The 60,948-nt window shown below is 28.5% G+C and overlaps 12 protein-coding genes and 2 long non-coding RNA genes across 26 annotated transcripts in view; 3 read left to right on the forward strand and 11 right to left on the reverse strand.

Moving 5' to 3' along the window:
• LOC122520901 (zinc finger and BTB domain-containing protein 14-like) overlaps nucleotides 1-1,948 on the reverse strand; it is a 5,236-nt gene extending 3,288 nt beyond the window's left edge. Inside the window, 2 exon segments of the mRNA XM_043641219.1 lie at nucleotides 1,676-1,875; nucleotides 1,921-1,948. Of these exon segments, the coding sequence (XP_043497154.1) occupies nucleotides 1,676-1,875; nucleotides 1,921-1,948 (228 nt within the window).
• Nucleotides 1,949-7,745: 5,797 nt separating this feature from the next.
• Nucleotides 7,746-11,109, reverse strand: LOC122521186. Its single transcript, XM_043641697.1, has 10 exons — nucleotides 10,784-11,109; nucleotides 10,367-10,461; nucleotides 10,164-10,294; nucleotides 9,937-10,012; nucleotides 9,718-9,858; nucleotides 9,462-9,635; nucleotides 8,896-9,387; nucleotides 8,540-8,822; nucleotides 8,247-8,466; nucleotides 7,746-8,161 (listed from the first exon to the last, which is right to left on the reverse strand). Exons 1-10 carry the CDS (start codon nucleotides 10,821-10,823, stop codon nucleotides 8,101-8,103), a joined length of 1,713 nt encoding a protein of 570 aa, XP_043497632.1. The 5' UTR covers nucleotides 10,824-11,109; the 3' UTR covers nucleotides 7,746-8,100.
• Nucleotides 11,110-11,179: 70 nt separating this feature from the next.
• Nucleotides 11,180-12,309, reverse strand: LOC122521187 (protein PET100 homolog, mitochondrial). 2 transcript variants are annotated; one of them, XM_043641700.1, is made up of 2 exons: nucleotides 12,290-12,309; nucleotides 11,180-11,834 (listed from the first exon to the last, which is right to left on the reverse strand). In XM_043641700.1, the coding sequence occupies exon 2, from the start codon at nucleotides 11,821-11,823 to the stop codon at nucleotides 11,575-11,577; it is 249 nt and encodes an 82-aa protein (XP_043497635.1). In that variant the 5' UTR covers nucleotides 11,824-11,834; nucleotides 12,290-12,309; the 3' UTR covers nucleotides 11,180-11,574. The 2 variants fall into 2 exon arrangements, with proteins under 2 accessions (XP_043497635.1, XP_043497634.1); XM_043641699.1 differs by lacking the exon at nucleotides 12,290-12,309 and adding an exon at nucleotides 12,014-12,196.
• Nucleotides 12,310-12,482: 173 nt separating this feature from the next.
• Nucleotides 12,483-20,777, forward strand: LOC122521188 (serine-rich adhesin for platelets-like). The gene is made up of 10 exons (XM_043641701.1): nucleotides 12,483-12,833; nucleotides 13,163-13,333; nucleotides 13,436-13,572; nucleotides 13,715-13,868; nucleotides 14,078-14,260; nucleotides 14,377-14,597; nucleotides 14,717-15,021; nucleotides 15,109-20,102; nucleotides 20,216-20,274; nucleotides 20,352-20,777. Exons 1-10 carry the CDS (start codon nucleotides 12,791-12,793, stop codon nucleotides 20,439-20,441), a joined length of 6,357 nt encoding a protein of 2,118 aa, XP_043497636.1. The 5' UTR covers nucleotides 12,483-12,790; the 3' UTR covers nucleotides 20,442-20,777.
• Nucleotides 20,778-22,113: 1,336 nt separating this feature from the next.
• Nucleotides 22,114-23,257, reverse strand: LOC122521191. The gene is made up of 2 exons (XR_006304680.1): nucleotides 23,107-23,257; nucleotides 22,114-22,888 (listed from the first exon to the last, which is right to left on the reverse strand). It is a non-coding gene; the product is annotated as an uncharacterized LOC122521191 (long non-coding RNA).
• An 18-nt stretch (nucleotides 23,258-23,275) lies between these two features.
• Nucleotides 23,276-26,041, forward strand: LOC122521190 (translation initiation factor eIF-2B subunit epsilon). Of its 2 annotated transcripts, none has more exons than XM_043641707.1 (3): nucleotides 23,276-23,592; nucleotides 23,916-24,689; nucleotides 24,794-26,041. In XM_043641707.1, exons 2-3 carry the CDS (start codon nucleotides 24,000-24,002, stop codon nucleotides 26,018-26,020), a joined length of 1,917 nt encoding a protein of 638 aa, XP_043497642.1. In that variant the 5' UTR covers nucleotides 23,276-23,592; nucleotides 23,916-23,999; the 3' UTR covers nucleotides 26,021-26,041. The 2 variants fall into 2 exon arrangements, with proteins under 2 accessions (XP_043497642.1, XP_043497644.1); XM_043641709.1 differs by lacking the exon at nucleotides 23,276-23,592 and adding an exon at nucleotides 23,669-23,836.
• Nucleotides 26,042-26,240: 199 nt separating this feature from the next.
• Nucleotides 26,241-32,596, reverse strand: LOC122521189 (rabphilin-3A-like). Of its 5 annotated transcripts, XM_043641703.1 has the most exons (12): nucleotides 32,307-32,592; nucleotides 32,098-32,225; nucleotides 29,874-30,089; nucleotides 29,635-29,767; nucleotides 28,839-29,354; nucleotides 28,522-28,696; nucleotides 28,086-28,398; nucleotides 27,827-28,020; nucleotides 27,415-27,686; nucleotides 27,176-27,322; nucleotides 26,648-27,071; nucleotides 26,241-26,558 (listed from the first exon to the last, which is right to left on the reverse strand). In XM_043641703.1, the coding sequence occupies exons 3-12, from the start codon at nucleotides 29,954-29,956 to the stop codon at nucleotides 26,431-26,433; spliced, it is 2,385 nt and encodes a 794-aa protein (XP_043497638.1). In that variant the 5' UTR covers nucleotides 29,957-30,089; nucleotides 32,098-32,225; nucleotides 32,307-32,592; the 3' UTR covers nucleotides 26,241-26,430. The 5 variants fall into 5 exon arrangements, with proteins under 5 accessions (XP_043497638.1, XP_043497637.1, XP_043497640.1 ...); XM_043641702.1 differs by having other exon boundaries at nucleotides 28,086-28,696; XM_043641705.1 differs by lacking the exon at nucleotides 26,241-26,558 and having other exon boundaries at nucleotides 26,743-27,071; nucleotides 27,823-28,020; nucleotides 28,086-28,696; nucleotides 32,307-32,596.
• Nucleotides 32,597-33,106: 510 nt separating this feature from the next.
• LOC122521195 (required for meiotic nuclear division protein 1 homolog) lies at nucleotides 33,107-38,319 on the reverse strand. The gene is made up of 5 exons (XM_043641713.1): nucleotides 37,866-38,319; nucleotides 37,605-37,719; nucleotides 34,238-34,457; nucleotides 33,775-34,132; nucleotides 33,107-33,704 (listed from the first exon to the last, which is right to left on the reverse strand). Exons 1-5 carry the CDS (start codon nucleotides 38,169-38,171, stop codon nucleotides 33,540-33,542), a joined length of 1,164 nt encoding a protein of 387 aa, XP_043497648.1. The 5' UTR covers nucleotides 38,172-38,319; the 3' UTR covers nucleotides 33,107-33,539.
• Nucleotides 34,575-36,661, reverse strand: LOC122521194 (glutathione synthetase-like). Its single transcript, XM_043641712.1, has 3 exons — nucleotides 35,844-36,661; nucleotides 35,354-35,760; nucleotides 34,575-35,268 (listed from the first exon to the last, which is right to left on the reverse strand). Exons 1-3 carry the CDS (start codon nucleotides 36,494-36,496, stop codon nucleotides 34,844-34,846), a joined length of 1,485 nt encoding a protein of 494 aa, XP_043497647.1. The 5' UTR covers nucleotides 36,497-36,661; the 3' UTR covers nucleotides 34,575-34,843.
• A 398-nt stretch (nucleotides 38,320-38,717) lies between the features above and the next one.
• Nucleotides 38,718-42,505, reverse strand: LOC122521192 (conserved oligomeric Golgi complex subunit 2). The gene is made up of 11 exons (XM_043641710.1): nucleotides 42,234-42,505; nucleotides 41,838-42,065; nucleotides 41,418-41,684; nucleotides 40,927-41,228; nucleotides 40,676-40,793; nucleotides 40,269-40,591; nucleotides 40,120-40,186; nucleotides 39,851-40,031; nucleotides 39,494-39,773; nucleotides 39,219-39,399; nucleotides 38,718-39,135 (listed from the first exon to the last, which is right to left on the reverse strand). The coding sequence occupies exons 1-11, from the start codon at nucleotides 42,303-42,305 to the stop codon at nucleotides 39,052-39,054; spliced, it is 2,103 nt and encodes a 700-aa protein (XP_043497645.1). The 5' UTR covers nucleotides 42,306-42,505; the 3' UTR covers nucleotides 38,718-39,051.
• Nucleotides 42,506-42,773: 268 nt separating this feature from the next.
• On the forward strand, nucleotides 42,774-46,899 carry LOC122521193. Its single transcript, XM_043641711.1, has 7 exons — nucleotides 42,774-42,857; nucleotides 43,049-43,273; nucleotides 43,363-43,480; nucleotides 43,924-44,274; nucleotides 44,371-44,649; nucleotides 44,783-45,063; nucleotides 45,160-46,899. Exons 2-7 carry the CDS (start codon nucleotides 43,176-43,178, stop codon nucleotides 45,986-45,988), a joined length of 1,956 nt encoding a protein of 651 aa, XP_043497646.1. The 5' UTR covers nucleotides 42,774-42,857; nucleotides 43,049-43,175; the 3' UTR covers nucleotides 45,989-46,899.
• A 218-nt stretch (nucleotides 46,900-47,117) lies between these two features.
• LOC122521196 (uncharacterized protein C1orf158 homolog) lies at nucleotides 47,118-48,556 on the reverse strand. Its single transcript, XM_043641714.1, has 4 exons — nucleotides 48,043-48,556; nucleotides 47,818-47,945; nucleotides 47,501-47,686; nucleotides 47,118-47,392 (listed from the first exon to the last, which is right to left on the reverse strand). Exons 1-4 carry the CDS (start codon nucleotides 48,325-48,327, stop codon nucleotides 47,293-47,295), a joined length of 699 nt encoding a protein of 232 aa, XP_043497649.1. The 5' UTR covers nucleotides 48,328-48,556; the 3' UTR covers nucleotides 47,118-47,292.
• A 4,114-nt stretch (nucleotides 48,557-52,670) lies between these two features.
• Nucleotides 52,671-59,784, reverse strand: LOC122521197 (kinesin heavy chain). 7 transcript variants are annotated; one of them, XM_043641719.1, is made up of 15 exons: nucleotides 59,624-59,784; nucleotides 58,920-59,117; nucleotides 58,009-58,150; nucleotides 57,743-57,916; nucleotides 57,163-57,431; nucleotides 56,838-57,084; nucleotides 56,500-56,733; nucleotides 56,072-56,418; nucleotides 55,731-55,934; nucleotides 55,489-55,629; nucleotides 55,120-55,404; nucleotides 54,850-55,035; nucleotides 54,556-54,759; nucleotides 54,152-54,446; nucleotides 52,671-53,248 (listed from the first exon to the last, which is right to left on the reverse strand). In XM_043641719.1, exons 2-15 carry the CDS (start codon nucleotides 59,079-59,081, stop codon nucleotides 53,166-53,168), a joined length of 2,973 nt encoding a protein of 990 aa, XP_043497654.1. In that variant the 5' UTR covers nucleotides 59,082-59,117; nucleotides 59,624-59,784; the 3' UTR covers nucleotides 52,671-53,165. The 7 variants fall into 7 exon arrangements, 5 of the variants coding, with proteins under 5 accessions (XP_043497654.1, XP_043497652.1, XP_043497653.1 ...); XM_043641717.1 differs by having other exon boundaries at nucleotides 58,920-59,211; XM_043641718.1 differs by having other exon boundaries at nucleotides 58,920-59,211; nucleotides 59,685-59,782.
• A 176-nt stretch (nucleotides 59,785-59,960) lies between these two features.
• Nucleotides 59,961-60,650, reverse strand: LOC122521198. The gene is made up of 2 exons (XR_006304683.1): nucleotides 60,576-60,650; nucleotides 59,961-60,031 (listed from the first exon to the last, which is right to left on the reverse strand). It is a non-coding gene; the product is annotated as an uncharacterized LOC122521198 (long non-coding RNA).
• Between the last annotated feature and the right edge of the window lie 298 nt (nucleotides 60,651-60,948).

Here is a 60,948-nt window from a genome sequence, read left to right on the forward strand (position 1 = left end):
GAGAGAGAGAGAAATATATAGATCATCGTTTCGGGTATAAAAAAAAATCGTTTACGTCCTTCTCACGCATTCTCTTTTCCATTATATAAATAATCCTTCGATAAATTTTTGTCAATTTTTTCCTATTTAAAAAAAAAAACAAATAAAGCAAATATCGTTCTTATTCCAATTATAACGCCTACAAATATTTACAAATGTATGTATACAAGAGTCTGACCGTTTGTATGCAAATACGTCCATAATAAATTGAAAGAAAGAGAGAGAGAGAGAGAGAGAGAGAGAGAAAGAGAAAGGGAGAGAAAAAAGTAGTAAAAGTCAACGATAAAGTTGCCACGAAAATTACATAAAAGTATTTATTGGTATACAAAAAAAAAATATATATATATATACATATATATATCGAATCAAAAATCTTTGCTCAACTAATCGTAAAAAAATTCTCTCGATGTATAGAAATTTAATCGACTAAATGAAAAGGGGACGGTGGGGGGTGGGGGAAGGGAGATGGAAAAAAAAAACATAAATTAATAAGCTGGACTAAATGTTAATTAAAACGAAAGCAAAAAATGATAATAAGCTGTTAGATGATAGATAAAAAAAAAGGATCTAGGTATATATACCCATGACACGCAATAAAATAAAATAATTCAATAAATAATTTACCGACAAAACACGATGATCTATTCTTTGATCATTCTCTCTCTCTCTCTCTCTTTCTCTCTTTCTTTGTAATTAAACAAATTTTTAAAAATAAGATATACGTTAAAGAGAGATATAGAAAAAAAAAAGAAATATAAAAGGAAAGACAAACGTAAAATAAATTCGACAATTATCTAGGAATTAATTAATTCTTAGAAAAAAGGAAAGAAAGAAAGAAAGAAAAAAAGGAAAAAATGAAAATGGTCCGATTAATCTCATTCAACGAAAGTCAAACCTTGCAATCATTCATTTTTATCGCGTTACGAGGAAGAAAAAACTAAACAGCGAAGAAGAAAATAAAAAAAAAACAAGCCATTCGTGACCGTACTATCATTAATTGTTTCTGTCGTACCTATCGTTAGATATTAAACTATAACATAATGAATAAACCGTTGACGAATGAATGAATCTGATTAATTAATTAATCGAATCGAATCTAATCGAATTCGAGAATTGAACCGAGTCAAGTCGAATTTAATTAATTAATTGATCATATAATTTAATAATTAATTGATCGAATAATTCAATAAGTAATTAATTAAAATATACAATTAACGATTTACGGGGCGGGCTAGGGGGGAGGGGTGCTGGTTCACGGGGACACGCCATTGGTTGTATTACGTCCGCATAAATGCCGCGAACTGTGTCCCGAACCACGAGAAATAGGAGTTGGGGGGGGGGGAGAGAATGTTAGGGAGATGTTTAAGAGGGGTTACAGGGGGGGGGGATATGTGTTAGAGATATTTTTCAACTTGTACTAAATGTGATAAAAACTGATAAATTGACAATGAGCAATCTAATTGTAACATATAAATATTATATAATAATATATATATTATTATTATTATTATATACATACATATATATGTATGTATATATATATATATACATATATATATATATATATACACATATATATATATGTATGTCTGTCGTACAAGCCATAATTAGTTTTTACTGTAGCCAATACGTGTTAGCTTGTAAATGTAAAGAACGATAAGCGGACGATCGAAGAGGAAAAAAATGATTTAAGAAAAAAAAAATACGTTTTCCTGTAAGTAACAGTTGGGGAGGGGGGAAGTTGATGGGAGGGATTGTTATTCTACGAATAAGTAGAATATGATGAATTAGGTGGTGGGGAAGGAGGATGAGGGGAGTAACGATATCGTACGCCGTCTTAAATCTGTCCACGAATTTTTCCACTGACGTTGGGCCCGCTGCAGCAAACCGCAACCGCAGTAGTCGCCATTTACGACTTAGTTTTAAAATTATTTTAATTTATATCGAATAATTTCGATCGGAAATATGAGGAAGGAGAAATGAGGAGACAAGGGGAGAAAATCCGTGCGATGAAAGTTCCAAATTTCAACCCAAAACCACACCTTGTCTTCGTCGTTGATGATGATGATGATGATGATGATAATAATAATAATAATAATAACAATAATAATATTAATAATGATAGAAAAATGAATTAATTTAAAATAAAAAAAGTTCTAAATTAAAAAAAAGCAAGTGAAACAGTTACGAAGAGACTATGAAATCTCTCCAGAGCGAGTAATAATACTAATTATAATAATAATAATAATAATAATAATAATAACGAAAATAGTAGTAGTAGTAGTAGTAGTAGTAGTAGTAGTAGTAGTAGTAGTACGAGTCAATAATTTCAAGGTCATTGGAAAGCATTCAAAGAAACGAATGAATGAAATCCGAGTTTATGAATTATCAACGATGGGGGAGGAGGTGAGAGCAGGTTTTGTGGGTAAGCTGAGAAGTTGAAAATGTTAATGAGGATGGTGGGAGGGAGGATGAAGGAGGTGAAAAATCGCACGGATATTCTCGAGAAACGCGTTCGATATAATAAATGTATTTGTATAAGTGTGAGCCGTGTGTGTCGGTACGATACAAAAATGAACAAAAAATAAAGAAATACTACGATTTTGTATAACAATAATCAATCCGATCCCCCAATATTGTCGAGATTATAAAAATCGACCAACGACGAGGAATATGTGAACGACGTAATTCCAAATGAATTTACGAATTAAAGTAAAAATTGTGTATTAGCCATTTTAGGCCTGATTGCCAAATATTAGGATGAGAGACGAAAAAAAGAAAAATAGAAAGAAAGAAAGAAAGAGAAAGAAGAGAATCCCGACGTCAGTGGATTTATGTATTATGTACTATGTATGTATATGTATTAACAAATTACATATACATACAACATTACAGAAAATTATGCGCGCGCTTTAATGAGCGAGGGTTTAAAAAAGTATTCTGTATAAAAGCACTAATAATAATTAATTAATTAATAATAATAATAATAATAATATTAATATTAAAAATAATAATAATAATAATAATAATAATAATAATAATAATAATAATATGCTGGAACTTATATATATTATTATTATTATATATATATATATATATTGTAACCCAATTGTTGTCTACGATATAATGTTATTTTTCTAATTCATATTCAATTGTTATTGTTGAGAGAGAGAAAGAGAGAGAGAGAGAGAAAAAGAAAGAAAGAAAGAAAGAATGCGAATGCCGTGTATGTCAGAGAAAGAGAGAAATTGCGAATGCTTTCGTGACGAGAATCTCTCAATTTGAGTGAGTGTGTTAGTGAGAAGCAAAAAAAAAAAAAACGAAAAAAGTAAACGAAAATAACATCGAATTTCAATTATGTATAAAATCTTTAAATACAATAGTATTCAATTTTTACGTTGTTAAAAGAAAAATATAAAGAAAAATGAGGTAGCTTTTTCTATTTACATAACCATCGAAATATATATATAAAAAATTATTATAGAATTTTTTCTTAATTATTGGCAAAGTGGTCGATCATATTTTCTAATGAACAAATAATCCATTATTTGTCCTTTTACCAAAGGAAAAATAATAACAAAATAAGAAAGAAATTGAAAAGTAAAAAAGAAACGATTCGTAAGAAGCCACCCCCGAGAGAATGATGATGATTATTATTATTATTATTATTATTATTATTTAAAAAAAGAAAAAAAATTAGACAAACACGCGCGCGCGAAGAGACAAAGGTTTTTTTTTTTTTGGTTCTCGCGTTTTATTCGAAGGAAAAATTCGTAAATGAATATAATTATACATGTAAAATTATTCGTTGAAATATAAAGTGATATACATATAAAAAAAGATTTCGAGAACTAAGAAAAAAATAAATAAAGAGAGAGAGAGAAAGAGAGAGAGAGAAAGAAAAAGGGAAAATAAATAATAATCGCGAATAAATTGGTACCTCGGTATTTCGATAGCGTCGCGGGCGCCGTATTGTATTTTTTGTAAGGCTCGTTTTGCCAGATTGTGATAGCCAAGTTCACGACTCCGTCGAAAATAGCCGAAATAAACCAAGCTCGCGAGAATGATTAATAATTATTAAAAAAGAATTTGAAAGAAACACAAGAAACAGAAAAAAAAGACAAGCCAAACGGGTGGGTGGATGGATGGAAGAAGAAAAAAAAAGAAAAATGGGCAAGGAACTCGCTCGTGTCGAAAAATCCGATAAGAATATATAATTTTCATTTCTTTTTAAAAAATGAAAAAACAACTCGCATCTTACGTATTATATTTATATATCTAAAAACATATAAATATATAATATGTAATATTTGTTTGTTTGTTATTATTTATATTGTATCGTTTTGTTTTATTGTTTGTATTATTAATTTTATATCTTTCATTTTTGTAATTTTAATTATAAATTTTTTTTTTCCCAGGGAGAATAAGAAGACTTAATATATATATATATATATATATATATATAGAATATTTGTTTAAAAATTAAAATAACAAACGATTAATATATTTTCGCGAATTGTTGTTGATGAAACCATTATCCTTCGGCCTAAACTCTTAGCGCTTCACAATTATCCTAATTTAAATAATAATGAATGGATTCCTTCGAATCGTTTTCTCGTCGTATATATATATATAATTCAATATATAAAAGAAGAAAAGAAAAAAGAAAAAGGACAAGAAAATTTGATAGAAGTAAAATTTTCAAAAAGAAATGAAAATCCGCCAACTTCCGTGTTAAATTTTCTTTGAGATTATCTAAGGTTTGCAATGGAGTGTAATAACGTCTACTGTATGCGTGTATGTATGTACGTATGTATGTTTATGGATTGTGCATGTGCGTGTGTGCGTGTGCGTACGCACACACGCGTATTAATTGTTGAAAAAATCTGGTATCCGCGATGCCAAAGATATATATTATAAGTCATATGTAATAAAAAAAAAAAAAAAAAAAAAAAAAAAAAAGAAAAGAAAAGAAAAGAAAAAAAAAAAAAAAAGAAAGAAAGAAAGAAAAAGAAAACAGGAAAAAAAATAACTCATGGTAAGATAATTATGAATATATAAACGTCAATGATATATTATAACGATGAACTTGCTGGTGATAATCGTTATTGCTATCTCGTAACGTTTAATGTATATCAGTGTCTCGTGCAAAGTAATAAAAGTAAAAAAAAAAAGGAAACAAAAAAATAATGTGAGCGCAGCAGAGCTCCTCGGTGTTGTGGGTATACATACTCGTTCCTAGCAACTCGTATGACAATTACTATTCGATAACTACTCGTAAACATTGCATTGAATCTAACTCTTATTCTACGTACTTTAAAAAGATAAATAAATACACATTCTGTCCAATCTCATATATATATATATATATATATATATATATGTATGTATGTATGTATGTATGTATATATATATATATATACATACGCGAATTATCCTCTATCTCTCTGTTATTTTATTATTATATACGCCTTCGAATCATTGATCCAATCCCATGTGCAAAAAATTCTTATGATAAGAAAAAAAAAAATTAAAAAAAGAAAATAAAATAAAATCAATCCAATTTAATCTCATAGTCTTTTATAAAAAACCATAGCCAGAAAACTAGAGAACTACTTCATTGATTGCAATTTTAATATACGTTCAGGTAAGGTGCAATGATTCTTTATCATTTTTACCCGTGTATGATTTATCACATATTGTTTTTTCTTTTTCGTTTTATAGATTTCTAAACGTTTTATTTTATATATTCTCAGAATAGCTTCGTACAAATTTTTCAAAGTATACATCACTTAAATTTCTTATATTTATAGAAGTAGTTTAGATAGTTTAAAATTTAACGATTTCGTGTAGAATTACTTATTTATTATTATATATGTATATATTTGAATATTCGCATATTCTCAAGTATTTTATATATTTGAAAGTATGTAATATAGTACGTGTCATGGTACGACGGAGTATTTTGAATAAAAACTGACTATACGAACTTTCTTTTACTGTGCAAGAAAAAGAAAACAAATGCCGGTAATATTCGAATTACGCAGAGTATTTTCCCATTTTCTCTTTCATTTCAGATTAGTGAATTATTTCAAAAGTTCGAGTAAAAATATTACTCTACTCTAACGTTATATTAAATTTAAGGTAATAATGATTCTTAATTAGTCTCTTTCTTCTTAATTAATTAACAGTAGCTGTTTCTATTGCTGCTACTACTGGGTTTAATATAAGTTACTCTTATAAAGACGTACGTGTGTATGTATAAGCATGCTTTTATATTACCTGCAACTTTTAAACGCTTCGCATGTGTTTAAAATATTCATTATGTTCTATAAAGGTTTTTTCTTTTCTTTTTCTTTTTTATTATTATATGTTTAACGATCGCATCGTGCATTAATGACAAAATTGGAACAATAGCGAAAAAATAATCCGCATCAATCTTATTTCTCTTAAGATATTATACTTTTAATTATAACAGTCCAGCTAAACACTTTTGGCTCTATATTGCATTATAAAATAGTTTTAATCTTGATATAGTCGACGTAACTAATATATATATAGCATGTGTATATTTGTGACTAGCTCAAAAATGTATAATGATCTGGACAGTCGTTTAAATATGTATATTGCGATTTCTTATTAATAGATCTAATAAAAAAGTGATTCATCAATTTAATAGACGTGTAAATAATCAAAGTATATCAATTTGTATATATCAAATTATTTGATTATAATGAACATTGTGTGTTAGGCAACATTGTTCCTTACTACTACATAGAAAGTGGACTATAATTGGAAGTATTTAAGTTTTAAATACGTTATTCGGACTAACACTTATCTTCTAAGTTAATATAATCGTTTTTTTATTTTTAATAGTTTTTCTATAAAAATGTGTTACGCTTATTAGAGATTCTTATTATTATTAGTATTATTTTTATTTTTTATTTTTTATTTTTTTATTTTTTATTATTTTTTTATCTTTTCAATAATTCGGAATGCTATATAAAATACTATGAAATTAAACAAAAGAATGATTTATACAATTAAAAGCATTGTGAGCTTTATATATATCAAATGTATAAAAGTTCTTTTATATCAAAGCACTAATTTATTTTATTTTCTTGATAACTCGTTGATAACTTGTGCACAAAATTCTACACAGCGTACATCATTCATGCTATACTTTGTTACTTTCAGATAAAAGTAAAGCTTTATTTATATTATTTTTCTAAATTCCTACGATAGAGTTATTTGTTTTATATCGACGCTTATGTGGAGAGAAGTGTGAGAAGTGTCGACAAAAGGAGCACGAACACAAATATATTATTGCAAGAGATTGATATGAGTTAGATATCTGCATAGATGGGAAACATATTTTAAAAGCCATTGAATATTCTTCCGTAAATAGCAATCCTCATTATTTTCTTCACGCATAATTTGTGTTTACTTCGATAAACTTCATTAAATCTTTGAGATTCATAGCATGATTAATTAATTGATCAATATATCGCACACTAGATTTTAATTACATATATATATATATATTTATATTTATATGTACCTGCTATTATCTGTTATTTATATGTATCTAACTATCTGCTTATTTTTCAAATAAACCACGAGACCACAAAATTACAGTAATAATGTAATGCATTTCTACCACTATAGTAAATAACGTTAATAAATGGTTACAAAAAAGACAAATATTAATTGTTTATAAACTTGTCTTATATAATAACAATGTGCATGTAGACGCGCGCACGCGCTTGCGTATACATACATGGACAACTATAAATGCTTAGTTGACAATCTAGTTGATATCAAATAGCATATGCAGTACATATTACTGATTCATTAATTGAGATTTGGCTCCGTAATTTAATTGCACCAGATTAACTAATTGGCAGTATATATATATATGCCAATTGTAAATAAATGCAACGAACATCTACGATCAAAATAATATAAAAAAAAAGAAAAAAATGTTTTCTCTCGATAAAAATTTGTATAGAAAAATAATGTTCCGCTTATCGTGTGTGTCCGTTGATTTTAATCACCTAACTACAATCGGACCTTCAATTCTTCCATTCTTTGTTTTATTCTTTTTCGCATCTCTTTGTATCTGAAATAAATACAAATTTTTCTTTAATTTATTATATAATTTATCGATATAAATTTAATACCAAAATTCATTAGGAGTTACTAACTTTTCTTTTAAAAGTACAATTTGTCTTTCTTCCTCATAATGATAACGTTGTAATATACCATGACATTCTGCTAACGAAAGATTAAGGAACTGTGCAACGTCTGAACTAATTTCAGGCGTTGAAAGTTTATCGACCAAAAATAGTCGTGCTACATTTTCGTGTGGTCCCAATAATACTCTTACTTCCAATGGATACTCGTCATCTCTCAACCTTCTTTGCTCTGTATGTATATTTAATAATTCAAGTAGATAAAGAAAATATAAAAGGATTTATATATATATATATAAACTTACCGCCATTATCGCGCACTACGAACAATGCAAAGTTATCTGACTTAGCATCGACTTTATATTTATCGAGCATAAGATTAATAACTTCTTGAGTGTTTACCAAACTCGTAACCCAAACCGACATTTGAGAACCATGAGGTGGTGTAAAGAAACTAGTTTCGCGATTATAAAAATGTCCATTTATAGAACAACGACGTCTTAATCGACTACGAGATTGACGTCTACCACCTGGTCTACGTCTAATTGCAGTGGATCCTTGTTTACGTCTTAGAACAACGCCATCCAACTGAGAAATAATAAATTTATACAAAATGTTTACAAGTAAGTGAATGAACAAACAAAATTTTTCAAATTAGTACCTCTAAACCACTGTCAGTTGACATTGTCATGTTATCGTCTTCTCTAAATTGTAAAGAGTTAACAGAATCTGTATCACTGTCTGTACGATGTCGTTGAAGACAATCTGGTCCAGACATTGAACGATTTAAGCCTTTCTCTATCCAGCTATCGTCAGTACTAATAGACCTATTACCAGTAGCATTCTTCTCCAAATTATCAAAATATTCTACCCTACGAAGCGTACCATTCCGACTTGGTGTTCCATGATAAATAGGAGTATCGGTGCTGGAAGAACTACCAATGCTATGCGTCGGTGTACTATTTATACTACTATCGTTACCCCTATTAACATGATGGTTAGGACTACTCATTTCAGAATTATCACGAGAATCTGTTTTATCCAAACTTGATTCGGAAGAATGAACTGGTGTTTCAGTATTAGAACTTATAGATGGAAGATTTTCAGGCATTGTTGAATACAATTTATTACTATCATCTACCTTACGTTCGACCTAAAATAATTATTATATTAAACAAGCCTATAATTTATATAATATATAAATACAATTAAATATTTTGTTCAAACCTGAAGTAATTCGTCCAGCTCATCCCATTCCATAGTCTTAACATTTAAATTCATAGGCAAAGTCAAACTTTTTAAGTGATCAGGAGATTGTGAAACCGACTTTGTATTACTTTCTGTATCGTATTCCGACGTACTCTTCAATGAGACATCAGTTTCATCTTCGTTCTCCAAATCCTACTTACATTAATTATTAGAATACAATTTGGAATATAATCAAAATTATATATCATACCCCAAACTGATATTGCTAACAAACCTCGTTAACACTATGTCTACAAGAATTTCTGTTACGCACAGTAACAACAGTACGCTGATCATCGTCTTCTTTAAGATGAATAACGCCTCTGACTCCCCAATATATTCTCAAGGCACCCTCGAATACCAATCTTCCATTGACCTATTTTTAAACAAATTAATAAATATATACTAACGGACATAAAATTTATTGTATTTTCAAATAATTTGACAAACTTACTTCGCGACTTTTGAGTCCTTTACTTTTACCTTCGTAATACTGATTAAAATATTTCAACTTTGATTCGAAATGCGATCTACACATCAACACATTTATTTATATATATGTATATATATATATATATACATTTAATTTTATTAACATTTTTTACGCTTATAGAATAACTGTAAAACAAAAAAAAACAAAAAAAGAAGAAATAAAAAAGTATCTAATAAATAAATAATTACCTCGGTAAAGATGGACGAACTTCTTTCTTTCCAAAACTTGTATGCGATTCAACTCTTGTACCATGACCAAATAATTGAGGCCCGAAAAGAGCACCATAACATGGAACATGGCAGTATGGTACTCCTTTGTGCTAAAATATCACAAATATCAATGTAGATTATTCATATCAGATAGTTCATTAACTTTTAACTTAATCTTTTACCTCAGCGTGTTGCCCAGGATTCAAACGCTTTCCACATTCTTCACATCTTAAACACTCAGGATGCCAATCGTATCCTAAAGATTGCTTACGTTCCGCTGTATGTAATGAAGTCAGTGAATAAAAGTTTGGATAAGAATATTTCTTTTACAAATTTTTCTACACATATACACATTTATACACATTTTTTTAATAATAAATGAACATAATGATGATTAAATTACAGACAGTAAGATGTATAATAAGACATTGTCAATTTTTTTTAATTGTAGAATAAGTTAATATTATGCATTGTATGTTTTTTAATTTTAAATGACCTACTTCGTAAAAATTTATATTTAAATAATGTTGATAAACAGATATAGCGGCAATTATCAAATTCAGATTAGTGAATAAGAAAGATAAAATAAAAGATCTTACCAAAATAAACAGGTTTACCGCATTTATGGCACTTCCACATGACGACTAATTAACATTTATTACTGAGAATAAGTAAGGAGATTATAATATCAACGTTAAATCATTTTGTTTATATTATTACTGTTCCATTGTATTGAATATGACATTTTAATTAATTGAGTCTATCACTAATAAGGTAATCTACAGAGAAATAATGAATGACAATTTCCAATTGCGTTCCTAAACTTACTAGAACTTTTCTCCTAGAAACTTTCCGAACTTTCATAGAACTATATCATCTAGTAATTTTATTTTCTGAACAAGACAAAATAGCGTTCGATATATTTAATACAAAAAAGAACAATTTAAAAATATATATAATAATTAAAGTTAACAATATTATTTCTAATACAAATATCAATAGTCATAGGGATTTTATTTGGTGAATAAATTTTACTAGTGAACGAATATCTTTGCTGACGGTTCTTAAACCTGATTGGTTACATGTACTACACATCTAATATTTAATTGAAATATCACAAATATCATAACAGTTTGATGAAAAAATGAACTTTTATATGAATAATAATAAAAATCTCCCTTATTTAAAAACAAATGTCACATTAATTATACAACTAAAATGGATGCATTGATTTATTATCGAAGTTTGAAACAATATTTGTGATCATTTTTAATAGAGATATTTAATAAATCATCATCCATCACAAAGTATATACGCATAATATACACAGTTCACAATAATAAAAAAGAACGAAAAATATATATCTACATAATGCATAGTATTTCTAAATTCATAAATTATTCTTTTTAATAGTTTCTTCCATAAGTTTCAATTGCTCTTCTTCTATCTTTCGATTATGTTTTCTTATACTTTCTTCTATTAGTCTGCGTTGTTCTTTATTCTCTTTAGGATAAAATTCTTCCCTTACCTTATTAACCCATAGTTCATAATTTTCTGGTTGATTAAAATAATGAAACATTGCTACGGGAAAGGCCATATATAATGTCATTTTAAAAATTTCTAGTTGCCAACTACCCATATTTAATTATTCTGTAAAATAAACAATTTTTAAATATAAACAAGCAATCCATCAATAAACATAAAACGATCAATATTAATAACAATTGAAAAATAAAACGTATAATATTCTGCTAGTGTACCAAAACAATATATACATGTATATGTATGTGTATGTAACAAAATTATATAAAATTATTTTAATTACGTACTGTGACAATATTAATTACAAATAATAAATTTATATAATTTACAGAGTAATATTACTTTAACGATGTATTTCAACAAAGAACAATAATAACAGAAACTTTGAATACATAAATGAAACTTCCAAACGAGGTTAGAAATTTTTCTTGGACATTGAAAAGCTCTGTCGCTAACTTCAATTCAATTGAACATTTCAAACAGTGGTTCTTCAACGATTTCGATATGTTATAATATCGATAAAGAACTTACGCGATGTTTATTTATTATACACACAAACATACCTATGTATTTATCGTTTTTGTTTTCAACAATGATCGATTATTAGCAACTAAAAATGTAAAATAATGTTCTAAACGATTAATCGATCGTAGTTTGTATTTAATCGAACGTTATTTAAATAAGATTCGTAGATAACATTTATCGATTTTTATTTGTATTTGTTTATTAATAAAAATGTAAAGCTCTGTGCTTTGATCCAATTTAAATCAAATAAAACCTTCGTTAAACAGATATTATTTTAATGTGAATTTTGTTAAATTAATAGACGCTCATTTGTTGAACTCACAGTTTATGGTTATGAAAAAAAAACTAGAAAAAAAATAAAGAAGAAGAAAACCGTTTTACCTCTCTTCTCCAAAAAAAAAATACAAAAGACGCCGTGGATGCAAACGATGCAAACGATGCGATTTGTTGTTCAAGTGAATTCAAAGTTGTTTCTTCAAGATATGTTTTAATTATTTAATTGTGCTCGTTTAATTAATAAACATTGTATATTTATTATCATGGAAGCTTTGTTGCCTTCGGAAATAGCTCGATTAGTGTTTGGTAAATAATACTTGTGCATCATTATAATTTACATTCTTGTTAACCTTACTGTTAACCTTTTTGTTTATTAAAAATAAATATAATTAATACTGTTAACAGTATCGTTGCTAATATTATTGTTTCTTTTGTTTATTTTTGTTAAAATAAAATGCATATTGTTTAATCAAAGATAAAGACAAATGATGATAAACATTAATAGAAGTGTAATATTTGGTAATAATTTATACGTGAAGATTATTTTTATTTCTTTTTGCTTTTTTAATTATTCAATATAAGAAATATATAACATTAAAGTTGATTTATATATTTATTATTTCTTGTCTTATCAGGATATTTAGAAGATCATGATTGCAATGAGGCTGCAAGAGTATTCTTAGAAACATCTCCACATCTTCAAGAATGTCGTAATGTATTATCAAAAGGAAGGCGTTTTAATACTCGTATCAATGGATTATCATTAGTAGATATTTTCGAAAAATATTCAGCAATGAGCATTATGAGTAAGTTGAAATAATTATTTATATTTATACGTGTGAATTAGATACCCTAAGAATTTAATTTATCAACAGTTTCATTTGCATTTAATATGATTATATTTTTAGTACAGGAACGTTTAAACAAAATCACAGATAGCGAACATGTGAAGCAATGCGGCAATCTGTTGGAACAATTAAAATTTTTAGTAGAAGAAACACAAGCGGGAAAACGCTTTGTTGTAAATATCAATGTGCCTACGCAGGTAAAACAATCTATTTTATCTAAAGTAATATATTTCTTTAAAAAGAAACAAATAATACATTGAACTAATAATTATTATACTTTAAAACTTTAATGTATATATAAAAGAGAAAATAAAAAAATTAAATTTCATTAAATTCTAGCCGAACCAGCAAACATTAGGTGGATCTCCAATAATATCAGGTAGTAGAAAAAAAAAACATCATAACGACAAAGAGCGACAAAAAGTTAACACTAATAAATACTCTAATTCGCCAAGTCTAATAGGCCTAGAATCAGACTTGCCATTCAATTATGGTAATTTTATACTACGAATATATCTATTAGCACAATTATCAGGATATTTTAATTGCATATTTAGTAATAAATATTTCATTTATAACAATATAATGATATAGCAATGGTAAATCTAAGAAATGAATATATATTTATTAGCACAATTATTTAAATTTTTTAATTGCATATTTGACAATAAATATTTATTTTGTTTAATAATATGACAATAGCGATGGGTTGCGAAGCAACAGCTCTTGAAAGTTTACCTGGACATATGGAAAAATGTAACGATGTACAAAATGACATTAATAGTGCGACAAGACAATTAAATCAATGTAGTTCTAGGAAAAGTAGTTTTGCGGAAAGCTATCATACGACGGATAGTAGAGATAAAGTTGCAACAGTGGATACAGGTAAATATATCATTATAAAAGTTTATTTATTTATTAACGATGTTCTTTCAAAATAATGTATATATATATATATATGTATATGTATATGTATATATATATATAAATATATATTTTAGGCGATAATATTGATATTCAAAATTTTAATTCAAACGTGATTAATGACGATAAATGTAGAAAAAATGACGACGCAAAAAATACTGATCTAAGTGAAAAATGTACTACGGGAACAAATACGGAAGAATTGTTATCTTTCTCTAATACGGAAGTTCAAACTACTCCTTGCGAATTATTTGATTATGAATCGGAAATTAACGACGAGCCTGTTCAAAATCTTAGTGTAAGTATATTTCTTTTACATTCTATTAAATTTGTATATTTGGAAAATAATTCTTCTTTGATTTTCTCTCTCTCTTTTTCTCTCTATCATTCTCTTTCTCTCTCTTTCTCTCTCTCCAGTTGTTGACAAAGGAATTATTAAACCGAACAGAATTACAAGAACGTATAGCTGAAAATATAAATAAAGCAATTCTTCCAACTGATGTATCCATGAGGGATGTTAAAGATATTTTTAATGAATCTATTGGCTGTGAATTGAATACCTCGGTTGTAACTGAATTAAATAATGCTATTAAATCAATAGTGGAGGCAACAGAATCTGATCCAGTATTTGAACAATTTCTGGACGAAATTATTGGAAAAAGCATAGAAACAGATACAAGTCCTGACGAGGACATCGACGTTAAATCGATTCCTACCGAAAGGTAAGTAAATATTCTAATATTTTCTTCTTCTATATGCAAGTATATTTTATATTGTAAATTATTATATAATATGATTTCAATTAACAGAACAGAAGAAAAACGATTGGAAATTGATAATGTTATTATTTTACCGGAACGCACAGTTGTCGGAGTTAAATCGTCTAACAAAATAAGTTCAACGGAAATACCTTTAAAACAAAGACTCCGTAGTTCTTCTAGACAGCAAACAGCTAGAATGGAAGATGAGATTTATAAACAAAAGGAACAAAATGTTCTAGAAGATCAGAATGCTGCTGCTATTTTAAGTATCATAAATGCTAACATAACAAACATTAAACCAGAAATTGATAAAACGACTAATATTACAAATGATAACAAAGAGTCCTCTGGAACAGAAAAAAAATCTCAAATATCTATACCTAGTACAAGTAATACTACCGACTTGTCCGAAAAATATTCTGCACCAATAGAAAATCAAAAAGTTGATAATATTACTGCGAGTAAAGAAACGGAACCTAAAACGAAGAGATCGGTGGTCAAGCGACCACGACCTTCAAGAGTAAAACGAGAAGCTGAAATTAATACTAACAATTTAATTTCGGAACAAGATATTACGACTATGCCGACACTGGTATTATGTTCGAAAGAAGAAATACCTGATATTAAAGCTCTAAATCAAGCTTACTCGACTGAAAATGTTAATCCTGTTGAATCTAATTCGCATTTTATTCCAATCTTGCCTAAAAATTCTAACAAAACTAAAGAGTCGGTAGAGACATTATATGTTAGAACTGTTAATGTACCGCAGAAATATGTATTGCCAGCGACAATGCCAAAAATACAAGAAAATATGATTAACTATTCAAATAGTAAGGTACAATTACCGGCAGTAGAAAAAGCAAATACTATACAAAACATTGATAAATCTGTACAACAAAATACATGTAATCGTATTTTACTAGATCCAATGGAAACAAACAAATTAGTGAGTATGGAATCGATAACACTTTATAGTACAGAAAATAGTATAAAAACGTCTTTAAATAATACAGCAATGCCTATAATTAACTTAGAAGAAAACATGACTTTGTCAGGAATAGAACTATCTCCTTTTTTGAAGTTTAATTCTAACAAATCTAATCAAAGTCACAATTTGTCAGATATCGATCAGATATTGCTTATGGAAAATTTTAAAACGATAACGCAATCTATGACAAACGAAAGTAGTGAACAGAATATAATGACATCTAAAAAAACGGAAAATGATATTATTACTAAGCAGACACCAAGGTCCTTATTAAAGCATAGAACAAAATCTCATAGACTTAGTTTATCTACTCCTCGAAGGAGAAGTCATATAAGAGCACTTGATTTTAATACTCCGACTAAGTTAATACATTCTGCTTCTAAATCTCAAGATAATGATAACACCAAATGTACTCCAAAATTATTAAGATCCATGAAATCAGTTCGTAGAACTTCTCTCTTTAAATCCCCACCATTAACTAATTCTTCTGTAACGGTACCAACGTTTCAAAATGCATTAAGTGCTGTAAAATCTATTGAAATACCTATAGCAACTAGAAGTCCTGCTCCAAAACTTATGGGAGGTTGGGAAAAATATAATGGCGTAGGAGTAATCATTGATGATCTATCCCCATCTAAAAGCAATGATACAACTTCTCCTACACCGATAAATAATTTGAAAGAAGATAATGTTGTAACTAAGTGTTGGGATGCAGATTTACGTCGGGGTTTACAAACGAATGATGAAAAATTAACTGAATCACCAATAAGTAAGAAAAAGAAGAATAAAGCTATTAAAAATAAAAATAATATCGAATGTAAAACTTCTAAAATTTCTAAATCTGCTATTGATGTAAAAAAACAATATGTCAAAAAAAAAGAAGAATCAATGGCAAGCATGGAAGATGCTAAAAAAAAAAAATCAGATCTAACTTTAGAAACAAACAATAAAAATGTATCACTTTCTCAAAATAATGCTTTTTCAAATTTATTGAATAGTACAAACAAAGAAACAACAAGTGTGGTAGGTAATACTTGTATTTTAGAAAAGGCAAAGATAAGCTCGGATACATGCGCATCTAAATCCACTTGTCCTGTACTTCCTGTAATAGAAAACAAAACTATAAGAAATACGAACAATAAAGAAACGACTGAGAAAAAGGTAGTAAAAAAATATGTACAATTAAAAACATTAACAACAAATTTAAAAAAGTCGCGAAAAGAAACAAATGTTACCAATAATATATCGCCTACCGCAGAAACTGAACCTTTGAAAGTTACAGTGGAATGTGCTAGAAAAATTTTACCAATAACTGATATAATAGATTTGGAAACCCCAAGAAAATTTGAAAATTCTTCTGGAATACCATCAACGCCTCGTTTACTTAGTCCTAATAGCAATCTTATTCCATCATTTCCTAAAATTCACGATGATTCGTCTAAAATTCGTAGCTTAATAAAGACACCAGAGTTTCCACCCACTCCTCGTATCACATTGACTCCAAAACATTGTGAAGAAAATACTCACGATGTTATCAAAAAAGGAATATACAATGGGTGTGTATCATCTTATTACAAACCAAATACAGAACAAGTAAATTCTTGTGATTCTGGAAAAATGATTAAAGTTGATATGAAATTTGATAGCAGTGGAACGACGAAACATTTAGCTACACCAGTTTCTAATCCCAAGTTGTGCTCTGCTCAATGCACAATAAATACAGACAGTGGTTACAGTAATACGTCTATTTCAACCAAACTTGAAATAACACAATTTGAAGTAATCAAAGAAAATTTGCCAAAGAATGAAGCTGTCAAAGAACTTAAAATATCTTCTAACACTAAAGATACTGTTTTAAATCCAACTTCTGTGCACAATGATGGAAATATTAATGATGTTACGCGAAACGATAAAAAATCTTCTAATATTCGTGAAGATTCAACTGATCATAGTGATTCATCTTCGTCTTCTTCTTCTTCATCGTCATCTTCATCTTCTTCTTCTTCCTCTTCTTCTTCTACTAATACTAATACTAATACTACTTATGATGCTTCTAAACCACTGTCGTGTAACAAAAAGTATAAAAAATCTCCTAACGTAATATACACAGATACGAGTAACGATTCTATATCAAAAATAAATCCATCTACTAACAATTCTATGCAAAATATACCTATAAACTTGAAGAATGATTTGACCAAAGATAAAGTGATATTAAGTGTATCAAATATGTCAACTAATTTTATTGAAAATGAGAAAGAATCCATGAATAATATTAGAATCCAATCCGAATCTTCTCCAGCTAAGCTAATGTCGATAAATAAAAGCGAAGAGAAATATGAATCTATTTCAAAAGAAACTCCTGCTAAGGATGAAAATTTGTTAGCGGAAGAAGATATATCTGTCACGCCTAGCAGTACCAAAATTGGCATAAACAATATAACAAATTTATCATCAAAAATTGCATTTATTACCTCAGAAAATGAAAAATTAGTAAAAGCAAATTCTTCGAAATCAGAAGCCTCGAATACGAATAAAATCAGACAACAAACACAAATAATCGATGTACAAAATGTATCGTTTGAAAAGTCAAAATTTGTACCATTAACAGAATCTTCCAATTTTGAAATCACTAAACAATATATATTAAATACAGATGAACGCGCAAGACAATTGGAACAAAAACGTCAACGTATGATAATAAAGCTTAAGCAAATTCCTAAATCTAATACAATTTATGCGAAAAATAGATCTAAAAAAAATATATTCTCAGTAAAGAAAAAAATTCATTGTGTAAATAAAAATAACACAAAGAGTAGAATAAATACGAATGGAAAACAATGTGAAAAGAATTTGGATAAGAATACCACTAATAGAGAAAATACTGATAATCAAGTTTCCGGAAGTAATAACGTTACTAATATTCAAGATATAAAAAAAGAAGAAAATGACAAAAAATTGTGTACTACATTAAATAAATGTAATAAGGATATTCAAAATGATACAAAAAATGTTTTAATGGAAGCAAATTCTACAGTTAATACGTTAATCTCAACGCAAGGAAAAATAGATGAGCCAAAAAGTAATTTAGGAGAATATAGTGCTACTTGTAATACATCTCAAAATGATGTTGTTGAAAGCGATCGGATTAATGATAAAAAAATAAGTGAACAAGAATCTTCGAAAGAATATCTATCTAATATTAACAAAAATAAAAAAACTGTACAAGATACTGATGTAAAAAATAAATGTAATAGGAAAGATAATGAAATAATTTTAAAAAAGCATGATGGAAAGGTAAAAGATATATTAAAGAGTAAAATTAATCAAGTAAAACGAGATTTGTTTAGCGACGAAGAAAATGAACAAAAATGTAAAATATCGGAAGTTAGAAAATTCTCAAAAGATTCAGAAGTTCAAAAGAAAGATAACAAACAGATTTCGAATGATAACGAAGAGAAGAAAACTGTAAAAACTATTCAATCGCAAGATCCAAAGGAGGAATTACCTTGTGTTCTTGAATGTTTACAATTAGTACCAGCAAGCAAAACTGATAATAGTAAAGAAAAAAGTGACAACAATCAATTAGAGGAAGAAATTAATTTAAATACAAGTGGACCTGGTTCTGTAGTATATCACTTTATTTATGACGACAGTATATCAACTAAAAAAAGAAGAAGAAGATATGGTAGCAGCGAATTAAAGCAACATGTAAAAGTTCAACTGAGCAATGATAATTACAAAGAAATAGTCACACAAACTTTGACAGCTACTGATTATCAAGAAATATACAATATGAATCCAATATCTAGGAAAAAATTTATCAACAAAAAAATCCCTGTTAAAAATATTGAACCGAGTAACATTCATTTAAAAAACGGTAATTTTATCTTAAAGAATGATTCCACGAAACCATTGGCCACGTCTTCGCCTGTAGACAAGCCTTTAGTATCGAAATTCAAGAAAACAACAGATAAAATTAAATCTGTAAATGATAAAGATAATTTATCAGTAAAAGTAAAAGTACAATCTGAAAAAGATAAAATGAATAAAGGTAATAAAATATTTTTACATTCTTTATAAATAAAATTTAATACTATTGTAGTATGAATTTTTCTTTTCTTTTTTTTTTCTTTTTATGAATTAAGTAATAAAATGTGATTTCAGACAATTTAATCACAAAAAATCATAAAAGGAAAATATCCGAATCTAGCGATGATTCACAGGTTAGTAACAGCTATTAATTATTTTGTATATCTAATTATATCGAAATTATCTACAAAAAGTAATTGTTTGCTTATAGATTAAGAAGAAACGTTTATATGATCCACGAATATTACTAAATAATATGGATATAGATGAATTTTTGACATCTGTTCATGGACCTACATGAATATTAAATATGCTCTCTTGTTATATATTCAACGATATTTTTAATATGAAAGTGTATATATATATATATATATATATATATATATATATATATATATTGAATATATTCGATCAATGGTCTCGCCTCATTGAAGAAATTATTTCTTATTTAATCGTTAAAGTTAAAGAACAATGGATACGATTAGTACCTGAATAGGTGACTTCTTTGGAACATTATGTGCTATTGATTCCAGAGAGAATTGTCAGAGGTGTGGAAAAGTATTGTTAAAGTTGCTCAAACTGATACAAATATATATATATATATATATATTATATATTTGTATATATATATATATTTGTTTAATATATATATATTAACAAATATAATATATATTTGTTTAATTCAATATATTCAATATATATCATTTATATTTTTTCTAGTTCATATCATATAAGTATTGTTATTAACTTATGTAAAATATTATTCGCTGTTAATTATTTCATTATCCCTTTGACTAAAGTGTATATATCGATAAATTATCGGAATTATCTAATTATATTATTACATATATCGATAAAAAGCTATTAACTTTACTTGTTAATAATACAGAGATATTAGTTTCTAAGTAATTTTACTTATAATATGACATTATTTGTATTATAAATTTTTAAAGAATTAAATATTTAAAAAATTACATATAAAGAATGTACACACGCACTTGCGCGCGCTTATTATATAATATATGTTAATACATTATAATGCATTGCTAATATAATAATTAATTAATTATTTTTTCTACAAAAATTGATGTAATAAATAAAATTTAATGTGTAATATAGCAACGAAATAGAATTAGTAATTGTTTTGTGATTGATAAGTTTTTATATTTTTTTCTTTTTAAATTTTTAAAGTTTTTTTTATAGATGCTAAATTAAGTCTGTAGTGATATCACCTATGCGCACAAAGTTGAAGGAAAGTATCAAGATATGATATCGTTTTCTTTAAGTGATAATTGAAATTAAATGAAAAGGGATCAGGGATGATACAATCTTAGAATGAAACTATAATCTTATCTTTTGTTCGTTCGTCAGAAAAGATTAAAATCAAATAATTACACTTGGAATTGAAGTTATATTTCTGGTTTTATATCGTGCTAGATGAAAAAAGAGAAAGAAAAAAGGATAAATGAAAACTGTAACTCAAAGTCTTCGATGTTAACAATGAATCATAAACTTTATTATCATTATTGTTATTATTATTATTATTATTAATAGATAAACAAACCTGTAGCTCGAATCGTCTTATTGATCGTCGGATAAATATTAAAAGACGCGCGCTTTTAAATCAGTAATAATCAGTTGTACGTCGTCATTGCTAATAGTTCACCAAGTTATTAACAATTAGATTGATTAGAAAAATGTCTTCCAAAGAAGAGAGAGAAAATGTCGATGAAAAAGAATTATCAAAAGATGTTCCCGATTCGTCTGTAGATTCAAGGTGTGTGTGTACCGTTGATTATTTTTATATTTTTTATTTAAAGTCAGGACTTTTCAATGGGTGACTTTCGCAATCCTATATGGGGTTGCAAAAACTTAAACAGAAATCAGATAATCTTTTAAAAAAGTATTAATTTTATGTTACGCATTGTTCGATTTAAAACGTTAAAGGAAAATTTAAATCGTACTAATTTATATTAAAATGAAATGAATTTATTTAAAATGTAAGAGAATATTATATATTGTCTTTGCAGCTCAACTCAAGCCGACGAAATTGAATCTACTACTTCATCTTCGGCAGAATCACCCACAAAAATATTTGCTGTGCATTACAATATGAAAAAACGTGGCTTAGCAATTATATTTAATCATAAAAATTTCTGCTTCGGAGATCTTCAACCACGAACCGGAACTGATAGAGACAGTACAAATATAAAGAATACATTACAATCATTGGGATTCATAGTTCAAGAACATCAAGATTTTACCCTCAACCAAATAGAATTAACTATGAAAACAGGTATTAAGAGAAAATTAAAACAAAGATGAAATTTAACATAATATAAAAACACGTAATAATTCTTAATCGATAAAAATGTATATATTTTTATTATAGTTGCTAAGCAAGATCACACTGATCACAGTTGCTTAATAGTTTGCATATTGAGCTATGGAAATTTAGGAATGCTTTATGCTCATGACAAATGTTACAAAGCCAATTCCATTTGGTCATATTTTACACCAGGCAAAAATGGTAGTGATAAAGAAAAAACCCTTACTCTTACCGGTAAGCCAAAATTATTTTTTATACAAGCCTGTCAAGAAAGGAAGATATCCAAGTCAACTACACAACACCTGCAAAGGATTCAAATGCTCACAGTACCCGATGATGGAACTAGTAAGTCATCTAAAGAATTCCGTTTACCAAATCATGCTGACTTTTTGATCGCTTATTCAACAATGTCAGGTAAGCTATAATTTTAATCATATGTTTTAAATATTCCCAAAATTTACAATGCTTCTTTCCTTTATTTTATTATATTTTTATTTATTTATTTATTTATTTAAAATAATTTCTAAATAGGTCATTATTCGTGGTCAAACTCGGAAAGTGGATCATGGTTTATAGAAGCATTGTGCAACATATTAAACCAATTTGGAACGCAATATGATTTGTTAACTCTACTTACTTCGGTCTGTCGTTGTGTTCACGAAAAATATGAAAATGCTAGTGATAATATTAAAAATATTCAAACAAAAGAAGTTCCATACATTACTTCCATGTTAACTCGTCTAGTGAAATTCAAAACCATAAACAGTGATGTTGAAAATTAAATGTTATAAAATTCGTATTATTACTATATATATATATATAAGTAATATATTTTATTTTAAAAAACAAAATAGAACACGGACACCTTCTTATTTTTATATCCCATTTGTATACATAGAGTTCGTGTTCCTTGTATAGTCTCCATGGTTGTTACTTTGGAAATCAACTTTAAATATATCCTCTGCAGGTATACCAACTTTACTTTTATTTTTTTCAAAGTGCGCTTGTAATACATATAGGTAGGGGGAAACTAAAGGGTAATCTGCGTACTTTTTATGGACAGCAGTTGTTCGGCATTGATAAAAATAGAAGACAATACTACTGATTCGCTTGAAGATTTAAGGTATCATTGACAGTTTTATTATTTATTTCTAGATATTTCTCTTTAATCTTTTAATTTTGATAAAACTTTGAAGAAGACGGAAAAAGAAAATTTTGACAACAATAACATTATTTTCGTATGTTTTAAATGTATTGCAATAAAAAATGGACCAATCGGATTTAATGTTTACCTCGAATTTTAAATAAATTCATTGAAAATAATAATTGCGGGTTGAATTTGAGCAAATAATGTCCTGTGTGGTTAGGTTAGATTAAATTAAATTTACTTAGATTAGGTTAGGTTAGGTTAAGTTAAGTTAGCTACATGTGTTTGTCTTTTTTCAGTACAAATATACTATTGGCATATGAATTTGATTTAGAAAATATTTCTATCTGATTTATAAGAGATACAAAATTGTGAAGGAAAACATGGCTAGAAATTTAAGGAATAAGGATGCTTTACAAGCTGTTGTGTTAACTGACGACTTTACAACAGCATTGACTCCAGTGCAGGATGTATTTCCAAGCATGTTATTACCAGTCTTAAATGTACCTTTGTTGGACTATCTTATAGAAACTTTAAAAATATCCAGAGTAGAAGAATTATTTTTGTATTGTAGCAGTCATATTGACTTGGTAAAGAAATATGTTAAAGAAAAAGAGTACGAAGATCTTATCATTAATTTAATTATTTCTGATGGATGTAGATCTTTAGGTGATGCTCTCAGAGACATTGACACCAAATGCTTGATACGCGGTCATTTTATATTGATTAGAGGAAATGCATTTATAAACTATGATTTACGAAATTACTTAAATGTCCATTGCAAAAAAGAAAACATGGATAAGGGTGCAGCAATGACGATGCTACTTAGAAATGTTGGTAGTACCAACGACTCATTCTTAAGAGAAGAAACTGCTCTGGTAGTGTCCAACAAAGCCAATAATAAGATATTTTTTTATAAGAAACTGAAGAACGACGAGAAGAAGATTAAATTAGAATTGAATTGGTTCTTGGATAATAGCGAAATTGATATTAGCACCTGTTTCATAGACACACATGTATATTTATGTTCACCCGCCGTACTTGTCTTATTTGCTGATAATTTTGACTTTCAAGTAAGTGAACAGTGTTCAATATTTATACATATATATGTACATATGGAAATATTTAATTATTATATTTTATCCCTTCTCTCTTTCTTTTTTTTTATATCATACAGACAATGGAAGATTTTATTAAAGGTGTTTTAATGAACGAAGAAATACTAGGCGAACGAATTCATTATCAACAATTGAGTTCAGACAATTACAGTTTACCAATTACATCATGGAAAGCATACTATACTCTAAGTCGTGATATTTTGCACAGACGTGGCTACCCGCATGCACCAGGAATGTTTGGTCCATTAAAAAACTTTGTTTCTATATCTCGAAGCAGTTATAAGCACAAAAGTGTTACTCTGGCTAAAGGTTGCACGTTAGAAAAAGATTGTTTAATCGGAGAAAACAGTACACTCGGACAAAAGAGCTTTATTACTAAATCTGTAATAGGTGATAATTGTTCGATAGATCGAGTGGCGATTATAAAAAATTCTTTTATTTTTTCCAATGTCAAAATAGGAAGCGGTTGTGAAATTACTGATAGTATAATTTTTTCTAACTGCGACATTAAGCAAAATGCTAAATTAGACGGATGTATATTAAATTCGGAAACGACCGTTAATCCGGAAAAACAATATATTGATTCCATTCTAGAAATGAAAAATGGTAATTTAATAAATACAAAAATGTCGGATCAAGATGTCGACGAAAGATTGTTGTTTTTTAAAGATAATGAAGCTATAGAATATGATAGCGATTCAACGGATGAATCAAGTACGAACGAAAGCTCGCGACAATGTTCTCCGGTTCTCGATGACACGAGTTTATTCCTATCAGAAGTTATTGATAGTTTGTTAAGAGGTTTCCAAGATAAGTTGAATTGTGATAATTTAATATTAGAAATAAATTCATCTAGATACGCATACAATGTTAACATGCGAGAAGTTACATATAATGTCATAAAAGCAATATTGATTTTGCCATCACACTATTTGGCTGAGACTAAAGTTCCGATTAATAATCAGAATTATTATAACAATTTAAAAGTTATGATAAATTATTTTAAACCTATTATTTTGAATTACGTTAAAACTGAACTAGCACAAGAAGATTGTTTACATGCTATAGAAGAAGTTGCTAGCATGACCCAAGAATTGTTACCGTATGTAAAAAATGTATTGCATTTGTTTTATATTCTTGATGTATTGTCTGAAGATAAAATTTTAGAATGGCATGAATCCGATGATGAAAATGATGTTCAAATCAAAAAAGTCAAAAACGCAGTACAATCTTTTATCAATTGGTTACAAGAATCGGAAGATTCTTCTTCTTCTAAAACCGATTAAACACATAATTATACAAAGAAAAAAATAACTTCCATTATTATTTCACATATTTTGTAATACGATAAGTTGAATTACAAACAAAATGTATATACATTCGTATAATAAATGCATCATAATTTATATTTACATAATATAATGATTTTAATATTCTACTTGAAAGTATAAAAAGAAAGAATGAAGGAAAAAAAAAAGAAGAAGAGAAGGAATAAATTCGGTAAACTAACTCTATAATTATCTTTATTATACTTATTTTCAAAATACTTTTTAATATGCAATATAGACGTTGGTTCCTTAGGCAATACCTGTTAATGTGACTCAAACCTTTTATTGCCTCTTTAACGCGTCAACGTTGAGATCGGTATTTTCAACTTTTCTACAGAGTTCCATACGAATTGTGCCACTGAAAAATATTACTCTATTGGCATAAGAACTTCTGTTAAATTGTGCCAAGCGGGATGACGATAATCAGGAAATTTGATGACATCTATCCAATGTCGCAATCGTGCTCCTTTGCTATTGCATCCTAATGCAAGTCCTCCTAAACAAAATGCCATAAACCAAAATCATATATCGATAATACGAAGAATTCGTATGGCGGTCGTGTCATTACTAAATGAACATTATTACCAAGATAATCATTACTCTTGCCGAAATCCTTGTCCCACATAGAGAGGCATAACGTGACTTTCATGAGGTCTGTTAATCGAATCCCAAAAACGAACTCTTCGTTCCACTCTGGGCTGAGAGTTTTCCATTTGACGCTCGTGCTGTACGAGCTGCGACCTACGGCCAGTTTCTTGCTGAGATATTTCTTCGTGCTGGTACGTCCGGGAGGATCGTGACCTCGTTGCTGTCGATTCTCGATCACATTCTCTACAAGGCATAGCTTCACAAATGGGTCAGAAAACCCGTTGTTGTCCATGGGCAAAAGATTCATAGCTTGATGAATAATAACCAGTAGGGCACGTCGACGGGTACAGTAGCTCAGAGTTAGTTGTATTTGACCTCGGTTGCCTCGATGAAGATCCCAAGCCTCTTCTTCGTGACTCACCTAGAACAATGTTGGAATATGATGAAGTTATACATTGACTAACTAGCATTTTCTAAATAAATACTATTTATTTATCTATGTTTCTAACGAATATACAAGCAGACCGGATAATGGTTTTGGAGGTTGATTTTGTAGTGCTTCATCTGGAACGGTTCTAGTTCGTACAGGGGAAACCTCGCCTCCCCTAGAAAGTCTTCTCCCCAGGGGTCGTCTTGAAGTATCATGACATGTAAGGCTCTGCCACTCTTCATCTGTCGCGATCATTCAATCGTATTCTCATTTTGGCGAAAGGTCATTAAAATAAGAAAACTTTAATGATCACTGTAATTATCGTTACTCGTACATCGGCATCTCTCGAAACGTAGAAGTTCACCGTCTCGTTGAACACTGGATCTCGTGTCTTGTGAACAGTTTTCGTTCTTATTGGCTTGATATTTGTGCCCATTCCCATCGGCAGTATGGTGATTTTGCAAAATGGATCGGCGAGGTCGTGGATGTCCATAGGCTTTAATCCCAATGCTCGTTCCACTTTGCACTGGAGGCACTGAGCCACTGGGTCGTATAGCAAGGAGATTTCCAGAGTCCCAAAGTTTTCCTCCGTTTCTGACCTCCTCACTGAGTGATCCGGACAAATATACATATTCTTAACATATCACGTAGATACAAGTTTTTATAATAATCTTTATTAAGATGTAAGAGTTATCAAGAGTCATCAGAGTAGTAATAATTGAAAACAATAAATTCGAGATACCGACTTTCGATGTAATTCGATGTTTGCTTCCTTGGTGAGTCCGAGTGATGCACGTACCATGTGCTGATAGTTTGTTGATCGTTCGTCCGATTCGAGGAGGCATTCGCCTCGCATTCGGCATTTCTTTCGTGCATCCAAGCCTCTTCCAGAATTCGTTCCATCAGAGTGCTCGGCGTTATGGTCGACGGCGAATTCCGTCTACAAGAATGCGTCCAAGACGCCCGAGTCAAACCTCTAGTCTGCCGAGCATCGTTACTACGTACCTGACTGATTGTACCTGAGAATCCTTACACCTATCGACAGAACCGCGAGAATCTTCGAGGTAATTAGCCTGTTCGTCACCCTCATTTTCTAATTTAATTTCCTCGATTGACGCATTGTCATCGATGGAATTGTCTCCAGCACGTTGATCGGCTCTTAAATCGCACGTACTTTTTTCATTCGTACGAGACGCGTTACGTAGAGTTGCTGCTGATGTGGATGGCGATAAACGACTGCACTGCGAATAGATCGAAAATGTCGAAGATTTGTCCAACCTATCCATTGTTGTTGTCGAAGGACTCTCATCTCGGTGGCCTGTAGGTGACGATCGATTATTCGATCGAGATTTCATTTTGAAAGAGCCACTTGCCGTCTGAGTATTGTAAGGTGTGATCTGTTGTTGTTGCTGTTTGGACAAATCATTGATATCTTGGATACCTTGCAAACTCGGAGAAGAAGAGGAACAACAGTTATTTGGGCCGATTAAACGTCGAGCAGCCTCCTCTTCCGACGAGGAATCCTGAACTTCGTTAGATTCCAAAGATTTGCAAGCACTGATGATTTTACAAGACGAATTCTGTGTCCTTTGACCCGCCCGGGACCAATCACGTTCCTACGCATACAAACAATTGGTAATTAAACGGTGAACTTTTTTCACGTTTCATCTCTCTCTCTTTCTATCTCTTTCTATCTCGTGCGCACATTCGATTATAAATAACAATTTAACGAATCTGATGTGAGTGACCGAAACGTACTTTTTTCTTCGGAAGGTCATGCTTCGGCATCCCTTTAAAGAACCAAGCTCCACTCTTTTTCCAAATCTCCCTGCTCTCAATACAAATACGACAAAGAAATATCTTTTGTGGATTATTCGACGTCCTTTGTACGATTCGTTGTATTGCAGTCCTTTTTGGTAGAGTTTCATTCGCTAAAGTGTTACATGTAGTTGCAGATATAACTTCGGTATTGGTGGTGAGGGCTAATACATTAGGCGTATTTGCCTCTTTACCACATTTTTGGCAAACGTATTTTCTACAATCTTTGCAGAACGTTGGGGTGGCCCCTAAAACTGCACCGAATTTTTCGCCGCATAGGGCACAAGAGCAGACACAACGCGAACCACCGGAACATCGGTTACCACAATTTCTTCGTTCGTCCGATCGGCTGGAAGTGATTATGCGAACGTTGCGCTTCATGTCCTCCAATCTCTCAACCAGCCTGCCGATGCGTTTCTGCTCCGATAAATCCAACGCCTCCGCTCTTTTAATCACCTGGGGGAGAAGAAAGAAAAAAGCAAAAAAAAAATGACGAAGACACTTTTTATTTTATTATTTATCAGCGAAAGATATTTAAAAAAGGGAAGATTGAAAAGAAAAGCAAAACTATACGAAATAAAAATTGATATTTAATATAAGGGTTGACTCGCAAAAAGGTCGTGTCGATTTTTGTTAAAAATATTAATAGGCACAAATTTGTCAAATAACTCAATGCATACAAAATTGTTTATTAAATGAATATTTCTTAATTAATAATGAATTTAATATTACTTACTTGTATAATTGTACGTCGTTCTTCTTCCGTCAATACGAAAGATTGGTTGGCACGGTTGTTACCACCAACGTTTGAATAACTGTTCCATCCCGAGTCCAAGTATCCTGTCTTTACTGACCAACCTGTTCGTAATCTGGATGATAAAAAAAAAGAAATTAATTGGTAATAAAATAAGTAATTAAAATATTATCGATCGAATGGATCGTTTTATTGGAAATAATTATTACAAAATAACTCACTTAGCTCTTAACGCCAAATGTCGATCGTTTGGACAAACCCAACGTGTTCCTATACTCTGTGGTTCCCCCATGGTCATATCCATAATTGCGCTAATACGTTTTACACGCTTTATATCCCGGCTCACAAACACCGTACATACGTCATGGGAAAGATTTGTTCCATCGAGCGATCGACGTACGAGATAGAAAGCACCGACGCGTCATGTTATCCTTCCTCTAAAAACAAGATACTTGTAAATAACGATCCATATTGTAATTTAAAAAAGAATCAAAATCATCAGATAATAGAGACACCAGTAAATAACTCTGATCAGATAAACGTTAGCTTTATATCTATTACATTAAACTGATTGACTTTAAAATTATTTTTGAAAGATTATCATCGAAAATTCGAATTTAATATAATAAACTTTTTTTTATTATTTTCTTTTTATATGATCTATTAGAAATTTTGTTATTTTAAAATTTTATTGTATCAGGGAAATTATAGTCGAATTTGAGAGACTTTTTTTAACCGTGTAAAAAAGCTTTACGGGAAATCAAATGATATTAAAAGGTGAAGAATATAAGAAGGAAAGGAAGAGAGGAGAACTCAATTTTGAATAAACTCGATTAGTTAATATCTTCACCGGGTAGATTGTTAATACAGGGGAAATTAGATAGAAATAGATAACAACTTTTTACATCTCAGTAATTCTATCGCTCGTGATATTATAGAGAAATGTGTATTGGTATATGTTAGAAACTTCTTATTAAAGCCTACGTCTACTAAAATCGATATGATGATTCCTATAAGAGAAGTATTTTCTTCATATTTATATATATACTTATTACTGTATATATTTATTATTATTATTATTATTATATATTATTATATATAAATTATTATTTATATCTATATAAATTCTTTGCAAATTATTAGAAAAATTAGAGAACGAAGAAAAGAACACAATTTTACTATAAATGATTAAAATGTAAAAGAAAAAGTTATAAATAAATAAAAGAATTTATTCCAGTTCTATATTAACAACAACAGCTGAGACAACTGCTGTTAGAAAAATTATACGTATGAATTCTTAATGAAAGTACATTTTTAATTTTTTTAAGAATTTGCAAATAATTTTGATACTCGTCAGAAATAAAAGAAAATGGAGGAAAAATGTATAATTTTGGTATCAGGTCAGCTTGTTAAGATAGAAATTTCTGCTTTTTGTGACATTAAATACGAGTCTGTAAAAAGCGAATAGGAAAGTATTACGCGCGTTGAAGGACGATCAATCGAAAGCTCATGACGCTGACCGTCATTCTATGTATCCTACAGAGCTTGCACTTGAACGAAAGAGAGAAAGAGAAAGAGTTCGAGAGTGATAGAGAGAAAGAGAGATAAAAACGCGAGTATCGACTTTTCCTTGAAGAGTTGCTCGTATGCCCACGTCATAGCATGTTGCATGTGCAACAGTTGTGTTGCGGTTCTAAGTCATTTTAAGTATATATACTTATAAACTAAAAGAAAAAGGAAAGAAAAAAAAACTCGACCAAGCTGAAAGTATTGTCTTTCAAATATTAACAATAATACGGATATAATGTTAGACTAATCGAAGTTAATTTTATCTTTCTGAGCATGACAGCCTAACAAATTCGAACATTGTCTTCTTCTTTTTTTCTTATTTTTATAAACAATATCGACGTTAGACATTTTTTTTACGTTCTTCCTAAATAATACTAATAATAATAATAATAATAATAATAAATTTATTATTTCTTTCTGTAGAATATGTTCGTAGATTAACTAATAGTATAGGTCATGCGTAATCGATTTTCAAAAATAATTCATAAAGATATTTTTATAAGTATGTTAAGAAAATCGTTAAACGTATGATCCGAACGAGATGAAAATAATTCTAAAATAAATATAAAAGTGTGTATTATTTTACAAATAATTGACGAAAGCGATATTAAAATAGACATAATCGATCGATACGTGTATAAAAAAAAAGAAAAAATATTATATATTATATATAAATCATTAAAACTGAATGAGAAATTATAAAATCGAAATAGCAAGCAGATGTGACGATAATATGTTGAAAAAGGACTTTCCACATCCGTCCTTCTGATAAAGCATTTCTTATCATAATACATCTTTTTTTATCGTTTTATTACCATATGACACTGAACTAAAATAAAATGTGCGTTAATTAGGTCATGCAAAGAAAAAACTTACAAATGTCCAAGAATTTTTAATGCGTTGATTGTTCGAGTTTTCTGGAAAACAGGCTTCTTCTTATTTTTCTTTTTCGTGGAAGATAAGGTGACAGCAGCCTTTTTTTCGTGTTCACAGCTCTCGAGAAACTATGAAAAATAAAATAAATGAAAAAGAAAAGTCCTGCAATGTAAAAGAAATAAATATATAGAAAGTTTTAAAATCGTAACCTTGAGCTAATTTGTAAAACAGTCAGCAGGATCAACTCCGGTCCTCCGTACGGCTCATCATCGCACGCATCACTGCGGCATGAGGGCACTCCGAGGGTGAGAATGTAGGAAGGAGAGAAGGGAAAATGTGATGGGGAAGGGAAAGATAGAGACCCTGGCCCCTCGCGCACTATCTATCACTCGGCCTCATTATTGCTCACCTCACAAATAAATGTTTTCCTACTTTCTACAAACTATCTCCTTCTTGCTTTGGGTTTCCAAGCTTCAGTATAGAACGTTATATGCACTATGGTTTTAATTCTACACCTACGAAGGCAGGTGGCATTGTGATACATCAATGTGTAACACATTCCCTTAAATGTTACATATTAACAATATTATAACTCTACGTACTTTTTTCCTTTTTTCCTTTTTTCTTTTAGTAAAAATTATTTCTAAGCTTCATTATTTCATAATGAACTTATTTATATTTATTGACAATTATTTTTCAAAAGTAACATATAAATAATTGAAATTATTTTTATTTTATATCGTGTATACGCTATTTACATATTTTTTTACTAGAATAAATGTTAAGTAATTGATTAAATAAATTGAATAGATTGAATAAATAGTAGCTTGGATTTGATATTGAAAAATAAATTAAAAGGAATAAGAAACAATCAGAGATAAAATACAGTAGAATACTCGGCAATGCAGTAACGCAGGGATGAATGCGTATACAACACATTATTAAAAGTATGTCGCGTTGTGATATACGTATACGGGTCAAGGTATATATAAGTACTATACTAACAAAATCCCAAGCAGAACTGACTGCAGTATATTTCAAGCTTAGGTAAAAAGAAAATTAAATGCGATGGACACGGATAAGCTGGATAAAACTTAACGAATCATGTTGATTTCATTAATCTTTTGCTTTATTGTTATTTTTTAAATAACTTTTAGCATTAACGATCGATAAATTTTAAATTGATTACAAATAAAATGTAGCGCGTTTTGTGTAAATATTTTGTTAAAAATCTATATAAATCACAATGTTCAGTCAGTTTTCTAGTAAAATAATAATAAAATATTATTGAAGCAAAAATATGAATAAATTAATGTACATATATTTTTCTTAAAAATTTACATTTTTAAATATATGTACAATAGTTTAATGAATGTTTTTCAACTCTATGCACATTAAAAATGTACGCTTAATATATGTATATGGAAATACCTATGTAATATCTATTTTACAAGAAATCTATCAATATAATGTAAAGTTTCAAATGCGACCTCTACCATTATAAGAATTATAATCATCCATTCTAAACGAATGTGATGTCGATCGCTCAAATGACTGGAAAGAATTGCGACGAGCTCCACGCAATGATTTAATTTTTCGTTCATCACCTGCAGAAATACACAAATTAATTTTATTTGAGGAAAATATTGAAGTACCTATTTATCATCTATATCTTACCCTTGTACGTTTTGCTATATTGAAATATGCATATATTTGTTGATATAAATTTTCCAAATCGTCTCGTTCCCAATAAAAATCAGGCGTGTCCAATAAATCTGAACTTAAATTAATTAAATGCCTTAATGCAAATAATTCGCCTTGTTTCCTAAGAACCTCACGTTGTGACATTCGTAACTTTTGACCACTCCTTAAATCTTCTGTCACAAATTCAACCGTATTTATATAATTGCATAACGATGCTTCCCAGATTCCAAGTTTTACAGACTGTGCCATTGCATTGGAAAACGTAAATTTTTCTAAATTTGTAGTGTCTTTTGTAAGTATTATATTTCCATCCTTAATATGACATTTTTTTCTGTAAAAATTAATCAAATTATACGTTAAAGTAATTTCTAGTTCGCATTTAATTCTTTCATAGTTAATTTTATTCGATTGAATTTAATTCAATCGATTTACTCACCCGCTTTCTGTATACGTATAAGTCATTATTTCACTCTCCGCGTGAATTAATTCCGACGTATAACTATTTTCTTCAAAATGTTTTAAAAATTTTAATATGTTCCCACATTCCAGATCAGGAATATTCCACATAACGACTGTACCTTCCCGGAAAAAATATAATTCTCTCGGTTCGTGTCCTACCTCATATTTTGCTATTGCATGAATAACATCTGGTAAAGCTGCGAAAAAAATTGAAACACAATAATTGGTAACATATTTATTATACTATTACACTATTTCTTCGTGTAAATTTTATATTTGCAATGTATTTTTATTAAGTGAATTTAATACAATGATGACATATATATTTTTTATTATATAAAACACACGCATACACACATACATACCACAAAACTCTTTATAAATACGTTATTAATATTTTGTCATATTACACATATGATAATTATAAAATCCTATAAAAATTCTTACACATTTTATCAATAGCTGCCAATAAAAACTATCCTTAATAAATTTCTTATAATAACGTATAAAACATATATTACTTAATAGCTAGTCATTACTTATATCCTATTATTAGTAGAAAATGATAATCATCAAGAGTACGTTAATCTACTAACAAAGGACTGTCACATGCGCCTAAACCAGCTGCTACTCCGCCTTCGTTGGCAGTAGCTAATTTAGTTCTTAACATATGACCAGCCTGTTTATTAACATATATATTTTGATAATCGGCAATAATAACACCAAAAATTCCCAATTCTGAAACTAATTCTTTTGGCTGTAAATAATTATCACTCTCTGGTCTAACCATATAATTTAATTGACTCGGTGGAATAATTTTATTCATAAGAATCCATGCTGCACGTTCTTGTTTATCCTTAATATCTAACAAGAACTTTTTTATATCCGTTCCATACACGTTATTACATCCTCCTTCTCTTTGCGGTTTTAATACGAATTGTTCAGGATTTTGAATACCCATTTCTATAGCTTCATTTCCATGATCATCAAAATCAAGAGCATATAAGCCTAAGAAATAAAAGAGAGAAAGAGAGAAAAAATAATTGCAGGTATCCATTATACCTGCATATGAAAGTAGTATAATTATACTAACCAGTGAATATTTCTTTAATATTTGTAACATTATTTTCATCCTTCAAAAATTTCGCAACATTTCCAGATTTAGCTAGAGCCTGTTGAACTTTTTTGGTTCCTGCTAAATGATATTGTATAGATGGACACTTAATTGCTAAAGATCTTTCTATTAATAATCTAACATCCCATTCTTTTTTTGTATGGTATTGTCCAGGTTCGTAACCACATCTATAATAAACTACTGCTACAATATAATCATCCACTATTAATTCCTTATTAGACCCTAATTTGGCAGTAGTAATCATTTCAGTCAGAGTACGTCGAATTACTTTAATATTAGGGTTTTGCTTTCTTATTTCAAATTCATGAAAACGTTGATCGCATATATTATAAGAAATGTCTTCAACAATAAATAAAATAATAGCTCTGAAAACAATATTATCCATTCTATAGAAAAAATAATATCTAACAAAGTATAATATTATATTTCTATTTGATAATAGACGCACTGCGAATCTCCATATAATGTCCACGCTTTGATCATAGCTGCGCATAACTCTTGCAATACATTATTTTCAGGAAGATTATTCAACTGATCATTATATCCAAGTTCTTGTAATACAAATCTATGTAACCTAGTAGATGCTTGTCCCAACCATCCAAATCCAGAAGCTATTGTATTTATCTCTACTTGTTTCCAACAACAATAGGGTATATATTGTCTACATTCATTTCCTTCTGCACAACTAGTATCTAACATTAAATCTGATCGAAGTAGACCCAAAGAAATTTTCTGCGTAATTCCTTCCTCGTAGACGGTTTCATATATATTGAAAAGCATTCTAGTAAAATGATCAACTTTAATCGTTTCTTTTAAAGTCTCTTTTAAAAAATTGTAATCATGTGCTACTTCGTGTATAAGTAGATTTAATACTGGTTGAATACGACAGGCTTTTTCAAATTCTTTTCTAGGAAATGGCGATGGTAATAGAATAAATGGTGCAAATTGTAACATATTTCTATTAAAATTTATCTTCGATCTCATACACATTCCATGCATGAGAGCCCAATCAATTGCTTTCTCTACCAATTCGTGTTGTTCTTTCTTTACCGAAGGTAATGAAAATGGAACATCCATGCATGGTATCTTATTATTGCTCATTTTTCAAATATATTGAGCGCTATAATTTTTCATCAAATTCTTATAAAAACTGTAGTAATTGTTGATATTATTGAAGTAATGTTAAAACACTTTCACTACTTTACACTTTTTTTTGGCTTTTAATAAAAATATATTTTAATTTCTCTTTCTTTCTTTATATTTTTTTCTTATAATTCAAATAACAAACACACAAACATACGCATACACGTGTCAAGCACATATATACATGCAAGAACACTTTTTTTATGTTTATTATAATAAATCTAGAATATATCTTTTTTTTTATACAAATTATTTCATTTAAAAATTATATTCATAAGCCACATATATATATATATATACACAATAATAAATGATCACATAAAAATAAGATAAATAAAATGAATAAGAAATTATATCTGACGCGACTATCTGACCATGTGATCGATTTACAACATAACTATGAAAATGAGAAAATACACATGGCATATATATATATGTATATATTTATATTCCTGATTAATTTTTAGTAATTTTAGGAAAAAAGAATGATCAAAAAAAGACACGTTTAAAATGCATGTATGTACGTATGTATATACGTATTTTCTGTAATATACTTGCAAATTAAATATGAACAACTTAAGATAATTTGTATGATAAATAACGCATGATTATTTAGATTTCTTATCTTTTTCGAGTACTTTTTAAAAATATTAATATATACATATATCAATAAAGTTAAACGCTCATTGGATAAGGTTAATCACGTGAATTTACTGCTTGTCCAATCAATAAGAAAATTGCATCACTGATCTTAAATCTATGCATTTGATTGCCCGAAAGTTGCATGCCGATCTATTAATAGATATTAGATTAATATTTTTATTATACATTAATTTTTTTCACTAAATCGGCACGAATTTTTCGGATAACTATATTTTTGTACCATTCGCATTTAACTCATTAATAAAAAAATTCAAAAAACATATTTTTTTAAATATAAGAAATAAATTTGTGTTTATCATTATATCTTGACATCTAAAGTTTAAGTTTATTTTTATATGTAAAACTAATAGATTAAATGTTAAATTAAATTTTATAATAGCATAACATTGTATTTATTACTTACGGTTTGTAGATATACAAATCTTCTGAGGTATATACAGCTGCTGACTTAAGAGTCCTGCTTCTAAGTTTTCTAAATTATACTCCTCTGCTGTAGCCAATGCTTTTAAGATCCAAACCTAATGGAAAAAAAATACTTTGAATTAATGTTATAGAATCAAATTATTAAAACTATTAAAATAATGAACTTTATTTAATCACGTAATTTTCTCAATTAAAAATTTATTTTTAATTTTATTTAGAAGAAGAGAGAGATTTAACTTACTCCAGGAGTTAAAGATGCTTCTTCTCCCACCACTTGTTTATTTTTCCTTGTTGATCTCTTTTTTAATTGAAGCGTTGATATATTCTCTTGAATTCCTGTCTTATTAGTTGCAATATTTTGGAGAAACTGAATCTTATGAAAAGATCTACAGGAAATAAATACATTCATATTTACAGAGTAACTTAGCGGTACAGTAATCTTTTTTTGAGTGAACGTAAACACATTTTCAACCTTACGGTAAATACCACAATTTATACTCTGCCTACACGGTATTAATACTAATCGATTCAATATAGCACAACTCATTTTTTATTTCTTTTATTTATATATATTTTGTTATTTGTTAAAAAATGAAAATATTATTTATAAGAAAGTATTAAACTATCTAAACAATAATTTAACAAATGCACCTATGTTGTTTATGTACGTTACAAGAAGAATTTGTTATTATCAAATAAATATTTACTATGAAATTGAATAGTATATAAAATTCAAACATTAAAACTATCACAATAATATGTAAAGATTCAATTATTTAAATTCACCGCTTCACATATTTTATAGAGGTTATATTCACAAATAGGTTATATTCACGAGAATGGGCAAGTATAAATGAAAAACTTTAAGAATGGCCAACGAATACATAACGCTATCTGCCGGTAAGATATTAAATTGATCTTTTCACAAGTCTTATCGAATTCTATAAAATTTGTTTTATAATAAATATAAATAATAATTTGTCAAGAAGTGTTATATATTGGTATCTTCATAGTTTTTATATAGAAATATACTTTTTAATGATATAATATCGATTTATAGATTTTTTCTCGTTACAAAAGAAATACTGGAATATATTATGTATATACACATATATTGTAATCATCTTACATGTCTAACTAATCAATCTACAAATTTCATGTTTATTATTGTTTACCAAATACGTATTGATTTCATGCGAACTGTTCTGAAAAAAAAATTAACAATTTTATATTGTTTGATGTTCATCAATTCAGTTCTTCGATTCACCCACTTGAATGGTATGAAGGCACAGTGTATTTATATACACCCAAATAATAAATCAAGAAAAATATAGCGTTCTTCTAACACGCTTTTATTCATTTATTTCTTACACCTGTCGTTTAAGTCATACAAATTGAGCGAAATGTAATGAACAGTTTAAAAAATATTACTTTTTTAAAGCTGCTTCCACAGCTTGTGATAATTCTTGTAAATGTGATATATTTGAAACTGGTATATCGAGTTCAGTAATCTGAAACATTATACAAATCAATGGTATATGATTTTTTTATATCACAGATATTAATAAATCATAATAATTGATTAAATACTCACAGTTGCGCTATATGCATTGACATCAATTTGTAACTGAATACGGATTTTTTCGTCATCAGTAATTCCTTGAAAATCTAGCGGTAGTACACCCGTCGATTTATCACGTATTCTTTTCAATCTTCTTAAACTCTCTTCTGTTTTTTGAACAGATGTCAATACATCTGTTACCGATGTTAAATAACTAAAATACGAATATGTATAAATTACAAAATAGTTATATTTACTATATATTTAAATTAATATATTTCCTTATGTTCGTTTACTTATATATATACCGTTCAGTTAACAAAGACAGCGCCAATTGTAGCCACGTGGTAACATTTGTTGATATAAAGTCATTATAATTATTACGAAAATTAGCAAGAAAACTCAATGCATTTTTAACATATGCACAAGGTTTAGTAGGTACTTCTCTATTAGTACGTCTATACAATCTTGGAATGTCGCTTACTTGTTTCAAGTATATCACGCACTGTGTTATAAGTTCGTTTACAATTTCTTCTGTTGTAAGTGGCAAAATCATTTTAATTGCTTTAGATGTTTCGGTCAAGCAATCTGAAATAATATCTAAAATAATATCTAAATCCTTAAATTTTATAGTAGAACATATTGGATTATAATCAATAAATTACCTTCTAATAATTTTGATGTAGTTGAATTTTGGTTTGGATTTTTTACTTGCACTATCCGTAGGAGATTTGGTAATCCATTAACAAATTTTTCTACGTCGCAATATAAATGTATTAAAAAATCCAATTTAGAATTATTATTGGTATTCGCTATACCTTCAGACTTTTTACTTTCTTGCAATTTCTTTATATATAGAACATTAATTAAAGTTTATTAATTACTGTTTCACATATATTTATTAATGAAGAAATAAATTAAATATCATATATACTTGTTTAACTGCTGTACAAGCCCATGTTTGATATCTTGAACATACTTGCAGAGTCAATTTCCAAAATCTGTAAACAATTATTTAAAAAAAAGAGGACTACCGATATGAATTTAATATTATATAGCATGCTTATAGAAAATATTATTTACTCTTGAAAAAGTTGAGAAAGATATATATTTTCAGACCATATCCTATGCAAATTATTCCAAACTATGAACGTTGTATGAAGAGAAAATTCTTCTAACATTAAAATATTAGCAGATCCTTTAATCAAGTCAGATGAAATTGGCTCTTTAAAAGCTGTCTCGACTGTACCGGCTATTTCTTGAAATCGAATTTGAAAATAAACTGGTAAATTCCATTTTTTAAGAAAATTTTTATATTGTAAATGATCTTTCAAGATGCTTCCACGTGCAGGCACGTCATAAAATTCTTCAAGCTTTTTACGAAAACACATTGTTTCTGTATATCTCTGCAAATATAAAATAACAAAAAAAAAAAGTCATTAAAAGAATTTATATTTATATATAATCTTCGAGTTTGTCGTATCACTTACTTTATGAAACAACTCAGGATTTCCAGGTGCAAAAATATACTTCAACTCTTGATCTATTTTTTCCTCTATTTCAATCCAAAAACTATTTACTAAAAAATTAAAACCCTTTACTTTTATCCTAAAATATAATTCAAACAATATATTTACATTGTATATAATTTAATTAATAATTTATATTTATGTATATAAATAAATATTTATCATTAATCATATAACTCAATTATATATATAATACAAAAAATATAAGATACCTATTGGAGTATAACGTGATGTCTAAAAGTTGTTTGAGTTCTCCGCTTAAAATATTTAACAATCTATGATAAATACTTTGAAGATTATTAAATTCAGTTTGTGAGTTTTCATCTTGAAGTATATTATTTATAATTGGACTAATGACATCTCTTCTTACCACTGATTCTGCAGTTGTAATATTATCAAGCATAATATAGATTCTTAAGCAACGAATTAATAAATTATTATCTTTCTCATGTATACAAGCTAAAAATAACTCATTCAGATGCATTATTAGAAGATCTTCTAATTTCTTGCCTTCCTATATAAAATTTTTCATATTAGTAGAATAATTTATATACAACTCTATTGTAAAAAGAAAAAAAATGTATTTAAGCATACTTTTAAATGTTCTTTCATTTATGATTTACTATTTCGTTTGATTTGGTACTGAATAATGTAATTTAAGAAATATTGTTCAAATATATTTTCGTAAAAATATGATACATACTGTCTGTTGATCTACAGAAATATCTGATCTGCATCTGGATATATGAAATTTTAAATGATTCAGTTCTGCTGTAGCTTGTTCTAAAACATCTATTTTCGCGTAACTTTCCATATAATTATCCACTGATAACATCGATGACAATTTTTTTAAACATTTGTAAACGCATTGCAAGCTGTGTAAACTCTGTTTCTGTAATTTTATTTGACAATCATCGGTCAGACTATCGGATAGAATTGTTATTTCGTCATCTAATGTTTGCTGAATTTGCTAATAAGAAATGATAAAAATTAGAAACATAATGTATACACACAAACACATACACATAGTTAGTCTAAAAGAGTATTCTTTCTAATCTAATTTTCTATTTTGTGTAAATATATCTACAGATAAAATATTACAATGAGATAAAAAATGTATTACCATGACTTCCTCTCTAAGTTGGCTAAGTGGTATTTCCAAGCCATTAATTGCTTTGTCAAGACCTATGAGATTACTTGAAAGATTAACAAAATCCGTGTAATCTCTGTTAATTAAATCAATCATTGCAGATCTTAATAATTTCAAATACATTCCTAAATCATCTCTCATAGTTTCAAGTTTCACAACTTTTCTATGGTCTTGAAGGAAAGTATCCACATTGAAATTATCCTATAATAAATAATACTTGATATTAATAATAAAAAACAACTTTTTACAAAAACACAGTGCGCGATACATTATATATTTATTACAATATTTGTATTCACAATTTGAATTTAATTAAATTTCTGTTTAATTATTTTGATATTTCAAATAGATTATAAAATCATACTAAACCTGAATAAATTCATGCTCCAAAAAACATAAATCCTTGGGGGCTACCGGTAAACTTGGTTTATCATCAGACATGATTTACTCTCACAATTATGAATTTACAATTATGCATAAATAATCTTATTAAATCCACTGACATGAGCTGTGTATGTCATTAACATAACCTCAAATCAAAACTCCAGACCATCCAATTTTTCTATCTTCTTAAATATTTATGAATTTTATGCTTATTATAATCAATTATAATTAACATTAATTTTATATGTATAAATTATTAGTCTAATATCGATTTTATCTAATTATCCTTAATAAATATTCACATTTCAATAATCTTAACATAAGACAGTGTTCGTTGATTGGACACTGATCAGATGACGTCACACATTATCACCAGTTTTCAAAGCACATACGAATAATTCATAGAATCTGCTCAAATTCAATAGAATTTATGTAACTACATAATATTTGAAGACCATCAGATACAACAATATGATTTGTCAATATTCTCAAGAATTTATTATGATTGGCATTGTAAATATTTTCTGCTAAACTGTCCAATTATATAAAATGCATTATGTATATGATGTACATATACATATGCATTGCTAAAGTTGCACTTAATGTTTAGTAAGTTATAATATAATTAAAAAAAATTAACTATTAAATATTACTTTTTTTCCTAGCAATTCATGTTTTAGTTTGATAATGTAATTACATGTTTTTATAGTTAACAAAATTACATAACACATATAAATGCACTATTGATAATACAGATCTAACAGAAATAACATAATTTTAATGGCAACTCAAATTGTAAGGTTAAGGTTAAAGGACCTATGAGTTTGGCGGGAGATGCTGAATAAAATTCACGACGTTAAAAACGCTAGTGGTTTGCAGTTTTAAAAAACATTTCAATGAAGACTGTTTATTTAGTAACATGAAAAAATGGATTCTGCGTATTACTTGATGTGTAATTTTATATCCATCTTCATTACGATTCTTTTAATATTTGTCACGTGTGTTGTTGTCTTCCAAAAGCTAAAGTAAGAACTTATAGTTTATATAAATATTGTGAATATATTTTTAACTGGAAGTATTTATAATTATTATTATAATACTTTTTCTTGTTTAGGTTAAGATGGCCTATAAAGGTAAATTGCTGGTTTTGTAATAATAACACAAAAGTAAGACGAGAAAATATCAATTGGTGGTTATGTCCATCCTGTGAACAGTTCAATGGATTTTCCAAGGTAATTTTCCAATTATATTAAAAATACAGAGCGTCCTCTAACTAGTGGTAAAGCAAACAGGAGTGATTCTACATGAAAAACTAAAGAAAACATAGAATAAAATATTTATTATACAAAATGTCATAAAATAAAATTTTGTCATATAAGGCTTTGTTTTGGAGAAAATTAAGCTTAAAAATTTATCGAGTACGTGTGCACTTGATTGAACTTACAATCCTGGAAACTAAAAGTTTTGTTTAATAAACATAAGAGAAAAACTGATACAAGACATATCATCATATTAACAATGTTTATAAATATATGTATTAAGAAGCACAAAAATGCTCTCCGAAATATCTGAGAGTAAGATAGTAAAATTCAATGAGCTAAAATTGAATCTTTAAAATGAATCTAATAATTTTCATAAATTTTATTATAAATTTTTTGTTATTATTTATTTTTAGGATGGGAATTATATGTATAATATACCAGAGCAATATAAAGCTTCTACCAATAACTCTATAAAGTATTGTAGTAGTAAATCTAAAACAGTACCATTCTCAAAGAATACATTTTGTAAGAAATGCAATAAACATCAGAAAATTAAATTAATAATACTTTCGAATTTTGAGCCAACCAATGAAAAAAAATACGATGAAGAAGTTAAACAATTTAAAGATTCTTTAGAATTAAAATATCCACTTTGTACAAATTGTAATGGCATAGTACAAAATGTATTAGCTAAACAGAAATTGTGGCTTGATCATTATAAAATAATGTTTTTTAAACGTAAACCTTTACATACATTTATTACTGTAAGTAATATCATTTCTTTTAATAATAATCTAAGTTTATATGAATTTTGGTGTTGCAAAATCTTAATATAGTAGTCTTTGTTTATTCGATTGCAGAATGCAAAACAATTCGAAGGGTTTTTCAGAGTAATTTCAACTATTTTTGATTCAGTTATTGTATATAATACTGAACTTTTATTGTTACCTATCGGAGGATTAGTTTTTCAATTATGTGCGTGCTGGGCTGGAACAGCAAAGAGAAGAAATTCTGATATTTTATTGGCTTTTTTATGGATTTGTATAATCATACTTACACCTTTTAAAGAATATAAATTACTCAAAACAGATCTTCACAACGATTGGTTTTCTCTCGAATACGTAACTCAATATCATGCGGTACGTATTACAAAATTAGTATTTAAAAAAAGTTCGTATGATGACAACAGAAAGTAATAGATAATTTAAATAAATATAACATGTTATATTTATTATATTCGTATATGCACAAGTTTGATTTTACATGTTTTAGGTCATTTGCTTTGCATTAATAATAGGTTTTATGAATATTACACCCAAATCGAATATTAAAGTAAGGAAAGATCTCTTTAAAAAAATAGAAACAAATGTAAACAATTCCAAAGCACAAATATTTCCTGAAATCGAAATAACAAATAATACACAGAAGTTTGTTAAACAAGTAGATACAGATTTAAACGAAACTACTAATTCTTCAGTGAACTTGACCAAATATTTAATGACACCTGTTTCTGTTGATATTCCTGATCCTGTTGGTACAACACTATCGTCAACGTATGTATTTCTTACTTCAAACCTAAATTTAATTCAACTTTAATATAAATATTTAAAAATATTAATTTATATTAAATTTTGTTGTTGTTTTAACAGAACTGGCCCAGAATTAACTAAATTATCGACATCAACGAATAATTTAGATATCCGTTCTACTTTACAATTCAAAAATAATCAATTTGATAATTCTGGATTAGACGATAGCATGAGTACACTCAGTATATTTTCATCAGATGACAATGTACCGAATTGCCAAATAAGAACACCTAAGATATTTGAAAAGAAAATCTATAGTACGGTTAGTCCTGATCTATTTAAAAAATCAAATAAAAATATGTTTGGCAAAAGGAATATTTTATCACCACCTAAATTAAGATCAGTAACACAAACGTCGTGGGTTGCTGGTGGATATTGGCAAGAAGGCATGGATACCCCATCATTATCAAGATCATCCAGTCAAAGTTCTGGTTTTGGTTCTGTCGGTTCTAACTGTGCTCCTTCTAGAGAACCCTCCATTCACGAATTGGATCAATGTTCTATTATCTCGGACGCATCATTGTCATATTACGGTCAAAAGCAAAACAATGTGAAATCAGTTAAGCGTTTTTGTCAACCTGTTCAATCGTATTCTTTTATAAAACCGAAAAATCCAATGTGCCATCAAACATTGAAATTCTCGCAAAGTCATTTGTTACCTCAGCAAATACTAACGTCACATTTTGCAAAGAATAATGTTAATTATGACGAGTGTTGTTCGCAACAGTCAAAAATCTGCACAGATGATATGGAAAATTCAATGAACACACAACAAATAATTCATCCACCTTATACAACAGTATCAAATAATACTTTTTGGTTACATGCGTTGTTGTGTGGTTCGCTTTTATTAAATATTCTAGCAGTTTGTACAACTTTGTTGCGTTAAGAAAGTATCGTTAGTACCATTAGTAAGAGACAGATTTTTATTTTTTTTCAACAATTTTTTTTTTCACTATTTTCCGTAACCACGGAACGAAATTTATCTATTCGCTGTCAATAGATAGCGTTGCATATACTGCCAATATATCATAACATATTAATAAAAGCCTGATAATTATCCGAATAAGCATTTAAAAAATGTCTTCGTACAAAGTACAACTTTGTACATGTAATTAAAGTATTGTTTTTATACATCATATGATATTTACGTATTTGATATAAAAACAATTTTGATGCATCTGTGAATTATGAAATTTGTGATATGATGAAAGAAAGAAAAAAAAGAAAAAAGAATATAATGTGTTCAATCAAGATATTATAATTAAAAAAAAATGATTATATTTACTTTTTACTACTCTAAGGATTTCCTATTTTTTATTCTTATCGATATTGACTTATGTTTTGTGTGCCTACATAATGCTTACAAAAAAACGTTCATTTTGTGCAGTTACACGAGTTTATTGTTAATAATAATTAATATAGTACTTGTTTTTTCTTTTTGATAAAAAAAATAATTTATTTTTCAATAATGCGTTTTATGTATAAATAAAATATAATAATATTTATAATTCTATTGTGTCCAACACTTGTATAAATTGCCAAAGATTATATTTTCTTTTACTCGATTTCATAATATCTTTTTTATAAATTTGATGCATAGTAGTTTACAGATTTAAAAGTTAATTTCCAAGCATTAAAATACCTTCTTTCCTATATTAAATTTTAATAGTTTAATCAGAGATGTAAGTTATAATAATATATCTTAATTAAATGAAATTTTGTATTCAAATAAAAATAAGGGAAACTTGTTACGAGTTGAGGAATAAGTATCGTAAACAAATATACAATGAAACATAATAAAGGTCTTGACCTTTCTTACTGTACATATTTTTGTGTAAATAGAGATGCAAAAAGAAATGGTGACTTGATGTACTTTGATAGTAACGGTATGATTAGGAATAGGCTTAAGTATAAGTTAAATTAGCTTGTAAATAGAATATTATTATCAAATTTTTGTAACTCTAAAAGAAAGGAAAAAAAATATTACTACTATTATATATATAAAATTGTACAAATTTAAGGAAAAAATGTTAACTATTTATTTAACTTTTTGTATCAAACAAACTAATATAATCATATGAATGAGTTTCCTATAATAATAAATACGTTTTATAAACTAAAGTTATTATCTTTAAGAAGCATGGAAGAAGGAAAATATTTTAGAAGGTAGGTCGCTTTCAATTTACTATTTTAGTTAGAAAAAGCAACCGGACAACCGTTCGAATATTCATTGATATGGTTTAAGCTGTTTAAATATGATATGTTTGTGTTCAATCGTTGTTTATGAAACCTTTAGAAAGATAAATAATAATAAATATGTAAATATATACATAAATATTATTTGTTAGGCACAACACTGGAAGTTCATTATTTTATAATCTCAAAGAAACAGACTTACTTCTTATTTATAAGAGAAACATCCTGCATTTTGTACTCATCTTGATACGTAGTTCTCCATCTGCAATACTGTATTGCATCGTTTGAAGTACTGTCCCACCGAACTTGTAATACATCTTTAATACCAGTTTTTGTTAAATTCCCATAATCTTTAGTTAAATCTTGCTCTGGTAACCATTTATTTTTCCTTCAACGTAGTTTTATTACTTAATACGTATGTTTCTTAAACAAACGCGTTGTATAACAAAAATTAACAAATTTCGAATGAATATACCGTGAGATAATTAATACTTAATATCGAATATTAACATAAATTACCTTAGATTATAGATTCTATAAGATTTTTGTAACTGCTTAGGTAGAATTCTGTAGCTTAAATCATATGTTGTGGTCATATTGTTGCAATATGATTTTCCATGGCAATCCGTTGATGTACTTGACAAACCCTGTTTGGGTAAAATATAAAAAAATAACAAGACATTTAAAAAAAGAAGCTTTAAAACGAAACATTTATTAACAACATATTTGTAACATATGACTTACCTCATCTTCTATTTTATTATCCCAAAATTCTACTCGGTCATTTTTGTATATGTTGGTATCGTAAGATTTATAATGTTGCTTGTATATTGTTATCCAATTATTAGAGAAAGGTATGAAAGGTGCACGATGTTCCAGCCAATTTCCAATTAAAACTTTTGAATCATACTTTGCTTTACTCGCTGAAGGTATACTATCTAATTTGTCTTGTTTATTATTCAACTTAATGTGTAGGTCGGTCAATGATAAATTTATTGAATGCTTCAAGTTACCACTTAGTACAGGCATCTTAATTAAATTCAATATTATTTTTTATATATATATTATTTTAATTATTTCTTATATTATTTATAAATATTAATATCGTGTTAATAATATAAATTATGATAACAACGAAGATATCTAAGAATAAGTGATATCAGGATGTTTTAACGTACGTAACATTTATCGAATATAAGTAGATTTAATGTTATATTTTTTATGGTATTTTTAAATAAATAGTCACGAGTACGTTAATTTTATCAAATTTCAATGTATAAGTGATGTTTCTTTAATGTAAATAATATTAACAATAACAATAATAATAATAATAATAATAATAATAATAAGGATAATATTATTTGTTAGGAATACTTACAATTAAATATAATTATATATTACGATTGTTATATATATTATCTCGATTCTAAAACCTCTCTTCTACATCTTGGACATAAATTTATGTTCTAAAAGTTAATTATTTGGAAATAATAAATGCTTCATATTATAATTCATTAGAAGCTGATTAAACCAATGAGGTAGATCTGAACAGTGTACATTATTAATTTAGAAATCATTTTGTAATAAATAACAAAAATTGAATGATCATTTAGCACGTCTAACAAATTCAGCCTTATTATAATAAATATTAAATTTTATTTAAGATGTGTGTCACCAGTATAAAATATAATGTTTTCATTTTATTAGTTCTTTTTTATGTGTTAAGAATATTGTACAAAAAACCACTTTGATTTATGATTCGCAATGATTTTTTTTTTTTATAACGAAAATAAAAACATTATTAATTATTATAATTATATAAATTAGTTTTTTAATAACTTTTTTATATATTAATACTTCTAAGGATCATATTCATCTCACATACATTTCCAATGATGTTCTGTTAAATATGAAATGCAATACATGCAATTACAAATTTTTTTTAATGCAGCTCCAAATTAATGACATTTGACATGTTTATTTACTGTTAAAAAGAAAAAAGTATTTGTACGATTAAATGAGACGTCAAAAATTAATTAACCTAAAAAATATATAAGCATCAAAAACATATTGTTGTCATTCATATAAAAATATACCGGGTGAGTCCTCGGAACTTGACGTTTCAAAATAACTCGTAAAATATACATTGTATGAAAAGATTTTTCCTGCATAGTTAAACAATATTAGGGGGGTGAATGTAATGGTAAACAACAATTTTGTTGAAGATCATTTTTTATGAGATATCAAGGTTATTATTTTTTTTTAAATGGAATGCCTAATTTTTTTTCTGTTGATCCATGTGTATATATGTATGTAAGGTGTATGTAACATATTATACATTATATTATACTTATCCGATGTGGCCTTCTTTTTTTATTTTTCTTTTTATATATTCTATTATATATATTCTGTGCACAAAAAATACCTACAATTGTTAAATAAAATACACAAATATTCCTTTAATAATTTCCAACGATTCTCCACACGAAATCCCACTCAAATCCTGTTGAGTACAACTACTAACATAAACATCTGCTGTAAACATCTGCTGATCAAACATATAGTGCTTAAACTCAGCCTGGTAATTAGATACAGTGGTGCCAACTTTAAGAAAACAAAATTACCAATACTTTTTAAGCGGGATTTTTAAATTACCAATTCCGGGTATTTTTTATACAGAATGTATAAATGTATATGTAATATAGTTTCATATTTAATACTGTTATTATAATGATGAAACATAATTCCATTACTAATCTGTTTATTTTTCTTTCATATTCGCGTTACTCCGTTTACAAAGATAGCAGCTATAGATCAATCTCTCCTTTAACAGTAATTGGCTATGTTTACTTATTATTGAATATATTGTTTTACGGAAATTTAATAACTTTAGACACCGAATATATATTAATTACTAAGTCGTCCTAAAAGTTTTTGTCTTTTTTTTTTCTTACTAAGTTTTACGCATGTGATATTCTTTTTTTTTTTTAAATGTTACGCGCGTAAAACTTATCGAAACTTTTGGGATGATTTAATAGACTATGAAAAAATTATATTAACTGTGTGTCGACAATTTTATTATCTATTACAAATTTTTAACCGACTTATTAAACTTCCATTTTGATAATCTTTTAGAATATAATCATTAATTTAATTTAATTTAATTAAATACTTCTATATTAATTCATTTAAATAATTAATAAAAGTATGAAATATATATTTTAAATATTTAAAAAATAAAAATAACTAAAGCATTATAGAATAATATGACTCGCAACAGAAAATGGTAAAGGATATAGCAATTATTTCCATTATTATTTCTTATAGAACGAAAATTCTTTTTCACATGCGTATACAATATTACATAACATTCAATTTGTAATAAATAACAATATTTGCATACAGTTATATGAACACTTATTCCCAGACTGTTTTTTTTAATAAAATTAAATTGATTTGCAATGATTAATATACTAACAAATTATAGATCGATATTGTGTGTATCTTAATTTCTTTTAGAAACACAAAATTATAATCTTATTGCACATTAGAAAAAAATGAAAAAGAATGTAAAAATATTCTATTATGATACGAAACGTAACATCGACGAATATATTATATAACGTATAGTAATGTGAGCAGTCGTACAATTTTTCTTAGCCCGAAAAGTACATATTTTGGCAACGTTTAAATAAAATACAAAAAATTCACTTTCAGTCATCTCTTAATGGGAATTATTTAATAATTCAAAGTGCTATATCCTTTACGTCTTGTAACATACATCCATTGTATTTTGAATGCAGTGACACAAAGCTTACGATTATTAGTTATTAGTTAATTGTAGTCTGTGTACATTCTGCAACGATCCTTTATTTCTGTACGGAAGTGCTAATGAGCATTGATTCTTATTCATTTGATGTTCTATAAAAATAAATGTTACGGTTAACGCTGAGATTTTACATCATAATTCATCAGTCAAAGAAAAATACATGAATCATGATACAAAACTCAGCGATGAATATTTTTTTTCTTATTTTTTTCTTTTCTATAATAACGAGGGAAAAACCTAATAGCATTTTTGTCGTGGATTTTAAATAACAGAGATTAACGCGTTCAGCATTTATGATGGGTTAATGCGTGTGTATATATATATATGTATGTATATGTTTGGTTTTTGAATTATTTGTGAGCATAGTGTACCATATATACTAATATTAATGTAGATTTAAATTAATACAAAGACATTCAAGTGCATTTACATTTTTTATATACATTTGACAAGAACATAAAAAAAATTTAAAAGTTGCATACAATCTCTATGCTCCAAATTCGTCTTTGCTATGTTAACGAATTTCATTTTCTTATTCGTGTTACAAAAATGAAAGATAATGTAAGGAAAATTAACAGTTAAATAAAAAATTAATCGATATATATATATAGAACAACAGTTGACGGATAATTTCGATGAGAATAATTTCTATGTTACATTCGACGGAAAATGAGAGAGAAAAAAAGGAAGAACAAATAATGTATAACCAATTGAAGGATATGTAACATTTGCAAACTATATTTAGTTACACGTGGCTTCGATATTCATGTTTATGTGTGTGTATATATATATACATATATGGAATATATATATATACATTCTAATTATAAAAAATATTATTCAAATAGTCTATTTCTAACTTAAAACAATAATTTTTAAGTGGGATGCGATTATAATTTTGACACTTTGCAGCAACAGCAGCAACAAGTTTTAGGAACATAAATAGATCTTGTTGTATATATAATCTGAGCTACCTAAGAAATGCATTTCTAGGTAAACACTTGAAAATCTGCTTTTCGCATGAAGGACTATTTCAAGAATAATAATTATTATTTAATATGTACGTTTGCACAGAACGCAAAGCGTGATATATATTTTCACGACTTTGATTTTTCTGTAATATAAATTAGAATAAAAAATAAATTAATATAAATAATTCGATTAGAAAATTATTTCATAACTTTGACTACATAAAAAGTAATATACGTTGTTAATTATTAAGCGAAGATGAATTGTTTTTTTTCGTCTATTATTATTTTCTTTTTTCTATAAACATCATTCTCTTTTGGACCTACAAATTTCTGTAAGAAGCCGATGCACTTAACTCACGTTAAGCGGGCACACAAAATAGGTCCAAATTTCTATCATATTCTTGACAGTGTAATATTCAGTAACTACAGAGGAAGTTATTTATAACTAAGAGTACTTATAAGCCATGATTATTCCTATCATTCTTTTCAAGGCCGCATATCCGATCGTATCTCTTAACTGAATTAGAAACATTTTAATTCCAAGTTTAATAGTACCATCCAAAACATTCAAGTTTGAATGTATTCATCATGAATTTAATGACATCTGATATGACAAATAAAGTTCATGGTAGACCGGATGTTGTAACGATTAAAATCGCGCAGTATTATTGTTGGTGTTGGTGTTGTTATTATAATTATTATTATTATTATTATTATTATTAATATTAATATTAATATTATTATTATTTTTATTATTATTATTATTCTATCTTAAACCTTTTGAAAAAAATTATGCTATGTGATCATAAAAGGACGAAGCTAATCTTAGCAAGATTATTTTATATAATTGAGAAAAAAGATATATAATATTTATGATAATTTTCTTTTTTTTTTTTATAAGTGCAATCGAGTTAAATATTTATACATGGATGGGACATGCAGCACATTGATAAATTGATGCACTCATATATTAGTATACTTCAAAGCACATGCTTGTTTCGAAAAAAAAAAAAATTGGCGGTGCTCTTTAAGATTATAATATATCTATTGCATTTAAAATATGACATTTATGTGAATACACCATAATAATAGATTAGTTTGTTTCGATCTCCTAGCACCTCAGCACGCAAAGCGTTCTTGCAATCGTTTTCTGCAAAAGTGAAGGATTTGACGTTATACTCAACATTACTATACGTTTTTAAACCACGTTCTCGAAAGAAAAACAAAAAAATATAATTTAAGCATATGATAAAGATATACGAATGAATTTTTCCCCGTTAAGTTAACATCACATGTCCGAACGATCACAGAATTGGGGAGTATGTATTACATTTGGTTTTGCAAACAGAATAGTAGAGAGAAATATATAAAGAAATAACGTGTCGTTAGGTTTGTTCGTTTGTAACTTCGTTACATATAATATTATACTGACGAAATTATTAGCTTTTAACCCCTTAACGCGCATTTAAATGAAAAATTTCGTCAAGGAAAAGAAAACCAGTTCTTTATTCGCGAAAATCTTATTTGAACGTAATTTAGGAATACAAGATGTTACAACAATGATTATAAATAAAGTTAAATATTATATGACTTTTTATATAATATATATAAGTTTTGTATAATAGCTTTCATGAGATGATTTTTCATTGCTCGAGTCTATTCAAGCATGTGCATTACGATAACATAAAATATGATGCTGCTCAAGTTAACTTCTTCTATTATCACTCGCTCTTCGAATTTAAATTCGAATGTGCGCGTTAAGAAGTTAATACCCCTGTCAATTTATATAACACAGTTTATCGTTTTAAAATAGTAAAAATATATAATTACAAAATTGTTAAGCATAACAAATCCATTCACTTACTCTAAAATGTAGAGCAGTCTGAAGTGACTCCTTTTGTACAAAATCGAACAAACCCACGACTTCTCAATCACAATGTAGTATCTTAATTAAGCGCATCTAAAAGAAACAAAAGAAAAGTAACAGATAAATTAAATTCATTCTACCATGTTCTTATAACAGAGTTCATATAAATAAATTAAAATTGCTTACCGCGGTTGCCAGTTCTCATAGCATTAATGTTGCTTAAATGATGCTGACCAGCTCGAATAGGCTTTGCAATCTGTGCACTAGGTCCACGGCGAGCCAAATTTTTCTGTCTTACAGCTTCTTTAATCCTATCTACTTCGTACTGGTAACGCTTACGATCTCGCATTGCACCCTCTTTGGCATCTCGCAAAGCTATTTCCAAAGCTTTTACACGTTCAACAGTTGTCCTTAATTTCTTTTCAAGTTTAGGCAATTCACATCGAAGATCCGCATTATCTCTGACTAATTGTTTGTGGACCTAATTAAAAAACGAAATATAACTAATGGAAACTTTGCTTAAAATAAAATGAATTACGTTGTAACAACGCTATAAGTATAAATAATGTTAGAATAATTACTACATTAACCTTTGTAAGCTGATCTAGATTATTTTCTAAAAATGAAATCTTTTGTTTCTGAGCAAGTGAGCCACCATCGTCTTCATTATCCTCGACGTGAATTGATTTTTTTATCCTAGTTTGCAAATCCTGAACAAATAATTTACGTAAATTGTGAAGCGTTTGCAATTCCTTGCAAACGGTATCCTCTAGTCCTTTGAGATCTTTCCTTGTCTAGAAGTTTTATAAATGATAAATTAATGTTAGAAAATAGATTTTATTATAAGTGATAATTTTAATTTGTAAAATGAAACAATAAAATACCTGTTCGCGGCGTTCATGAAGCTGTATCATCTCTTGGAGTTTAACAGATTTATTTGCTTCTTCCTGTTTCAATCGTTCGTAATCTGTTTGCATTCGTTGATGTGCTAAAGTAAATTTTTGATTCAAATCTTTCAATTCACTGATCAAGTCCTGTTTTTCGGATAATTCATCTCTAAGCGCAGCGACCTAAATATTAATTTTACATTAATGACACACACGTTAAATTTTGAACACTTAAATTGTTCGTTAGTATATGCTATAAAATTTTACCTGCTTTTGGTGTACGTCACGCAGCTGATCCATTTGTTCCTCTAAAGCTACCTTCATCTTTGTAGCTGCCTCTTTCTCTTCTGCCTTTTCTTTATTAGTGACCGCTTGAACTTGTTCTGCTGCCTTAAGTTTTGCGCATTCTTCGCGTAATGCATCTACATCTTCTTCCAAAGTACGTTTTCGTGCTTCAGCTTCTTTCATAGATTCGGACAATGTTTGCATACGAGCTTCATGTTGAGTTATCAAAAGTCGACATTCTGCCAAATCTTTTTCGTATTCGGAAACCTAATATTCACAAATAAATATCCTTTAAGTATACATATAAACATAATATGTTTTAAACGATAGGATCGCGTTTATTCGACTTACTTTTTTGTTACAATCTACTTGAGAACTTTCTAATCCTTGGCAACGTTGAACCAAATTTTTGACTTCTGATTTCATTTTACTAATAAAAAGTCTCGCAACTGTGAATTCTTCTTCGAGTTTTCCATTGCTTTCCGGTGCAACCTAATTTGTAAATTAAGAACATATCGTATGTAATACGTACAACAGAGGGTTTTTAATGCGAAGATAAAATTTATTATTTAATTAATTCGAGGTAAACTTACTTTAAGATTTTCGTCACCACCAATGGCTACTCCAATTTCTCCTAAATCTTTCAAAAAGTTAGCAAGCATGTCAGCAATACGTTTTCTTTGATGAGCGGACATATCACGCAATTGTTGCAATTCAGACGCGGTATTATTTAAAGCAGCTTGTTTAGCGAGAAGTTCTTCCGTCAATGTTTCTTGCTCTTTATTTTTCAATTCCACCTGAAGAGAAAAGAAAAGTACGAATTAATTATCCTTTAAATTAATTATCATTCTATATCTGCATCTCTTTATCCCCTCTTAATAAAATAAATCAAATATATTGCTGTTTTAAAATACATTATTATTATAATCATTACCTCTTGTGATTTTTGATCATAATTAACTGCCAATTCTTCTAGAGCTTGTAAAACTTCTTTGACTTCTTCTTTAGCACTTTCATTTTCTTGCTGTATTCTATTCATTTCATGTTGCAATTGTTCATAATCCCGTCTAGCGCTTGCAATCAGTTCCTCTTGCTCTTCCATTTGTTCCTTTAATTTCTCAACATATTGAGATTGTTGATTTATTTCTTCGTCCTTGTCATCCAACTGTTGGTACAGTCTTTCACGTTCTTCCTCTAGTTTTTGTCTTTCTTCATTCGAAAGAGATCCTGCCATAAGTCCACCACCAGGTGTAGCTGGTAGAGGACCATCGTCAATTTTGCCTAATAAAACAAATATCAATGTCATTTGTCAAATCATATTTATAGAAATAATAGAAAATATTTTAACTTTTTGGAAATTACCTTCGACGGATGCAATAATTGGTGTAATAACGTCAGGTGTTCCTAAACTGACTTGTTCTTCGATCTTAACAGTTTCACCTTGGCGCCAACGAGACAATTCTGCTTCTAATTTTTCAACTTTGCCCTTAAGTCTAGCAGCTTTTTCCTTCTCGCGTTCATAACGACGTTTCCACTCTTCTGCAGTTAATTCTTCGTTAACACATACAACGTTCTTTATAGTCTTAGCACGTTTACCTATAAAATGAGAAATATATTTCATTAAACGTGTCTTTAACTACATGCTACATTTTTTATTTAATAAATGTCAATGCTAGATTATTTTCTATCAAATATATTACCAAAATCTAGAGTCGACTTGGTTTCCGACTCGTTAAAACTAGCAGGCGAACAACAAATAATAATTGTAGTTCGAGCATTGCCACCAAGCGATTCTTGAAGAATTCTCGTCAATTTGGAATCACGATAAGGAATGTGCGTTTTGTTGCCATCGGCAAGCGCAGATATAACATTACCAAGAGCAGATAGAGATTTGTTAATATTTTTGGCTTCATCAAGAACAGTACCTTCGGCTCCGGTTTTAGATACCTATAATTAATATAAAAAAAAAAATCAAATATTTATATTTCTAAAAAAACAATGAGGAGTATATCGTTTAGTTTTTACCTTTTCCGAACCAGCTAAATCAACGAGATATAATTTTCCAGATAGTTTTTTTTGATTCTCAAGATTTTCCTGTTTGACATTAATTAAGAAAACTGAATGAGAACGAGAACTGTGCTCGTTCATGTTGGTTACAGCAATGTGTCGATTAGACTTTCCTTCTTCGATTACTTCAAAAACTTCTTCTGGACTAGAAACAAATCTTTCAGTCGCTCCTTTTACAAATGGTACTCGATTTTTATCTTCGTGCACGCTTAAGTTTACCTTAGAGACTGAAAAGTAAAATAATACAAAATATAGGATTAAATATAATATAGGAATATTATAATAAACTTTATAAGTAAATATCATATTATTTAATATAAGATTTATTCTTAATAAAAATGAAACAAAACTTAATGTCATAATAGTAATTAAGTGGCAAACAATATTGACCCCTTGCACTATAATTTAAAGCACAGAGCTGTTTGTTATATTCGGTGCTAAATTTCGTGTTTCTTATGTTTAGGTCGTAAAACGTATTACGAGTCTCACATCTTGTTATAGCGTAATAAAGGAGTAAAAGAGTAATACAAATGCTTACCATCGAGAAGATCTCTAATCTTGTCCATATAAATTTCAAAATAAGATACTTTAATATGAAATTCCAAATTTTCTTCCATAATATAAATATGATTGAAAATATCATTAACGATCCTTGGAATGATACCCTGTTTATTAGGATCTCCGATGACACCTTCCATTGTATGAGTTTTTCCTATGATTATAGTTTACAAATTTAAGTAAAATGCAAATAAAACATTTTTCATACATAGTATTATCTTCAATTACTAAAATAAATAATCTCACCTGAGGATGTTTGTCCATAAGCAAAAATGGTACCATTATATCCTGCCAATACATCAGTGACAATGGATTTAGCTGCTTCATTGTATACTTTATCTTGGGTGGCATTTGGTTTAAATACTTTATCGAAAAGATATACCTTCCCCTAAAATAAAACAAAAATATTAACATAATATTAATAACTTCGTGCTGCTATTTCATGTTTAGTACATCAATATAAATTTATATATTCTTTTTATTTTACAGAAATGAATCAATAGTATTTACTAGTACTTTATTCTCATGGTATAGTAAATATTACTATGTAAAAATAGTAACAAAGAGAAGAAATAAATGCGGCATACACATTGGGATTTAAATTAAAAAAATTAATAAATAAATTGTAAACATTATTAACCACGTATGTTGCAACTTCTTATACAATGCATCACTGTAAGTTCACAATTTCTTCTTCACTTACAGTAATCAATCAATATTACTTACTAGTACTTCATTATCATTGTAATGGCAAAGAATTATTACTTATAATGTATAAATAATAAAAAAGAGTAGATGGAAATATGGCACATAAGAAGACACACATAAGAATTTACAATAAAAACTATAAACACATGTAATTAATTACAATTAAAAAAAAAAAAGTAATCGTCTACCACCAAATTGCACAATATTGAAAAACATAGAAACTTGACTAAAACAGTAATCGTTTAAACATCATTTTCAATAGTTAACAATTTTCGACGAATAAAACATGAAATATAAACTAATCGAAAAACTCATGAACAATTAAAAAACAGCTGTCTATAATGAAAAGTTGCGAGACGAAAGACGAACAACAACGATTACTACATTTTAACAAAAGATATCACAGAAAGCAAATAATTAGCGTGAGTCAGAGTAAAATCAGAGCATACCCCGATGGAGATGCAATTCTCTTCACCGCCGGATGGGAATTTGACGATAAACTTCGATCCAGCTTTTTCTTCGGAGTCGTTCAAGGGTCGAAACCTGCATACTACCTTGATACTATCCTCCGCAGCAATCTCACGTTCTCTTGGCGTCGTCTCCATTGCCATTACCTTCGTTAACGTTCAATGCTCACCTTTTTTGATCTGACGAGGGGAGCGGACACACTCCGAATAAAAGTGTTTAATCTCGTTTTTAGGATATTTAGGACCGATGAATTATTTTCTACAAATGATAGATCTTCTCTCTACGTTAGTAGAGAGCATAAGCGACGCGATTGACGCGCGCACCGCATCAACACCGACCGTCTATCGAACGCTTCTTTTACCAAGCTGTCACTATGACGGACTATACCACAGCCACGGCCCGTTTCTATCTATCTCTCTCTTTCGCTTACTTTCTTTCTCTCTCTCGCTCTCTCTCTCTCTCACTCACACACACACTCTCGCTCTCACTCTCTCTCTTTCTTTCTATCTTTCCGTTTTCTCTCTCTCTGTCCGTCTAAAGTAAGACAAGATGGCGGCTGCTCGGCCGATATAAAATAATTCTACACGCGACAGCGAGAATAGTAGAGTTTGATACCAGTTCGAAAAAAGTACTACGTATGCCTCGATGATTCAAACGGATGTATTTTCTACCAGGACCTACTTACATCCTTAGATTAATGCCGGAACATAATATTTGTTTCGCGCTAATTTCTTCACAAGACCTACCAGAATATAAGTATTTTCACCCACAACTACGATCGATCGGAGGGAGACATACCGTGACGAAAGTTTCAACGCGATCCCTCCAAGCGACCATGCGCAACCTCCTCCCTTCTTCTCCACCACCTCCTCTTCATCCTACTTTTAACAGACACCTACGTAAGTATATATAAGTATTACATACTTACTGGGCTCTACTACACACCGCATCTACAACGAGACAAGTTTACTTCTTTCTCTCTCTTTTTTCCCTCCTTCCTTCCTTTCTTTCTTTCTTTCTTTCTTGCTTTCTTCTTGCTTTCTGTTCAGCATTCGTTGACGCTCCTATTGTTTCATACCTTCCTTCATGTTTTCTATATATTTATGAATATGTAAGATTAGTTTACATTATTTCTAATACATTTTATCTTTTAGCTAATGATTTAAATTATTGACAAGAGTATGCCCTGTTTATTTGCTTTTTTCAGTAATTAGCAATATTGGATATTTTTGAACAGACAATGTTTTATTCATTACCATTAACATTTAGGATAATTCCAACAGGATATTTTCATTTTTCCTGTTATTTAGGAATTTAATTTTATGATTGTAAGTATTTTCTTCTATTTTATATATTCTTGTAAATATGAAGTTTAAACAAATGACTAACTACAGAAGTCATGTGTAGAATAGGGTATTTCTAGTTAATACTTGATTAATTATACATCATCCTGTTAGAATAAAAATAATATCGGCTAACAGGGTACCTACAATTATAACAGGAAAGATTAAAAAATAATGAAATCGTTAAATTTAAATAAAAGATACTTCTGAAATTCGTTAAATTTATACTTAAAATATTAAAAATAAGTATAAGTTACGTAATCCATGTTTCGCAAAATCAATTTTTTGAGATACCTTTTTTTACTTTCATTCTTTATTCAAAATGTCTAATTTTGGATCAAATCACGTAGTTGTTAAGATTAAGGCTACTTCCAATGAAATTGCATCTTCCTGATGTATTTTGGAAGAATTTTATTGCCGTGTTCTAATTGGTCATTAGTGAAATTCCCTTTACGTCATTAGCTGTTTAATAATCGTTATATTGTGTCGTGTATCTTTTCGTAAGTGGCTATAAAATGTAGGCTTTATTAAATGGGAGAATCTGGTTTTTTATTATATCAAATATTAATATGTTAACGTAACGATTAATTAAAAACAAATTATTGGCTACTTCAACTTGAATCAATGAATAATTTTATCAGCAGTGTGGCCAATAGCAAAACTTTCG

This window comes from Polistes fuscatus, unplaced genomic scaffold (genome assembly GCF_010416935.1).
Source record: "Polistes fuscatus isolate 324 unplaced genomic scaffold, CU_Pfus_HIC Scaffold4, whole genome shotgun sequence".
Lineage (NCBI taxonomy): Eukaryota > Metazoa > Arthropoda > Insecta > Hymenoptera > Vespidae > Polistes > Polistes fuscatus.

Coding starts and splice junctions, on each gene's coding strand:
- LOC122521189 (XM_043641702.1), bottom strand. CDS start 29,956: ATGGATATGACCATGGGGGAACCACAGAGTATAGGAACACGTTGGGTT. Junction 29,768..29,873: donor CATTTGGCGTTAAGAGCTAA/GTGAGTTATTTT, acceptor TTTATCATCCAG/ATTACGAACAGGTTGGTCAG. Junction 27,072..27,175: donor ACCTCCAAAACCATTATCCG/GTCTGCTTGTAT, acceptor ACATTGTTCTAG/GTGAGTCACGAAGAAGAGGC.
- LOC122521186 (XM_043641697.1), bottom strand. CDS start 10,823: ATGTGGAAGTGCCATAAATGCGGTAAACCTGTTTATTTTG. Junction 10,013..10,163: donor GTTCGTCCATCTTTACCGAG/GTAATTATTTAT, acceptor GTTGATGTGTAG/ATCGCATTTCGAATCAAAGT. Junction 8,162..8,246: donor ATTGTACTTTTAAAAGAAAA/GTTAGTAACTCC, acceptor TATTTATTTCAG/ATACAAAGAGATGCGAAAAA.
- LOC122521194 (XM_043641712.1), bottom strand. CDS start 36,496: ATGAGCAATAATAAGATACCATGCATGGATGTTCCATTTTCATTACCT. Junction 35,761..35,843: donor ACATTATATGGAGATTCGCA/GTGCGTCTATTA, acceptor TATTGTTTTCAG/AGCTATTATTTTATTTATTG. Junction 35,269..35,353: donor TATTAAAGAAATATTCACTG/GTTAGTATAATT, acceptor TTTATTTCTTAG/GCTTATATGCTCTTGATTTT.
- LOC122521193 (XM_043641711.1), top strand. CDS start 43,176: ATGGATTCTGCGTATTACTTGATGTGTAATTTTATATCCATCTTCATT. Junction 43,274..43,362: donor GTTGTCTTCCAAAAGCTAAA/GTAAGAACTTAT, acceptor TTTCTTGTTTAG/GTTAAGATGGCCTATAAAGG. Junction 45,064..45,159: donor GGTACAACACTATCGTCAAC/GTATGTATTTCT, acceptor TTGTTTTAACAG/AACTGGCCCAGAATTAACTA.
- LOC122521188 (XM_043641701.1), top strand. CDS start 12,791: ATGGAAGCTTTGTTGCCTTCGGAAATAGCTCGATTAGTGTTTG. Junction 12,834..13,162: donor AATAGCTCGATTAGTGTTTG/GTAAATAATACT, acceptor TTGTCTTATCAG/GATATTTAGAAGATCATGAT. Junction 13,334..13,435: donor TTCAGCAATGAGCATTATGA/GTAAGTTGAAAT, acceptor TTATATTTTTAG/TACAGGAACGTTTAAACAAA.
- LOC122521196 (XM_043641714.1), bottom strand. CDS start 48,327: ATGCCTGTACTAAGTGGTAACTTGAAGCATTCAATAAATTTATCATTG. Junction 47,687..47,817: donor TATAGAATCTATAATCTAAG/GTAATTTATGTT, acceptor ACTACGTTGAAG/GAAAAATAAATGGTTACCAG. Junction 47,393..47,500: donor GTTTCTCTTATAAATAAGAA/GTAAGTCTGTTT, acceptor ATCTTTCTAAAG/GTTTCATAAACAACGATTGA.
- LOC122521190 (XM_043641707.1), top strand. CDS start 24,000: ATGGCTAGAAATTTAAGGAATAAGGATGCTTTACAAGCTGTTGTGTTA. Junction 24,690..24,793: donor CTGATAATTTTGACTTTCAA/GTAAGTGAACAG, acceptor TATATCATACAG/ACAATGGAAGATTTTATTAA.
- LOC122521192 (XM_043641710.1), bottom strand. CDS start 42,305: ATGTCTGATGATAAACCAAGTTTACCGGTAGCCCCCAAGGATTTATGT. Junction 41,685..41,837: donor AACTTAGAGAGGAAGTCATG/GTAATACATTTT, acceptor ATTTCTTATTAG/CAAATTCAGCAAACATTAGA. Junction 40,032..40,119: donor CTTGTACAGCAGTTAAACAA/GTATATATGATA, acceptor CTATATATAAAG/AAATTGCAAGAAAGTAAAAA.
- LOC122521187 (XM_043641700.1), bottom strand. CDS start 11,823: ATGGGTAGTTGGCAACTAGAAATTTTTAAAATGACATTATATATGGCC.
- LOC122521195 (XM_043641713.1), bottom strand. CDS start 38,171: ATGAGTTGTGCTATATTGAATCGATTAGTATTAATACCGTGTAGGCAG. Junction 34,133..34,237: donor TATACGTATACAGAAAGCGG/GTGAGTAAATCG, acceptor TAATTTTTACAG/AAAAAAATGTCATATTAAGG. Junction 33,705..33,774: donor ATATAGCAAAACGTACAAGG/GTAAGATATAGA, acceptor GTATTTCTGCAG/GTGATGAACGAAAAATTAAA.
- LOC122521197 (XM_043641719.1), bottom strand. CDS start 59,081: ATGGCAATGGAGACGACGCCAAGAGAACGTGAGATTGCTGCGGAGGAT. Junction 57,085..57,162: donor ATTTAGCTGGTTCGGAAAAG/GTAAAAACTAAA, acceptor TATTAATTATAG/GTATCTAAAACCGGAGCCGA. Junction 53,249..54,151: donor TATGAGAACTGGCAACCGCG/GTAAGCAATTTT, acceptor TCACTTTTGCAG/AAAACGATTGCAAGAACGCT.